General features: G+C 43.8%; 1 long non-coding RNA gene across 1 annotated transcript; it reads left to right on the top strand.

Moving 5' to 3' along the window:
* The first annotated feature begins 6747 nt into the window (after positions 1-6747).
* Positions 6748-45335, top strand: LOC134513393 (uncharacterized). Its single transcript, XR_010070407.1, has 6 exons — positions 6748-7298; positions 11134-11192; positions 19666-19802; positions 37310-37442; positions 39633-39768; positions 40909-45335. It is a non-coding gene; the product is annotated as an uncharacterized LOC134513393 (long non-coding RNA).
* Positions 45336-72089: the final 26754 nt, after the last annotated feature.

Raw genomic sequence — 72089 nt, forward strand, 5'->3', positions numbered from 1 at the left:
TGCCCCATGCCCACCTTGACCAAGGATACAATGTCTGTGCATTGGCATCTGTCCTTGAGTGCAGCTTACTTCTCTGAGGAAATCCATCTAGGTTTCCTCAAAAAACCAGAAACATCACAATCACATTCTAATTTCTGGGAACAGAGATCCTAAAAAAGACACAGCCATCATGGCTTACTTACAGGGCTGGGAGAAGGGTTTGGCAGGGATAAAATCTCTACAAAACTTCTTGTGGAAGCAATCCCTCCTCTCTGTGCTGCCTGTCGTCTTGGCACTGTCCAGATCACGACTCTTGGCTGTATCACAAGTTTCTCCTAGATACACTTATTGAATCTCCTCCCCTAATTTTCCCCAGTGTGTTTGGAAGACAAAGCCACACAATGGGGTTTAGTGAAAGAGTTTTATTTTCTACCCTGAGTGCTAGCTCCCAGGGGAAGACAAAAAACCCCACCCTTTAATTACAATTAGTTGCTGCCTTTCAGTTTTGACAACCTAGCTCTGATACCACACTTTCTAGAGCAGAGTGGTTGGCTGTAGCCAATTCTGGCCAGGCCTCTTGGCAAATGCATCAGTGCAGTGTTTCTTTGGAAGATTTTTTTCTCTTTGCCATTTGTCAGGAGCTGTGGACACGCTTCCAAGCCTTCTGTTGGCTGAGTGGTGCATATGTTTAGTATGAACATAGGTTTACGTGATTATACTAAATTAATATATACCTAAAAAACAAAGGTGGAGTAAGATTAGTAAATTTTAAGGTGGAGTATCCAGTCTCTCTTGTAAGGAGAACATATTCCCTGGGAATCTGTAAGTGTCTAGCATGCTCAATAAAGTACCTTCGAAGTAGGTAAATGAAATGGTATCTGTATCTTGGACAAGAGAATCTATTTTGAGACAAGATGGTATTAAGTTCTCTCTGCACATCAATGCTTCATGGTTCCTGAAGAGAAACTCATCAATCTGTGGTGGCAATTATATGGAAAACCTCACTGGAAGCAGATTTTAAGAAAAGGGTATATGGATTAGTGATTTGAGAGGCAGCAAAGCATAGGGGAAGCGGCTAAGCTGGATCCTTGAAGAGTGTGAATTATTTACGTATCAGTTAACTGGATCACAGAGAGCAAATCCGGGATGATATTTCTTAGAAAAGGCTACCTGAATATATCCCTCCAGTACACGTTTGACACTGACCAAGGGAAAGCTGTGAATAAAAAGATTTGCTGTGCAGCTGGCTCAACGCAAAGCCTTTGTGGAGAAGACAGACGTATAGCCAAGCAATGCTGCTAGACAAAGACAACTTGTCAAAGCACATTGCATTTTCACCTTCATGAGACCATTATTTCCAGTTGTTCCTGCCAAAACTTAAATAAAAATCAATAAATCCCAGATCCATGTAATCTGTTCTTAAAATGTAATGGGACCTCGTAAGTAATGTCTTACCCTACACTGGTAATTTGCTATCAGCTTGGTCAAGGACAGTCAAATTACTTAATTACACATAGCAGTTATTCTGTAAAGACTTAGGAAAACACAGAAACATAACTAATCCCTCTTTATTTATTCCCTGCAAACGAAAGCCTAAGGGTTTCTGAAGAAAAAAAAAAATGTGTCCAATTAACATAATTAGAGATGGATGTCACTCACGTCTTCACCACAGCCCACAGACATCCTGGGTATTTTGATTATGTAGTTAAATCACGACCAGTTCCAACTTTTTCGAGGATGGTGTTGTCAAGGCCGATTTCATTGCCTGCTCTTGTAATGTTACCTTCCTGCCACTGGATGGCATCTTCTGCAGGCGCCTGAAGTGCCATCATGATGGTAGGGGTCTTAAGGAGCTTGTTGCATATCTAAGTGGGTCAGATACCAGCAGCTGTGCACCTCTGTGACCAACACCTACCCACGTTTTCATGTGCAGGGGTGTCTTATTTGTAATACAGACATATCAATGGGAATTTAGAGGGAGGGAGTAAAATGACAACTCTGACAACCTCCTCCTCTTATTTGTAGAGGATGGAAGGAGGGCCCCTGGTGTCCTCCCATTGCTTTTGTCCTCCTCAGCTGGCTGACTGACTGTCTGGATAGATGGAGGGAGGGAGTCAACCAGTTCCCGTAGCTCCATCCAGCTCTAAGTGTGCCTGTTGAAACTGTCTCTGGTGGGGGAGCATCTGAGTACTGGGGCTGCCTTGAAAATGGACATGGAGTCCCATATCCACAATAGACAGATGCTGAACAGACACTTTTTCCTAGCTCCAGTGCCACAGCAGCTTCTCTTTACTTGAGAATAAAATATGATTGCAATCAGGAGAGACACAGCTTCAGATGACTTGGCACTTTTCTTCCTTTGGTGATTACATTGCTTCAGGTGATGCCTTTCCTTTTAAAGAAAGTCATCACAACAGCAGTTTGTGGGAGATAGGAGCGATGCTTTTCACATCAAAACAAGAAGAGTTTTCATTGAACTACTACCTGATTAGCATTAAAAGACTGTACCACTGTAACACAACACAAAACTGCCTGTACTTCATCCTGCAGCCTTCTCTGGTCTGCATTTGGATCTTGGCAGCCTCACCTTTCCACCTGGGACAGAATCTGCGATCCCTGAAGTTACAACAGGTGACCTATGCTTCACATCATGCTATCTCCGTGGAAGAATGTCTTATGAGCGGTGGCTGGTGATCTTTGATGCCATTTACCATCCAAATGCTGAAAGGATCTTCATGTTGAAGGGAGGTTTGTGGACTGCCAAAGAAAGCCTTATCTGTGCAGCAGGTGAGGGAAGGCTCCCAGCTCTCAGTCTGCGTCCTATTGAGATGTGGAGAGGTGACCATGAGCACAGGTAACTCCTCCTTCAAGGACACACACTTAAGCATCCTTGAAAGACTGCAGAAACCAGAATAGACACAGAACAATGAGTGTTCTGGATGCTAAATGTTAGAAAAGCATTAAGATAATCATGGTAAAAAAGCAAGGAAACACAAAGCAGCCCCTCTGGAGAAAAAAAGAATCAAAAGAGAGACTACAATAAATTCTGACCAAAAGATAAAAAAAAAAAAAAATCCCTCCCTAACACACATGCACACAAAAGATGAAGAAAAAGGCAGCCTGATTCTATTAACCAAGTATTAACACCCCTGGCTAAAGAAACCCTGCAAAAAGGAAGGATTAACATTTTCAATAAAGGGGACCAGATATTGCAGTGCTAATCACCAGCACTCTCCACTGACAGGAGAATGGAAAATAATGTTCTTAATAGTGTGAAACAGAGCAGGAGGTTCACAGGCAAAGAATCAGGGATTGCTGCTGGCGAATGACAAATAACCTGGTTAGAAAAAGGCATCACAGATTAGGGGAAGTCTGTGCAAGAAATAGTAACTATGCAAATCGTCCCAGCATCCACGTGTCTGGCTGAGTTGCAGCTCTACCAGAGGGTGTCGTGACAAGGGCTTTAGTGCTAAACATTGAGGCCACATTTTCCATCATGATTTTCTCGTCACCATTTTTGGAAAAATAGACCCCCACATGTCCTATGTGTTGCATAATCTCAAGGAGCCTGAGAAAAACATTCATTTTCTGAGTAGCTCTGTAGTGTAATGCCTTGCCTTCTTGTGCTGCCTGTTATTACAGTAGGAGCCTGCCTGTTACGTTAAGGTGCGCGTGGAAAGACGGGAAATTATGTTGTGTGATTTAGTGCAACAAGTCACAGTCTCTTTACAACTGAGTCTGCTTGAATTAGCTATTCAGCATCAACCTCTAGAAGCCAATCGGGACCGGGCCGTGCCCATCCCTACAGAGCAGCTTGCCAGGGTAATGAAATACTGGACAGAGATCTCTACTAGGAAGGAGGGCTGAGGGAGGTGGGAAGAGAGGCTGAAGGTTTTAGGCTTCTTTCTCCTGCCACTCTTGTTAGCGCTGCATTTGCCTGTGATATCCAGTGGCGCAGGGCAGTCACTTTGGATATCCAGAGCTACGTGTGCATGCATGCTTTGTGTTGCTTGGATGCTCTAGAGGTGATGTGGCTGTATGCATTAAGTTTGTTGTTATACCTAGTGTAATTAAACCTGTTTCCCCTTCCAAAAGCCTCCGCAGAGAACTGTAGTTCAATGATGAGAAAGCCCGGGTTCAGATAAAATGCATCATTTCTAGCTGTCCCAGAACTGGAGCTATAGGTTATTTTTTAACCTGTTTCATCAGACTATAAGACACTGGGGACAGGGATTTGCTCTTTCTCTGTTTTCATGTAACATTCCAGTACAATGAAAGCAACTTCTTACTAGGGCCTTTGGGTGCTACCACTGTATGACATAGAATCATAGAATCATAGAATCATTTAGGTTGGAAAAGACCCTTGGGATCATCGAGTCCAACCACCAACTCCACTCTACAAAGTTCTCCCTTACACCATATCCCTTAACACTACATCTAAAGGAGTCTTAAACACATCCAGGGATGGTGACTCCACCACCTCCCTGGGCAGCCTATTCCAGTGTCTGACCACTCTTTCTGTGAAGAATTTTTTCCTAATGTCCAACCTAAACTTACCCTGCTGCAGCTTGAACCCATTCCCTCTTGTTCTATCACTAGACATGACTAGACATGACTGAATATAACCAAGAATCCTCTTGCTACCTGCCTGAAAGTGCCTGCAGAGCCAATTAACATTCAAACTGTACACAGGTACCATTTTGCCCGTTCCTGAAAGACACTTTTTTAGAGAACAATGCAGATACACACAGTATTAGCTTCCCCCACACTTAGAGGCTTGAGGAGAAAAACTATCCCCTCTTGAGACTTCAGGGCATTCAAGGAGGTTGAATTTAATTACTGACAGTGTATTAGGATGTTCTCTGTGCTTCTTGGAACAGGAACAAGCAGTAGTGGGACCAGGAGCACAGACAACCCACATGTTTACTCAGAGGGCTCCTTCCCAAGTTTGCTGAATCATGAACAATTCTGACGCAGGGAATTCTCTCCCTGGTGCTTGTTTCATTCTCTGCTGTGTTAGGGTGCAGTGCTCCAGTTTACAATGTGTTTTGATTTGTCTAGGGCTTAAAGGTACTCAGGTTTAAATATTTTTTTCCCCATTAACCCATACATTCATTTGCACAGAGTCCACTATATACACAAAATCTCATCCCTGGATCCAGTGAAAGATGCTAGTCTGAGGTTTCTCTGAAGCTTCCTCAGGGGCCCTTCAGTTCACGAGAACACTGTTACCAAGAGATTAAATGAATTAAAAATTGATGACTGTTCTGTACTGGATGTCTTGCAGTCAAGGATATTTAAACAGATAGCAGGGAGGGTGGAGGGAAGATTTTTTGCCAGAGTATTTTTCCCTGTTTTAAAATAATAGCTTTACGGGGGCAGGGAGGAGGATAGGGAAGGGCGGAGCAGGGGGGAGTATCCGCTGGTTCTGGGTAAGGAAATTCCTCTTATAAATGCAACACTGAGAAAGAATACAGTACTCTGAGAGAGGCACTTTGCCTAATCAACACAGAAGGTGCTCAGGGAGAAATCAGAGGATTTTGCAGATTAATGTCATCTGAACCCAAAGCCTGCCCTGGCAGGGCTGGGCACTGGCGAGTGCCGCCAAGGGAGCTCCCCCGTGTCAGTTCCCTGCTGCTTCTGGGGGTGGAGGGGAACACAGCCCCGTGCCATGATGGTGGCCTGCCATGGCTGCTTCCCAGAAGGGCAGAGTGAAAGGCAGAGTGAGCAGAAAGGCAAAAAAGCCAGAGAGCCATTTGTCCAACTCTACCCAGCTTTAGAGTCAGCTGAGACTCAGCACCACTTTAGTTCGTGTTGGCCCAGGGGTCTTGCCTGGGTTGTCTAATGTTTTTTTATACCATGTGGTGTGCTGGTTCCTGGGATGGGAGCGTGTGTGTGTTGTGGCAGGTGTTTTGTGCCTCTGCTTTCACGAGTGCTGCTGCTGGAAGAGGGTGGAGAAGTGACTGGCCCTGCATGTCTGGCTGTTTGTGAGGTATATTGCAGGTCCAGGTCTGCTTTAAGTTTATGAGGCAGTTATGGCTCACACGATACCATGTTCTCAGTTTAGCTCTTTAAACCAAGGTCAAAGTTTTAAAAAATGGAAGTGACTACATTTCCTTTGTCTTTTGGTCCCCAGTTGGAGACAACTTTAAAAGCGCTGGTTTTTACAGTGTCTGCTCTGAACTTGCTGGGCACTTTTAAAGGTGTCATGAGCTGAGTGAGAGCAAAGAGGAGGAGCAAAGCACCTCTCTTTTCTAAGGACAGACGCTTGAACTCCGTCTGCATCCCTAACTTTACCTCAGAAGATGCTGTGCTGCACAGAAGGTAAAATGTGCAATGTTCAAAGATGAGGACAATTTAATCCTGCTGGATTAGGGCTGTGCAAACAGGGGTGTAAACTGGTTTATGCGCATAGTCTTTGTGCCTCTGTCCCGCATGAAATGCCAGTATTTTTTGGCATCATTCCAGCCTGGAGTGGTGACTGACTCAGCCTTCTCCCCTGTCCTTAACCGCATGAATATAAAGACTCTGTGCCAGTGTCAGAATTTACAGAAGACCAGTGGAGTAGAAGATGACGTTTTGTCTGCTGTGAATTTCCATGCTTCAGATTGCATCAGTTATGATTATGGTATTGGAGTTCAAGTTCAGAAGTATAGATCCACTGAGCAAACTCCACAGATCCACTGCGTAAAATCCATAGATCCACCAAGCAAACTGCTTCAGTTTCTCCATATATGTCTGGGGGGAATGGAGGGGACAGGAAAAGAGGAGGAGAGCACTGAAGTAAGAGGAGAATTTTTACTGTGTTTTGAATTTAAGTTCAAACAAACAACAAAACTTGTGACATCCAGTCTTGATTGAGAGATGAATAAATACCTCAGTAGTTACTCAGGATAAAGCAGCATTAGATCCTTCCTCATATGATTCAACATATTGGCTAACTCATTAAAATTAATGGTCTCAGTGACCATCCAAGTTGTATTTTTCTTGTTCCTTTAGAAACTATTAATTTCCTCAGAATTTAAAAAACATTTCATTCTGAAAAGTACCTATTATACCTGCATGTAAGCTAATATTAAATATGCACCACCTTAGTTGTATTAAAAACACTGCAATTCAAATATCAAAATGTAATTGACCCAGTTAAAGAACAACAGTTGTGAATTTATTTTTTATTCTTGTTTTCCTCCATGAAATGAGCCTGTTTTCTTTGGAGAAAAATGAGTAAGGAAAGCCTCAAATACATGGATGTAATTGCCTTCATTAAAAGCGGGCTGAACAGACTTTATCCTGTGGGGTCTACTCTCTGACTCTCTGAGGTAAGTTCCCATGTATTTTTAATGGGTAACTTATTACCAATCAAATCTGCATTCTTGCACGGGTACATGAAGGTGGATGTTCTGTACTTTTTCATCATGCTGTGTCTCCTGGGAAGAGCAGCTCATTATGGCGTCAACTGTCCCTGCCCTTTGCAAAAAGCCCCACCAAGGTCATATCAAGAGGTGATGGATAAAGGCGAGCTTTAACCCTTGACCTTGACTTCCCTGGTGCCGAGTGTTAATAAATTTACATTTAGGGGTAGAGGTTTTCTCCAGCTGCTCTTTGTTTGGGAAAGGGGGTGACCTGACATGCTGACGCACAACAGGTTGCATTTCCTAGGGCAGTGCTTGGGAATGGAGGCCTTTCCCCTGCCCCCACCACAGAGCCCCACACCCATTGTGAGAGGCCAGCTGTGAATAGGGCTTAGGCGTCTGGCAGGGATCAAGTCACACGATGGACTGAGATGTTTTGGGTATATAGGCTCTCCTGTTTTCACAAGGGAGCACTTCCTTGGTACCAGAGAAAACAGCAGGGCTTGCTGTTCTCTCTGCTGGAGCCCATGGGTGAGGCTAAAACAACATTTACCTGTGTCATTGTCTTCAGAGTGGTGTTTGAGATGAACTTCAAGAGATGAAAACTTTTTTAAAAAGGTCCCCTCCCTGTCACGCTCACAGAGAACTAGCATTTTGGAGTACCACGAAGAAACAAGTCCTTTGAAAGGCTTCAGAAAACATAGAGATATACTCCAGGAGCAGCCTTCAGCCCAGCCCCCTTGGTCAGCAGCCTCTTGCCAGGTGACTAGAAAGCCCTTCCCAAAGTTGTTCAGTGCCATTGCTCTGGGTGTCCAGGAAGGAGCCACACCAGCAAAGGAGAGGACTCTCCTCTTGTCTGCCTTTCTTCCTCTATTCCTCTGCCTAGTTTTCTCCAAATGCTCAGTCTTTTCTTTTTTTTCATTCTCATCCAGTTTTCATTGGCTATCTTTAGAGAGCAGCAGTGGGCTCACTCCATCCTCTGCATCTTTTTTCTTAGGATCTGTAATGCTGCTGGCTCTTAGGTTTCCCAGTGGTGAAAAGGGCCATTTGGGGCAGTACTCGACATAGATTAGAGAATAAGCAAATTAATGTCCTGGGCTGGTGCAGTGTGCTTCTGAGCACTTCGTTTCTTTTCTGATGAAAAGTATTGCCTTAAAACTTCCAATGCATGAAGGCTGCCTGTGGTAAGGGAGGTGGAAAAATTAGCTCCTACATAGAGCTACTCTCAATGGCTCTGGGCATTTCAGTGCTGTCATCTTCTAGGGAAGTTAAATTGCTTTGTTCTCTGTGTCCAATTAGCTCTATAATCAACTTAGCAGAATGTGGAGCAGGAGTGTGCTGAGATCGGGTATAGTCATTTTGTCAGAGGATATGTTCAGATTGATCTCAAATTGGGGCAAGGACCCATGGGGGGATCTCAGAACAGAGGGCAGAGATTATACTGAGCTGATCAAACCTGGAGTCTGTACAGAATGGGGGGGGATGGGGGGAATGGGGGTGTGGGGGGGTGCTTTCTGCACACTGGAGGAGAAATACCAGAAACACCAAGCCGAGAAATTAATGGTACAAACATTTGGTTTTTATGAATTTTATGTAAACATTCAAGCTTGCTGTCAAAAAAAGGCAGCCGGCAGTAGCACTGAGGTGAGCTTTAGAAATGCCAGGGTTAGCAGGTAAGTGCAATTGGCTCCAGTATTGTCCCCTCTTGGGCTTTCTGTGCAGCTAGGCTTTGTCCTGTGACTCTGCAATTTGTTTAAACTGCTTTATTGACAGAAACACATTTAGCTCCTTCTTTTGGGGTTTCTGATTCTACATAGGATAAATAGCTGGAATGAAAACTCCTTGTCCCTTCTAAACCTCACAGTTTTTGCACACATATTAGAGGAAGAGTTCACAGCCCTTCAGCAAATCGGCCAGCATTTTGGAAAGTGAGACTTTTCTTCACAGTTCCTTTGCAGTGGGCACCAGTCCAACATTTGCTTGCATGATGAGCCAAGGTGACAACCGATGTCAGAGCAGTTCAATGTGGCACAAGCCTTTTGCATACAAGGCAGGGACTCTGAGACATCACTGGCTCCATCCTGCTCTGTCTTTGCATAGGTATTTCTGACAAATGCCCATTTTTACCTTGCATGAGTTCTCCCAAGTCATGGCTTATAGTGCAGAGATCAAAACAAAGGCCACATGAGTAGGCCAGCAATCCATAACCAGAGAAGGAAGAAAGGACAAGAAGGAAATGGAACCATAATGACCTTCTTCCAATGAGGCAACTGAAACTGCATTGTGTTCTTCTCAACTTTAAGAGTAATCTGTAGAACAAGGAGGTATAAACCAAGATGGACTGGGAATAAATAGAACAAAAGTGGCCTCCTAATAGCAAATGAGATAAAACTATGCCATCAGGTCTTGATGCATGATTGGCCCAGCTGGGCACTGTGATAGTTGTGTGGTATTGTCAGCAAGGCTTATCCATCTCAAGTATGAAGTCTTATGCTTTTGGCTGAGCTGTAATCTTTTGTCTGGTGTTCTGCTTCTTCGTGATCTCTTCCCTTGAGTTCTGGTTGGTTTGCAAGGAAGATGTGTTTTCTTCATGCCCCTTCACATCTGTCTCGTGTTTCCTCTTCTTCTCATTTATGACTGTGTTGTGGGTACCCAAATTTTGATGCATTGAGTCCTATGGCAGTGATAGCCTGCTACTGTGTAGTTTCTCAGGCTTCGTTGGGGTCAGGGAATCCACATCATGGCACAACCACAGTCTCTCTTCTGCTGTGATGGGACATGGAAGTGAAAAGCTTGTGGCTCTGCAACTGCATATATGAGCAATATCAGCTTAGGAGCAGGAGGTGGTTCAGAGTTTCATGTCCAAAGCTTGAGACTTGATGGATTTGTCTACATTCAATAACTTCCTGTCATCCCCAGGTTCATCCTGTGTGATACGTGTCTCCTGGTGAATGACAAGTGGTGCGAGCCTACTGCAGCAACAGAAGGGGAGAGGAATGGTTATTCGTAATGCCCTAGGGGCACCCATTGTCCAGATTACTCCGTTGCCCTCACCCCATATCACTGCCCTTTAAGGTTCTAAAGTTGGCATGTGTCCCCAGCATGGTCACAGGAGGGGAAAAATAAACAAGTTTGCCTCTCTCCCCCAGCCACGCTGAAGCCAAACAAACTGCGCCTTTTGCAGACAGAATTTAATATTTTCCTCCTTGTAGTCTGCCAAGCAAAAACCTTTACAGAAAAAAGCATGGTGATAAGCCAGAGCAGGAGCCCTCTCTGTCTCCCAGGTCAGGGAAAGGTCAATGCACATTAAATGAATATTGCTGGTTCTTCTGTTACAACAAGGCCTAAGCAGTTCAAAGCCAGGCTGCATCGTCTGTGGCTGAAAATCATTTGCAGCGCTGCTTCCTGAGCAGCAGATTGGCTTCCCATTACACAGGCTAATGAGAAAGCGTCACAAGTGGTCTCAGTAATAATGTTGCAGCAGAACCCTCCCGTTCTCAGCACACTTGCGGAGGTTTTGATTAAAAAGACAAAGAAATTAAGAAATTAAGAAATTAAAATTAAAAAATTAGAGAGAGGAAGGAAGGAAGGAAGGAAGGAAGGAAGGAAGGAAGGAAGGAAGGAAGGAAGGAAGGAAGGAAGGAAGGAAGGAAGGAAGGAAGGAAGGAAGGAAGGAAGGAAGGAAGGAAGGAAGGAAGGAAGGAAGGAAGGAAGGAAGGAAGGAAGGAAGGAAGGAAGGAAGGAAGGAAGGAAGGAAGGAAGGAAAAATATATTCTCAAAACTTGTTCTTTTCTATCCTCAGCCTCAAAGTACTGAACCTGGAAATCCAAGCAATGGGATCAAGAGAACTGGAAGTGAGAGGTGCGTGTGCTTACATCACTACCCAACCACTATTCCACTAAAACCCTCAGCCAAGCAGAGCTGTTTTCCCCCAGGGGCAGTGTGGTGCGTACCCGTGGCACCATTAGATTATACAGTAGCATTTTAGGATTTCCCAGGTAAACATATCCATTTTTGAGACAGGCCTTTTTTTGCAACCCCTTCACCCGACCTGTCCCTGGACAGTCTTGCACCTAGCTGCCAATAATAGAGAAAAGTAGCCTCTGATCCCTTCAATCTTATGCCGGTTTGGAGCAAAGACTCAGGATCTGGGTCAGGACAGAAGTGAAAAGATGCTGACAACAAACTGGAGTTCACCACAGAGCCTCCTGTTTAAGCTACAGCGAGGGAAGTTATCTGACCTTCTGAATGCAACAGCATGGGGACTCTTACTGGGATGTCAACAGCAGTGCTGTTACTTTACAAACTCTTCTTGGCCATGCAGTGTATCTCTTTTTGTGTTTGGACAGCTGAGGGGGCAATACAGTGCCCTCTGCCCCTTAACCCACTCTTGTTTCCAATGCAGCCCTGGGGAGAAATGGCAGCAGCCTTTGTTATGTACTACCATTATGCTGACAGGTCAGAAAGCATCATGATCATAAACCACTTCTTCCCAGGCTAAGGCCAAGGTTTGCAAAGATCGATTTCCCTGCCTTGCATGCTTCCAGGAGCCTTCACTAATTGCGCTCCATTTCTCAGGAACCGTTGCATTAACTCTGGCTTTCTAAAGACCCCCACTAGAACACTGCAAACATAAAACCAGCAGAGTATACCACAACCTTGCAACACAAGTATTCCTTGTCTAAGTTATTTTTTGGCCACTGCTGTGTAATGTACATTATGTTACAGAGATTATGAGAGTGAGAAGTTCCTCGCTGCTGCCCTCTGGGTCAAGCCAAAACCTCAGGAGAGGAGATGAAGGGAAGGCAATTGATTTTTCTCTAAGAAGAGGTGTGCGTGGTACAGTCTTCCCAAATGAAGGGCGGAGTGGGCAGTGGGCAAAAGATGCAGAAAGCAGGGAGCCAACTGAGAAGCACACGAGAGAAAAAGGAAGCCTGACTGTGACAGGGGAGAAGGCTTAATGCCAAACCTTAGTGGGATTTGTTTGGCTCAGGAAGCCACTGAAAGTTGAACAAGGACTAGTGGAATGGGCTTACCTTTCCAGGAACCAGTGGATAAATGGAAGGTTGTTTACCAGCCTTTCTAGTTAATCTTTCACCCACTCAATCTGAATTTTCCCTATTGAAATAATTTGCCTATCTTTGAGCTATCATTTGTATGTTTTATTGAGACCTGATTCAAGAGTCTGGGATACTCCGGTGTCTTCTGTGTGATGGATTCAGCTGGAATAGAGAGGAGATCAGAGGGCCTATCTCAAGGCTCTGGTCTGTTTTGGGTGCACACAACCTGGAAACTGGGGTGTGTTCTCGAGAGGAGGTGTTTGCTATTATCAGCATCACTTGAATGAAGAGAATACCCACAGGCATTCTGCCCTACACATGCTCACAGGGCTCCAGGGCTGCTTGTAGACTTAGGTCCCCAGTCTCCTGAGCATCCTTCTGGATCACCGCTGCAGTGCCATCTAAATGTCTCACCTGGGGATCTTCTCTGTGGGGTTGCAGTTCAGTGACTCGCTGGATCCGGCCAGATCTCACCCTGGTAAGGAGCCAGAAGATTTCCATTTGAGACTGAGGGAAGCTCTGGGTCTGTGCGCCAACCATGAAACGAGTCACAGATTCTGAGTCCAGAAAGCTAGAGCATTCTTTACATTTAATCCTCACCAGAAGTCACAGTACATCCAGTACATCCAATCATAAATTACAGACTTGAGATGGAAGAATTAAAGTGTCAAAGAGCAAAAAGGTGCATTCTTATCACTATGCACCCACCCTTTTCAGTGCCCAATTTTGACTCCCAATCTTATATTTCTTCCAAAAAGCAGCTTTTACCCTAAGGTATTGCATGGGTCAGGCTCTCTTCTCCAGAGGAAGTGATTACTGTTATAAAGTTGGAGGTTTATTAAAGAAGTGTGGAGAATTTCTGTGAAAATGTTCTTGGGCTTTGGTAAAAAGTTTGCCTTAATTGGCTGTGGGTGCCATTTCAGAAACAGGCCAGTCTAATAGCATAAGACTAGCTACAGTCACCTCTCCTTTCTGCAACAGCTACTTGTACTGCAGCATTATGACAACTGAAAAAAGGGGGGAAAAAAGGGAAAGGGCGGAAACGAGTCAGATATTTAAAGAGACACTAGAATGAAGTGAGTGACCCACCTGGTCATCTGAGATTAGGGTGATTTGGGATTTAGTAGACATTAATACATAGGAATTCTACACAGTAATACACATTCTACATCTAATTCTAATTAGAGAGGGAAGTTTTCCCCTTTCTATTAGGCTGCAAGAAGACACAGCAAGACTGCGAACACTGTGCCTGACTTCTCACAGGATTTTGTAAAGCTGGGTTAACCAGGAGACCCATGAAATTGGGGCCTGGCATTTGGGAGGTGGCCCCTCAACTAATCTGCGCTACCATGTCACTTAACCCCAAATCTACAAGAGGTGTTGCAACTCATAATAAAACCCCAGGACTAACAGTCAGGACAAGTCACAGAGAGGAACATCACCATGGTTTAAGCTGTCAAAATACTAAACATGAATAATAAGAAGGTGTGGCTGAAGGGAGGAAAGCTAGTAACTTTCAGGGCATAACAACACTTACAGATTAACCCATCTCTGCGGGTTAATCCACCTCTGTGGTCTTGTTGGCATTTAGAGTTCCCTTGCCTTTGCCATAGCAGTAAGAATGGAAAGGTATAACTGCTCAGAAACAGAAAATATTTCAGCCCCTGGGTTTTGCCCAGTTTGTGTCATTGACATTAAATAGAAACTGTCCTTAACAGGCATCTTCAAGAGAAAACTATTGAGTGGGATAGAGGGAGCTGAGAGCTCAGTGGCTTGCCTTCTGGTGCTTCCTCTCTTTCAACAGTGCAGATGTTACTTTCCAGTTGGGTTTAAGAGAGAATCCCTACTGTTTGAGGATGTTGAGAAGATTAAGGGATTAAACAGAAAGGGCTCCATTGCAAGAATTTCTCTTCCAGCTGGTGCTCAGTTGGGGTAGAAAGTTTTCTGAGATAGAGAGATGCAGATATGTTGTGCATACAGATATATTTGGCTCTTCTGATTAATTTAATGCTAATACGGTGTCATATTTTTCCTTTGGAGAAAATTAGAGTAAGATAATGCCACATGCTGTCAGTCTTAAAAGGAAATCAGTAGGGACAGATGAAGTCCTCAAATTATTTTTTCAGGCATTTAGTTCGAACTCATGACCCTCCTCACTTCCCTATGTAATTTTAACTTTTTTCTTTTAGTTTTATCACAAGTGGCACAATTACAAATCTATGGCTAGATAGAGTAGGTGGACTGTGAATTTTCTCTCCCTTTTGCTGGGTTAAGTCCTGCCTTTCAAGTTATTTTACACATAAAGACATTCAGCTGCCTCTGATCTTCACGCGTTTTCTCCTGGTTTCTTTGGAATACAAAAGTGAATGGCTCAAGAAATCCGAAGCCCACTGAAGTGAATGGTCCATAGAGATTAGAATGCCTCTTTCTTACCATTTATTTTTGAGGCAGAGAGTATGGTACGGCACAGAAAACTGACTGTGTCGGGGAGGAAGAACTGTAGCTGGCCTTTCCTCTGTGTTCGGTGTTAAAGGATTGCTAATACACTTTAAAGGTGGTTTGAACTTAAAAAACCCACCTAAAATAAAGAAACACATTTTGTAATACATTGAACAGGCACCCTGTGCAGTTAAGAAGGGTAGAAGGACAAACCACAAGCTGGACTGGCCCATGCCTGTTACATGGGATATTGTGCAGTTTATTGCCTGCTTTTTGGTACAGCATTTTCTCTTTCTCCATTCTGTTCCTGTATTTCTTCCTCTTTCTACCTTGTTCTGCACTATTTCCAGCATTTTCCTTTTTGGGTTTCTCCTTTTCCCCTTCCTTCCACTTTCTTTTTACAGGGAATAATCAAGGAGGCCTGATAGGGACATTGCCCTGTTCCGTGGCCTCAGTTTAAACACGGTTAACACTGTGGACACACCATTAACCTAATCAGCCTTCACTCCCTTCTTCCTCCATCAGACTCACATTCCCCCTATGGTTGTTTTATTTCATAAATCTGATTTTCTGGGATAGGAACCTTCAGAATTGCAAAGTTTGTCTGCAAATGAGACAAAATGAGTTCTCATCCCTTCTAAGTGCCTTGAAGAGAGATTGTAAGGGCTGATGCAGTCTCTGCTCAATGACTTATATGATTACAGGGGCAGTAGTCAGGGAAAGGAGGAAAAATATCACGTATTCTCTGTACAAGTCACTCATCTTTTATAGTCATTTACCCTTTATTTCATAATCGAAAAAGAACCATCAGCACAGTCTTTCCTTTCTATTTTCCTGGTAACCACAACAAAGCCCTTACAGATCCAAGCTACATGTGTTCATGTAACTTGAACTGGGCATGACTTAAACCAAGACAAGGAAGGAAATTCACAGTTGTCTCACTGCAGCTTTTTCGACTCAGGTTTTTTTAGTTTTGTTTTTATTTTTAATGAAAATTGCCAGAGTTGCAGTGCTGTTAATACTTTTATTTTTGTTCATATCATCTATGCTGTTGTGGACAGCAGCAGTGCAAGTACTTCAAGGGATCCATTGTTCTTCTCCAACCCCACCCATTACAGCTGTCAAATTACAAACAAATTGGTTCCTCATGTTAGTTAGTGACCTATATTTTCAAGGATGCTTTACCAGCACCTCGGCTCCCCCCAGTCCTGCTCCTGTGCCTCCCTGGGCACAGCCCCTGGGGCTGCAGTGGTCCCCTGGCCAGCTGGAGGGTCCCAGCTGGTGCACTGCCTCGCTGCAGTTGCTCCAGAGCATCACAGCCGCTGCTGCTCCGCCTGCCTCAGAGAACAAGGCTTGTCACTCAGGGAGGATTGACACAAGCTATTAGTTGTGACGGACGCACACTTGACTAGTTCTGATAGTGGTATTTTCTTTCAGGCTGTGACATTATTGGAACAGATCACCTTTGTTTAGCGCTCACCATGCTCTCATTTGTCAGAGTTCTCTCGAAATAATGTGACTGTACGAAGTTCCCAAATATGTCTATGTTTGAAGCAAGTTCTCTTCTTTTCAGTCCTTAAGGTGACACTATTAAGAGACCAAACAACTTTGTCAAAATAAAGTTTGGCAACAGTTACTTCCCTGCTTGAGCACGGGTACTCAATAGGATTTTTGTTGTTGCTCCTAACTGCTGGTGGCATGTATACAAATTGAAGCTCAGTCAGAGCTCTCACTATTCCCTACATTTTATGGCAGCTCCTTTGGGTAAATGAAGTTCCCGGAGAGGACATAACAGCCTGGGGAAGAGGGAATTATCTGTGTAGACCCCTGCGTAGGCCATGCTGTAAATCTCTGAAAAATTGCCCATGTTTTCCTCATTCTGCAACCATGGTGGGATGAGCATTGCCCAAACGAACTTCAGAGCTGTATGACATCAACTGCCAGGGCAAGGAAGTTGGAGCCATGTAGAAGTGCAGTCTTTTGTACGTAGGGCTGAGTACTCATCAGTGCATGCACATTCAGTGCTGAAATATAAACCAATAGTGCTACTGCAAGCTGAAAGCAGTGGAATATCAGAGAATTGCCTGCCCATGAGTACAATATATATTTTGTGGTGCCACAGTTCAGGACAGAAACAACTAACAACCTTTTTAGGAGCAGAAAAACAAGTTAACATATTGTTACTGTACTTGGTGTATATTGGCAACCACAAACTCACAGGAGTTATGTGGATATACAGAATGGAAACCAGCTAAAGGTATCATAATACTTTTTCATGCCCAGACTGGTAATTATCCTCTCACTCTTTAGAGAAATAATGCTTTTGAACGTGTCAGAGAGCTGGAAATGAAATATGTTTTCAAGATTAAAGGGGGCAGACTCCTGGGTGAGTTAGAAATGTTTGTATAATTTTTTTTAATCTTAAATTCCTTCCCCACCCCGCTCCCCAAATACCCTCAGTTCATTTCAAGCCCAGAAGGATTTCTTTTTCTTGACGGCTGCTGGAGGACTGCTAGGGGCCACTTAGAGCAACTCGAAGCCGGACTGTCACCAGCAATAGCTTAGATCAGCTGTGGCTTTGTTTAGGTGAGCTTAGAGATGATTTGTGGCTTTGCTGTTAACTACCAGATGTCTCTGTGCTGTGCTGGGGGTGGGTTTCCACAGAGGTGGGCTGGCTTCTTAGAAATATGGAAAATAGCGCGTTCTTCTGGGCTTTACTATGCCTGTTCAGTATGGCTCAGTATAATATTAACAGTGCACGTGTACACATCAGCAAAGGAACTGTCAATTAAGATATCTCAGCATAGTATAAAACTATTGGACACTAAGAATATTTGTATTTGTCGTTCCACACCGCGCCTGAGAACAGTACTCTATGGAAATATCAAAGGACCTGATTAGCGTAATGAATTTTGATCCTGCCCAGAAGCTGTAACAAATCAGTTTGCTGAGCCAGTATCACCTGATGAGTATGCATCAAGGCCCATTGTAATTCCTGGCAAAATCAGAGAAGGAGGCAAACTGCTGTTGCAGGAAAATAAACTTGTGTGCTGAAACGTACCCTGCATGTGCATGGAGAAACTGAGCTTTGTTATTGTGCTTAGCAGGATCATGTAGTGATAACGCGGGATCACTCTGGCATTTCAGAATTGCTGCGTGTGTCGTAGCACAGTCCTCAAAATGTCAGAGCCCCAAGGAAGTGATGGACTGGTTTCTCAGCAGGTGCAAATCCCCAGAGCTGCCCTGGAAGCACTGATTCGTACCATGTGGAGATTCTGGCACAAATGTAGACCACAAAGAAAATATTTTTTAGTGGAACTGAGCTTATTAAATTTTGGACAAAAACTCAGTTTTTGCAAAACTTACGTATTTGCTTATCTTTACTTTTAAAAGGGTGAGTTTATGTGGGGAAAGGTTGGACTTTGCTAACTCCCTTTGCACAAAACAGCACAAGCCCCTACATGGCTGCATGTGATTATTACATTAACACATCTCTATGGTTACACCACAGAAACCTTTAAGTGTGAATGCATTTTTTTCCCTTAAGTACCAAGATGTTCCTGATGGAAAAAAAATGACCTCTTCTTGGCTCCTGAGATAGAGTCAGGGATGTGATTAATGTTGACTGTATTCCGCTGTTTTTCCCTGAAGACTAGCTATTAATATTTTCCAGTGATGTATGTCCTTTCACTTAACCACAAATGGGTGGTCAGCAAGGTATCTCAGCCCACATTTTGTCTTAAGAAGTCACTTTCACTGTACTGCCCCACACAGGGCCTTTGACTTAATACCCAGGGAGTACTGTCTCTTCCGAGAATGCACGAATGGGCACCTCGTCCCATCTTAATTTTTTCCAGTTATGTGTCATTTAAAGCAGCTCCAACAGCTTGTGAAACAGAGGGTATTTCTAGATTTAGTAAATTACCTGGTTAACTCACAGTGGCAAGCTACTAAAAAGCCTTACATCAGTTGCTCTGTGCTCTTTGATGTACGGCCTTGCAAAGCCTGTTTGATTTGGCTTTATTTTTAGTTCTATCAGTTGTATCATTAGGTTGGTCCAACAAATTACCTGACACTTTCAGAAGGATCCATCTCTCGTTTTCTTTTGAGCAAGCATGTTAAAAGAGAGGAAAGGTATCTGAGGTCCAAAGCTGTGCTTTATAGCAGAAATGTGCACAACTGAAAAAAAAACACCTGTAATAAATTAAGCCACAATAAGAATAACCTGGAGCAGAACAAACCAGGATACTAATGGGTGAGTCATATTAAATAAAAGACTTGAAAGCAAAGCTGGTTGTGAGAAGGGTGTTTACTCTTTGCTGCTGTTCAGCAACTTTCAGTTGCTTCTCAAAGTCTTTGAATTCCTCATGATCCTTTTTAGGTTCTGAGGAAAGTATCCTGTCTTCTATAATCCCAAACCCCTGATTTAGGCTTTGCTTCCTGCTACAGGCAGACCTCAGCCTCTCAAGCATCTTTTCATCTGCACTGTGGTGCTGCCCACTCTGTGCCCAGGGGCTCCACCATGCCACACTGCTGCTGGGCAGGAGCAGTGTCTCCCTTTTGTTACTTCTCCAGGGGTTTCACCCCACCTGACAGCCATCACAAGCTCCCTCTGGGCTGCTGCCCACTGTCACAGCCTCCTTAGCAGAATATCCTGTCGTTAATCTGGGCACCATCCTGCTCAGTGATGTAGAAACCTGCAATGGGAAGAAACTTGACATGAAAAGCTTTATTTGACCCTAAAAACATTGGGTTTATTACAATTTACCTTTGCTCTCTCTCCAGCCCCCCCTGCTATTTTTCATTATAACAGCCTCGATTTCTTTTTAAATTAGATTGCAATTTGCACAAGAGTGAAGGAACCTGCAGCTGAACAATGCCCTGCACAGACAAGGAGCTGCTCTTTGCCAGATCCTGGAGATGTCCTCACAAGAAATCAGGACAATAAGGGGATGATGGAGGGAGCTGTGAGGTAGGTGGTGTGTGCAAATGGCCCTAAAGGAGTGGGACCTGTGGTGTTAGCATGAGCAGGCTGGTGGCTTCACAAGTTAACGTGTTCTGGGGAATTTTCTGTTTCAGCTTTCACTACTTATATTTAAGCATTTATATGACTCCAGAACTGGATTACAAGTTCTCCAGATGCAGTGTCACATCATTTTGTTTTGTTACTGATCTTCTCTGTTTCCTTTCTGCCCATTAATTCCTCATTCTGTGTCCTGGTGCCAGCAACTGACATGCCCAGTTAGTGTCAATTTTGCAACGTATATTCTTAAAAAAAAAATATTTTTGTAGTTCACATAGTCATGTGAATGCATACGTTCAGCACTGTGATGATTGCAATGTCTTGTCACAAACAGATTTAAATCAAGAACATGCTTTTCTATGAATTAATGTCTAGTTCTCTAATAATGTCCCAAACACCCCAGTTCAGTTCTTTAAAATCACTGGCAAGACTAAGTTTGCTGTTTTCCTCCATGTAAACAAGGGATAATGTGTAAAAAACCAGTAAGCATGCCCCTGGTGTCTGGGGGTCCTGGCTGCATTAGGGTTTCAAGCAAATCTCATCACCAAAACTGCAAAGTGTCAGAGGTGGAGTCATGTATGCTTTTCCCCTTCAACAGATTTTTTGCTCTGAAAAACCAGGACACAACTGTTGTACGTGTCTGTTCTAAAATTGGCGCTTCACCTCTCTCCGAAGTGACCATTTTGACAGAAAAGACAGTATTTCTGCCCTTGTATAATTTTGATAAAAGAAAGGGTAAATAGTGTCCTCCTTTCTAAAGAGCTAACAGCAAGTAGCGTATCTCACTCAGAAAATTTTCTTGAAAACGCCCGTCCCCCAAAGATATATAATGTTCCTGTTGCCAGGAGGCAATTGATATCTTCATGGGGAGGGCTTAATAAATTGAAGCACAGTGGTCAGCTTCCCAGAAAAATGTCAAAGAAGGGTAGGTGTCAGGGAGAAACTATAGTAACATGGGAGGCAGATACAGAGAACTAGCAATGTATGAGTCCAGACAAATCAATGTCTCCCACAATTTACCATCCTAAAATTGCATGAAAATGAAGGTGAGCCGAAAACCTGAAAGGCTTTTAGAATAAATAAACGAGTTAGATTTTTGGAAGAACTGTATAATTTAAGGGATATTGTCTGAGTAGGTGAGGCACAAAATTGCATTTAGTTGTGGGCTGGTTTTGCGTGTTGCAAGATTTGGGACTCACGAAAATGATCTAATTAATCTGAATTTATTTTTCATCTGTGATTGCTTCTTGTGGTGTTTGCAAGCTCCAATTACATGGTAGTCCGCACGAGCCAGGAAAGTGAAGGTACTTATTGTGGGCAAGTTGTCCTTGACACGATGGTGATACAAATAATCATATAAATCAGCCAGTTCACTCACTGGTATGAAATGGTGAAAAATAAATAAGATTTATTTTGAACTTAGTTCACTTTAGATGGTATAAATTGAATGATTTGTAAATATTAGAGATGAGGATATTTTTCCTAAATATTGGCGAGATCATGAGATTTATTTCGAAGGGTGACTCCCTACTAAACTCAATAATTCTGCCTAACAAATGACTGGTGGCTTGATATACCAGCACTCTCTACCTCAATGCCTTTAATCAGGGAACAGGCTCCAAATCAGAGACCGCCTCAAGGAGCAACAACGATATTTGGATTTACATGTTTAAAGAAGTCTAGATTTAGGGTTTCCATCCATCTTATTGTCTTTTAGAGGTATTTAAAAACTACAGCTTCATATAGTTAAAGTTGCGGTGGTTGGATTTAGGCCCCTTAACTCTGCTGTTTGTAATTTTTAACCGTATGCTAAGAGCTTTTTGGTCTCTTTTACCTGCAAAGACTCAAGAGAGTTGATTTAATCTGTAATGGCAAAAGCAAGGCAGAGAGCTATGCTCCTTCTGTTGCTTTCAGAATCAATAATGTCAGCCACTGCATCAGGAGAAAAGCAGATCCTTAAATTTAGATGTCTAGAGTACAGTTTAGCTGTTCCTGCCTGCCTGACTCTGGTTATTTGAAATACTTCGCAATGTGAGCACCCAGCACCGATCCCTGCTTCCTAATGTACCTCATATTAGGAACCCTGTGCTCTCTCAGTCGACCAATGTTAGCAGTCCTTTATTAGCTTTTTTGGATAGTACTTGGTGCGCTTTAAGAAGGCAAGGCTGTATGTAAGACCACAAAAAGTAGATTTGAGCAAGGTTTGTATAAAAAATGCACATCTTTTGGGGTTGTTGAATAACATTTTATGTCTCAGAATGAAATAGACAAGCTATGTTTACCCTTTAGGAAAAACAGATGGTTATTGTAGGGTGTGGGGAGAACAAACACAGAGGAATGGATTGTTTACAGTTGGGATTTTAGCATACATGGAAATTAGAAATATGTGGGGATGAAGGTGAAAAAATGAGTGCTTAGGAAGCAATATGGTCACACATGTCATTATTATCCAGAAAAATTCTCAGTTTGGATCCGTGTTCATTCAGATTTTCTTTTAAACATGCAACCTGGACTTCCAAACTGAGATGCATGGAGGGATGACAATGTCCTGTCTTCAGTTTCTTTAGATGATAAATTACATTACAAGAAGCTTAAGCTACCTTAAGTAGCATCTTCAGAGTAAACTTTTCTGGGAAATGAGTCGCAGTGATAACTACAGGCTATTCTGTGGTGATAGTGAGAGATGACTGACTTATCGAGAAAAGAGGAAGGATGAGACACCAAAAAGTGTCTTGAGGTATCATTCACTAGAGGAAACATGGGAAGCTTGGGAATCCCTATACAGAGGCTTAGGTCCAGTCTCTGACGGTCTACCATGTAATCAACAGGAAAATCCCATTGATACAGTTAAGTTCTCTATTAATAGCTTGATTCTTAACTCATGGAGATGTCAAGGTTTTTAGATCTCAAGGCATTATCTCCATCAGAAGCAGGGCTTCCTTGTTCTGCTTGCTCATAGCAGAGGTGATGGCAAGCTGGGTCACTGCTGGGGAAAGGAAGCCCGCAGGAAGTCCAAACCTAGTGCAGGCACAATCCTAATGGCTACAAGAGGTGTTGCAGGATACAGGAAATAGGGCCCATTTCTTCTGCTCAAGCGTTAATTCTCTTTAATGCAAAATTAAAAGAATAGGACCTATGTGAACAAGGGAACAGAAGTTGAAATGGGATTGACCCACTTTTACTTTCTTTTTTTATGCGGCACCTCCTAAATCATGCCAGGGAAGATGGATTATACTTTCAGTCATGAGATAAACCTGTAAACTAGTTCTTGTCTGCAGCACTTGTGTATTATAGATCTTGTGTCTCCTGAAAGATGAATAATTACAGTCCCTGGGGAGATACTCTTTCGAAAATGCAGTCATCATGGATTCTGCAGTGTGGGATAGCTGTATGGACAAAGATGATAAAACGAAGAGCCTTCTTGTCCCCAACAGGCATGAAAGTGAAATGTGAAGAAAGAACAGCTCTCATTAGATTAATGAGTTGGGCTTCCAATTTCTGGGCAAGTTTCTGTTTCCTTTGCTTTGATGAAATAAATACCATTTGATGAGGACTGCTAAGGACCATCAAATCAAACTGTGGCATAAACCAATTGCATACGCCTTGATTTAAAGCATGCTTGCCCCAACAGAATGTCATATGGAAAGAATGGATCCTTCAGAATAAATTGACTGGATTTTCTTTGCCTCTTTTCCTGTTTGGCAATCTGTCTTCATTGAAACCTTGGTGAATCAGATAACAAAACCTAATGAGCTGTGCATCATAAATCTGTAAGGTATTTCATGGATTAATTCTTCCCTGTGCATGCGACATTTACCCTATCTTTAGAATTTCAGGCATACTTATTATCCAAGTGCTACATGAATAAGAGTTTATAGGAATTCTCTGTGAGCATATGCTCCAAATATAACATACAGAGATGTTACATAGGCTCTCTTTTCCAGGAGCCTTTTTGGAGTAAATATTTGAAGTGTGTATTGTAAAGAAAGTAGTGCATAAGACACAGCCATGGTTATGAAGCAAAAGAGCTTTTCAGGTCAAGGAATATTTTGGGGTAGATGGAGAGTTACTTGTTCCCATATACTTGTCTGCAGTATCTTGCATGCAAAGATCACTGAGTGAAACTTCTCTGTCTGCCTCTGTTCAGTGCCACCGAACCAGGCAATTATCATAATTGGTACAGTTGTGCTCTTATTGCCACTCTGCATGAGTCGTAACAGGCATAATGGTCATGGAGACCCAGCTACCCTCTCACCAAGAGATGTCATGCACTCAAAAGGGAGCAGAATACAGTCAAGCTTATAGTGCTTTTGCCTGCCAACAATATTCACCATCATCCTCGGTTTTACAAAGTGTTTCTCAGCAGACTTTGCTCCTTCAATGCATTGGCCTAGGATTGATCTGGGTAGAACAAAGGAAACAGGATTTAATAACTATGCAAGTCAAAATGACCCTCCAGAAAGGTGACAACAGCTGGAAGTGCACGGAAACACAGAGCTTGAAATCTTCGCATACATGCAAGGAAAGCTCACCATTTTGCCTCTGGCGTTTGGTCTCAAAGTGGGAAAAGGACCAGAGATGTCTTCAGCTACCTCATTAAGTGAATGCACAGCTACTCTCCCAGGAGCAGGGTAGGGTGTTTGTCACTCTCCATCTTAAATGATATATTTCAAAGCCACTGTTGTTAGCTTCCAACAATACCTCAACCTTGAAAGGAGTTTCTGTGAAGAAAAACTTGAAAGAGTAAAGCATCTTCTAGCTCTAGGAAGACAAAAGATGATCGGCATTTAAAAAGATGAGAGTGCAGACACAATAGGATACTATTCAGGACAAGTATTTAGATTTTTGTTACTGCTTGTGCTATTACTACCACCAGTACTTTTGTTATTGTTATTATTATTATGATGATGATGATGAAGGCAAACATAAAAGGCCTGTGAATATGTTCCTCAATATACAATACCTAATCTCTCCAGAATGATAGCGATTATACAGAAATGGAAGGGAAAACAGCAGAATGAAGTAAAGTCCCAGCATTTAAGCTTCACCAGTCCTTAGGCAGTGACTCTTTGACCAATCCAAAAAACCAGGATATATTGATTAGACATGAGAACATAAAAAGCACATACCTGCTACAGCTTCACACACGGGAAAGATATAAGGTCTTGTCCAATTTTTATAGTGTTATACAATATAAAATTGCCTGGACTAACATTAATAGACTGTATTTGATCTGATCATTGCACCACTTCTACCTACACGCAGCATTTAAAATTCATATCAATATCACATTAGGTCAGAATCAATAACAAAACTCAAAGCTCTGTCAGCTTGTCCTAGTACAAAGATTAGATGTAAAAAATCTAAACCTTCTCATTATATCTCTTATGACTCAGAATCCTGTTTTAAGACACTTAGACCCCTAAGTCCCAATGTTATACCGAGTCCCAGCATTGACTTGAGATGGTGATGGTGTTTCTCCCAGTGTCTCTGGCCATGATCTATTTTCTGTTGGGGACCTGTCCCATATTGCTTTAGAAAATAGCATGTAACCATTCAATATTTTGCTTGTCGGCATTGTGTCACTGAGCAGTGTTGTGTCGAGCAGTTTGAAAAGGGCAATGGCTTGCAGAGTGGAGAAAAAAAACCAAAACACCAACAAACAATAAAAGAAGAAGATTAATCCCAGGGCAAAACCAAAGGGGATTTGCACAGTCCCTGAAATTCTGGAGCTTTTGGTTTGTTTCTCAGAGTGAGGCGTAAAAGAAGTCCAAGAATGGACAGATCCTGACAGCTTCACAGCCTGTCAGGGTGCTGTACACTTGTCCTGGAAAAAACCTACCCAGATATGAGCAGCCTGCTGTAGTCCAAGTCAAGAGTGAAGATAACCCCCATCCCATTCTGCTTCCTGCAGCCCCTCCATGTTCCCAGCTCAGGGATACTGCAGGAGGAGTGACCCTTGGCTGGCGTGAGGTGGAGGGAAGGGAGGAGAAATGTTGAACTGGTGGGCTGTGCTGCCATCTGATTGTTTTGCATATGCTTGAGGGGCATTTCTGCTAGAATGGGAGTGATAACATTAAGTGGGGAAAAACTGGCAGGTGGACTAGCGTACAGAAATCTAGTCCAGCTAAGTCTACCTAAATGTGCCTGGGTTCATCGAATCAACAGCAATACTTCCCGGCATTGGACGTGCAAAGGCTAGAGCCTAGGAAAAAAGAGGAGAAGATTTTGTGTAAGAGTTTCCTGTGAGGTGTGTGAGACAGGAGAAACGGCTTCAAAAATTCCTGTGAGCTGAGAAACTGTGCTCAGTTCTCACCATTATGGGTACTCTTCCAAGAGCTGAAATAACAAAAGCTGTTAGCAGAGCTGTGGGAGTTAGCCAGAGTGGCCATCAGACAGGAGAGCAGCAGGAGGAGAGAGGGAGCAGGTAATAGAAATAGGTCACTCCATCAAATCAGATCAACCTAAATCAGGCCTTGCAACTTGTCAAAAATTAATAATCTCAGACTGAGAGGAAAGGCTACAGCATGACAGGAAAAGCAAGCCACTAGCCTCCTCCAGAAGACTGAAATTGTTCAAGCTGTAGTTATATTTTAACAATTAAGTATTGCTACTCTACCTTGGTTTTTTATCTCCCTTTAGCAAGAATATTGCTTATTAGCATTTGATTCCTATTTGCAATGGATTCAGCTCTTCAAACATGAGAAATTGCACTACAATTTTCCTAGATTTTCTGGGGAGAAGTTCCCTAAAATTTGGAGCTTGTGTCTACAGCTGCCAACTGAGTCTTGGTAGGAGGGCTACACACCCCCAGTTTTGAAGGCTACCAGCTTTGCATGCACTTATTAGTTATTAGTGGAAAATTTTGCCCTAAGGTTCATAAAACTTTAGAAGAATTGTAACCACTTACAAGTCAGGAAATACTATTGCCCTCTTCCAGGTACCATGGGTTGACAAGGTCACGAGGGAATAGGCCAGTGAAGGTGATCCCACCAGGGCCATTCCTCCATTGACCATGTTCAAAGGAAAGGGCTCAATTTGGTCCAGGAATACCCTACTCTTTCAGCAAAATCTCACGATCGCAGTGTAGTATCCAGAATATAAACCATCTCCTGTCCTAAGTATTTAGTGTCTAGATTTTACTTATGGCTGACTATCCTCCGTGCTTTGTAGGGTGCAATGTAGGTATAGGGGTACAAGGGAGACTTGAGAGGTCGCATTTGTGGAAGGCTGGCTGTCAGCCACAGGACTTCTATGCCAGCCATGGTGCTCCTACAGTCTCAGCACACCCCTTTGATTTTCAAGATTTTTTTGAGAGTTTGTATTTAAGGAAAGAGGAAGGTGTGGAGTATCTACATGATCTATCCTGCTATATCAATATGTAAAATATCGTTATGTCAGATGTAACGTGCCCTGCATTATAGGTGATTAATTTTTATATTAGAGGGATGGAGAGAGAGGAAAAGAGGGGGAGAAAGATTATTTTTGCTAGACTGGTGGATGCTAGGCTGGAATTTTCAGGGTTAGGACAAGAGTCCTGGACTCATGAAAACTGAATCTTTTCAGGAAGGGATATTCTCACATTTCTGTGTCCTGCTGTTCAGAGAAGGATGTTTCCCGCTTTCTGTTCTTGTTGTGGCTGCTGTTGAATTCCATCCTACACTGTAGGCATTACCTTCATCTCTGGAACAAACATGCCTGAGTCTACCTGGGTTTGGGAGAACACTAGCCTCCTAACATATTTTACCAAAATCAGGTACTGACCTGTAGAAATAAAACAGAATCCCGCGTATTACCTTTTTACGTGTGGCCTTTGCCTTGTCATGCTGCACCTCCTTGCCTGCCCCTCCCCCCCCCCCCCAGTTCTGGTATGCATGGTAAAGAGGAGCTTGTATAGTCTGTAATGTTTAAAAAGATGTCAGAGGTATTATATAGTGATAGAAGAATTTTAGATACCGGCTGGTGCATGCGTGTGTGAGTGTGTGTGCGCACGCGCACCCATCGCCCTTGCCTACCAGATGAAATATACATGAGGGCCGCTCGAGTGTTTATCAATTCTTTCCACTGGCTGAGCCTGCAAAAATGCTCTCGTAGATTACTGGGTAGAGATGTGTCCTTTGAAGGTAAAGGGCATAAATGATTTGACTGCATTCTGCATGCATATAGTTATCCCGAGTATAGTTACACCAATTATTTTACCATCTGAAATCATTCAGCTGAAGAGTTCTATTTGCCTGAGCATCTAGTATAAGGAACAAATTTTCTTTGACTTTAGTTTGATACAGTCCACTAAAGGAAGAGGTTAAGGTGGTAAACATGGCACAAACCACGTATGGGCTCAGGTCTGCAGAAAGATGTGTAGGAAAACGAGTGAATAACACTACCCCAGGGAGCTTCAGGGAGCATTAATTCATTTGCTTTTCTGCTGCCTGCTGCCTATCGTATCCCCGGTGGAAATACTCCCGGTCACTGAAGAGGTGAGCCCTTATCACTTCCCCAGAGCATGGCAGTCACTTTGCATCTCCTTGCTCCAGCTGGGGCAAGTCAGGAATGTCTTGGTAAGGATGTAACTGTCAGGAGCACCAACCTGGTGGCAATTGAGTTATTACAGGAAAATGGAGTACAAGTCTTGCTATGAGCCCAGTAAAAGCCAAAGGGGAGCATCATTAAAAGGTGCATTTTTACGGACACTTTACAGCTAACAAGAGTGATGTTCCCTGGGGGAGCAGAGCCTGACCAAGCACTGTCTTGCTTGCCTAAGATGGATCATCAAGGAGATATAGTCTAGAAAAAGGTAAAGCCAAGATTAATAGCAAAAGTACAGTTAGCAACTTCACAGGGAGCATCCACGAGATAATTTATGACAGTGAAGGAAGGAAGGGTATGTACCGTGGTAAATGTTTGTATAAAAGAAGGGCAGTTCTGCAAAACAGGCTTATTAATATGAAAAATGAAAGATGAGGTGATTGTTGCATTTCCATAGTTAGGGAGATTTGAAGGCACAACTCATTCTTTTTTTTTACAGTAGCATCTTTCTCCATTAACTCTTCATAAGGATTTGGTTGCCCCTACAAGAAGATCTCTTCTGATTTTTTTTCTTGGCTGTTTCCCTAGGAAGAGAGCCACTCACACCTCAGTGGCATCAGGTTGATGTTTGACACGTGTAAGCAATTGGGAGCCAAAAGTAGCCTTATGCCACTTTGCTTTTTCTCTTGGGCTGGTTGGGAGACCAACTGACATCAAGTCAGGGTACAAAATCATTCCCAGACAGGGCATTTGGAGCCAGAAAGTTTATATATTGGTAAAATTGCTGATCACTTCTTCACTCTTCAGTCCCTGCTTTTGCTTTGGTGGCAGGGAGCTAACCTGGAACAGCCTGATAAGCAAGAGGCACTAGGTGTTTGTGGATTTAGCCTTCTAGGTTTGCTTGAAACAAGCCTACTGGCTTTCTCTCGGTGGCTCAGGAGTACTTAGTTCACCTTCCCTGTGAACTAGTACAGCCTCAGGTGAGTTTCTCCTGGTCATCCTCATTCAGCCCTGCAGCTTTGAGTGAAGAAGAGTGAAGCAATTTCCCTTGCCTGCCTGCTAACATCTAACACAAGAAGAGCAGAGGATATGTAGTTCACCCCCCACCCAGGCTTTTCATGGTTGGGTCTGCCACTTCCTAAGCCTTCAGGTCTAACCCTCAAGCCTTGATGGTCCATGTCTTAGGCGACGGAGGTGGCTGGTCCTGAGCCCCACAGCCTGCTAATGCAGATGACTAGCCAGCTGTACGAAACTCTGCCTTTTCCCAGCTGAGGGCTGTAGGAGTTGGGAGTGAACTGGTGTCGCCTACAGACACCCATACACAAATCGAGCTATACATAAATCCTACTTTATAAAAAGGATGTGCCTGACCTCAGCTACTCATCTGGCCTCCCTCCACATCCATGAAAAGAAAAGTGCCTCCTGAGAGCAATTTGTCTCCTTCTGAGATACGGGCTTAAGTCATCCATCGCAGCTCTCTCTCCCGCATGACTATAGGAAGCATAATCCAGTGAGGGGACCTCAGGTTCAGATGGTCAATGTTAGATGAGGCGAATCCCACCTCAAGAACACAGGGTCACACTGGGAGGGCATCATGGACCTGAAAATAGGAAACAAGTCTTGTGGCCTTCAAGTGGGGTCACCACCACTGAACCACCTTGTGGAGGATGCAGGACTGCTTTCTAAGTCTCAAAGAATAAGGTATGTGACGGTGTGGCAGTGGAGATTACTCTATGTAAACGTTGGTTTAGTTTAAATAACAGGGCTATTAGGGAACTAGCTGGAAGGCTGCACAGTGCCTCTAGATTAGCAATTAGCATGGCAGGGGTCATGACAAGACAGCCGGAGCTGGGAGTATGCTATTTTCAGAGTCCAGCTGCAGGTTTCTTTTGCCAAGCCCAAGAATCAAAAGATCCCAAGGATTCTGGCCATTAAAAAGCGAGTTCCTTGAAAGAGAGGTTCACTAAGATGTCAGGGAGCTATTTGCAGGGAAGGGACAAACAGAGAGACAGACTCCCACCAGGGGCCTGAAGAAGTGAAGCCTGCCTCTATACTAGAAAGAGGTCAGAGGAGCAGCTAACCCTGGAACTGTGACAAATCCCACATCTCAATCTCTTTTACACACTGGCTTTCCCATCCACCTAATCCTCTTTGTCACTTGTCCCTAGGCCTCTGCTATTTTTACCGTATCTCTTTTTGGATCTGAAATTACCAGAATGGAACAAAAGCCTTCAATTTATATAATGGCACGAAAATAATACTAAAGAAATCTCCCCCATAAAGTCTGAGACATTGGGCAGCATAAAATAGCAGAGGTTTTTGGTGAGCTGTCTGTGCCTTTTTTCTAAATGGTTACAGTTAATTCAGAACCCAGCAATGCATACGAGTAGTTCAAATGTTTTCTCTCAGTGTACATTACCTTGCATTATTTGTTATCGGCCATCTCAATGCCAACACTCTTCTCATTGTTTTTCACAAGTGGTACCAGTGCAGCAGCTGATGTTTTTCAACAGGCTATAAAGAAACGGCCATTTTGAGAGTAACAAGGGAGAGGCCCAGAGAAACGGGTGTATTGGACTCTTAGGAATGCACTAGGGGCAGATTGTGGAGGAAATTTTAAACGTATTTATATTTCACAGTGTAGATGTTTTTGCTGTGTTCACCACCCTCTCCTATTCCCACTCCTGGCAGGCTCACTGTGACCAAGGCACAACAGTGCACATAAGGAGTGGCAGTGCCACTGCCAAGGCTTCTGGCTTTATCTGATTTGGACAAGTGACATCTACTGCAACTCCTTGGTTCCCAGTCCCTGAAACTCTCTAAGGCGTTAAGAGTGGCAGCTGCCAGCTGCCAGAAAGTCAGTGCCTTCATCCCAAGCCCGGGATGGCTGTGGGAACATCAGGGCAATGCAGCCTTGGCGAGGCACAGGCTGCTCTTGGACCCAGCAGGGCAATGGGACAGATCTCCTCTCTGTAGCCACCTTATGGAAGTATCTGCTGGTTTTCCTTCCTCCTGGGCCTGATCCTGTTTCCGCTGGGAACAGGAAGACTCTAATTTTCACTTTTTTGTCACCTCTCACCTCCTTTCTTCCATTGATGTTGCATGGTGCTACGAGGCACGCTTCTGCCAGTGAGGCCCACTGTTTGAGGCTGGTGTGCTTGTGGCTCTGATGCATGGAGAGCTGGCTTCTCTCTAATAGCAGGACTCTTGCCAAAAGTGACAACACTGGCGAGGTCCAGCATGACTGTAGGCAGCACAGAAGTTTGCCTTCCAGGGAGTCTCAAGAAGCATCTGGCTCCTGAATTTCTCCCTCCTGAACCTGACATTGGATAACGTTAGTAATGAGGGACCTCCTCTTCTCCCCTGTCCATCTTCCTCAGACCCCTTCTCTGCTTCTAGCTCCTTTTTCAAGCCCATACTTCTTCCTCTGCTCTTCCTCCCAATGATACCAGAAAAAAGGAAAAATGTGTAACACGCAGAAAAATCAAACCTATTGACATCGCTGCTGATTCCAGCAGTGACTCATCTGCAGCCTCACACCATGAGAGCTAACTTTTATTGCTCATTATAAAACAATATCTCCTAATAGGGGGGTGCAGTGCTCTGTGCTGCCAATAAGAGGACATTTAGCCTGGAAATTTGTGAGTGTAATTTATAGGCAGGCATGCCCGCGTGCACACACACACAGGTAATGATGGTGTTAGCCGTCTGACAAATTGCGGGGCCTTGCACATTTGACCTCCTCCCCTGCCCTGTGTGCAGTACCGCGTCTCCCAGGGGGTTCATCCTGACATCCCACCCCGGAGCAGCTTCCAGCTGCTGCCATTTTGGATATCCTGCCTATTTATTTCTTTCCAAAGATCCTCCCTGCTCTCACCCCTGGGGTTACTTTGTCTTGACTGCCACCGCATGCAGGGCTCAGCTTTGTGCCAAGCCTCGCTTGAGGATCAGATACCTTATAATTTTTCTGGCTAGAAATGTGAACTTTATATCAGTGGTGGAAAGGGGAGCTTCAAAGCCTTCTGCCAAGATATTTAGCTTTTGCCTTTAGCCCTGAATATTCTCCACATAGCAGACTTCAAAGCTGAGACCTTTTCCTATGTACAGTAAAGTTATTCTGGACATCTTCTGAATCACTTTGGATTGATTAAGTTTAATCTTTCTTCCAATCTGAGCTGCATACAGTTCACCTTTACAGTAACTAGGGCTTGAGAAGTAGAGAGATCTCAGAACGTTCCCAATAAAATTTTTAAAATGTTTTCAAGCATTGCCAAAATAGTTTTGCTGTAAAATACGTGGTGTATAGTCTCTGATTCAGCGCATCTTTATCTTCTCCTGGATTCTAGTACAAGTACCTAACTGCTGAATAGTAATAGATTAAAGCACATGTTTAAACACTTTGCTGAATAGAGTCCATACGAAATACATGAAGTCGTGCTACAAGGTTTTTCCTTCACCCATTCAGGGCTGAAAGGACACATTCACTGGTGGCTTTGGCACTTGTGACTAAAGAAAGCATCTCACATTCATCTGGGTAAACAACTTCATATCACACTATCCGATGTCCTCTTGCCCTCTTTCTAGTCTGTTTGTTTATTTGGACCTCTTTATCGCAGCATTTAGACAAAATACTTGATTAGATATGTTTGTATCATGGCATGGTAGTAAATGACCTCAAATTACAGTGCTCTGTTTTTAACATTTTTGATAGGAAGATACTTTCATTGCTGGAGCATGTTAGTAGCAGTCAATCAGCGACATGTATTCTAATTGGTATATTACGATTTTAATTGCTAAACTTTGATAAATGTCAGTGTTGGCGCTGCTTCTCTCCCTCAGATCGTTTGGTTTTGATTTCTGATGATTTGCAAGCTTTATTTGACTCCCTCCGGCTTCCTGTTTGGTTCAAGAAGAGTCTTTTCCCATTTTCCTCCACCCACAAAGCAAAGGCTTCCCTTTGCTCTTCTGAACCTGCACATTGCAATTATAATCAGTAATGAAAAGTCAGCAAATGGTAATTTAAACAGTTGCTTTTCAGTAGAAATAAATGCTGGATCCTCTCAAGCAGGCAGGGCAGGAGATGAGCCTGTCAGTCAGGAACTCTCATGCTTGGCAGGGTGATTTACCTGTCTGATGTTCCTGCTCGTTCTCCATCATAAAATAAAAACACTTCACTTGTCAAACATCTTCCTTTTTTGGGATGTGTCTCACACGCACGCTGCTTGTCCATTTGAAACTCAGCTGCACCTCTAGCAGTCAATCTGACAGCTCAGCCAGACACACTCTATCCTAAAGAGATTTCCCAGTAGCCCACTGAAGCATCTCAAAAGCTTGGGGCCTGCACAATAGAAAGATTTTTTTTACTGCATTATTTTTCTTAACAGAGAATTAACTATTTGCAGAGACAGAGCAGGACTTTAGAGTTTTTTAAAACAGGAAAAAAACCCCAAATCCTCTAGACATTGAAATGCCCCAGCTAATGCCTAAGCTCTCCCTCCTACGACAGCTTGTGTTGAGTAAGCAGATCCAGAGCTGTGCTAATAACAGATCTGACCACCCAGGCTCACTGAGGTGGGTTGCTCCTCAGTCACTGTAACTTTGGGATGACTCTTGAGGCCATATCGCCTCACTAGCTCCTGACCACAGCTGTCAGCATTTGTCCTTAACTTGCCTCTGTAACCTGGTGGCCAAGCCTGAATGTACGGCTGGGACAGCCAGCCCAGGCTCCTGCCCCTCACAGAGGCACCTGGGTGGGTCTCTTATCTGTACTTCAGACCAAGAAGGAGGGAAGTGAAGACAGAGAGGCTCAGTTTATTCCTGTTCTTTCTAATTCAGGGCTAAAGGACTTTGCACACCACGGGACACAGAAGTTACTAAACTGTGACCCACCCTACTTGGTTATCTCAGTAAGATGAGTATCTAGTGCTTCAAGGAGAGCTCCCAGTCTGGGGACAAACTGTTTATTAAGAGAGTTTCTTTCCAACTCTGAGTTGCCAATGGTTGCTTTCTGCTCTGAAGCCTCAGAGTCACCCTCAGAGGGTGGTGAGTCACTGGAACAGGTTGCCCAGAGAGGTGGTGGAGGCCCCATCCCTGGAGACATACAAGGCCAGGCTTGATGAGGCTCTGAGCAACCTGATCTAGTTAAAGATGTCCCTGCTTACTGCAGGGGGGTTGGACTAGATGGCCTTTAAAGGTCCTTTCCAACCCAACACATTCTATGATTCAATGATTCTATGAGTTTTTACCAGCATTATTAGGATTTTGGGGAAACAACAGCCATCGGGCCAGCTGTGTGAAACTAAAGGTTGCCCAGTTTGGTACATCTGCATCTGCAAGGACAGGATCACAGCCAAGAAGATTGGAGAACGTTAATTATGAATCCAACTGCAAACTCTTACATCTTGTCTCTGCTGGCATCAGGAAGGATATAGAGTGACTGGACTGCAATATGGACATAGTGTCTAGCATGTGCCATCCTTTTACCTAGCAGGTTGGACTTCTGTCATCCCTGACACTGTGCAGATCCTCCCACTGTTCACTCCCTGCAGCTGCCACAGCTACAGACCTCAGTAAGAAGCCTGCTTTGCTCAGGAACCTGGAAGCTATTTTAAGGCACGAGGTTCTTGCCATGCAAATAAAGGTAGTGTTACACATCTTGTTCTGAAAAATCACCACCATTCAATTAATCAGCCAGTTATTCATCTCACACTGTAATTGTAGCCTGTATGCCACTCACCATCTCTAGGTATGTTGAATGAACTGATCTCATATTTAACAGTTTGCCAACACTATAACTGAATGCAATTATTTTGACAAAGATTTTCCAGCATGGGATTTTACAACACACAGGTTTTTTCCTATGTTCTGAAGTGAGGGGACAACCTTAGTAATTTAAACATCAATGTTTCTCCTCCTGTAGTTTACACCTGGGAAACAGAAGCACAAAGGCAGATTAAGTGGTTTTCCTATGTTCGCCCAGGAGGACAGTTGCCAAACTAAATTAAAATCCAGAACACAATCCACCAGCTCAGCCCCTAGGCCATGTTGCCCACAATGGAGGGTCCTGATGTACATAAACTAGGATGCAAAAGGGAGCACAAAACTGATTTCAGGAGATGCCAAAATGGTCCTCAAGCTCAAGGCTGACAGAGGCAGAGTAACAGGATAAGCTAGCTGAAGAGCAAAATACTGAGACATCAGAAGAGTGAAACAGGCCACTGACTATATGAAGCCACCTCTTTTCTTGGCCAAATGATGCACCAATTAGTGGTTGGTTAATATTTAATACAACATATGTTTTAGCATTAGAGTAATATGCCAGGACAAAGGGCATCACTGTTTTGATAAGTGATTGAACTTTCAGCATCTTGGAGGAAAGAGAGAGGGAGATTTTTATTTTCAAAGCGAATGAAGGGATTGGCACACACTATTGCCTAAAAATTTAATTTCCTATCTTTTCCAATTATATTAAAGGCAAACCAAATGACTCTTATGTTGGCTGAAAATCTTAGGGTATGAATACTCAATTGAAAGCTTTTGCATTATAGCAGCTTAACAAATTACCACCCATCTGGTAAGCCATCATATCTGGCCCCATGTGTGCTCTTAGGCGTCCTTATATCGTAAGTTAAAGCACATCAGCATCGGTGGGTTGGTCTGTCCCTCAGAGGTGCTAATGCCATTTGTTTGGAAGGGCGACAGCACCCTTTGGCCAGGTGGTAGGAGCACACAGCCATCTGCTGAGCTTCTGAAACATGTGGCAGTAAGGACTGGGAGCTATTGTCAAATCTGCACCTTCTGCAAGACAGATCCTGTGGGGTAAGGAAATGACAGGAGCTGCAGACACAAAGCTTTTCAGGATTTGACCCAGCGATACCTCTGGCAGACATCTGCAGTCTCTTCCACATGTCCAGGGCTGATAAATGACACCAAAGGCACATAATAATGGCCAGCTGTTTGGTTCATTGGACAAGGAGCACTATTCTTACCAATTTGAATAACTTAATTGTTTTGAGAAGGTCTTTAATTTGCAGCTTGTACTTTGAATTAGCCTGTACTGATGGTGCCTGATGAGATCTATTACCCGCATTAATAAGAAGGGGCAGTGCCTCAGTGTTCTTGTAGCATGCACTTTTAGACTAAATAGCAAATATCAGAGTATAGCAGGACAAGAGGAGACGGTGGCATTGAAGACATTGATCTGAGCTACATGTCTCTCCCAGAACTGTGCAATTTTTGCTGTAGACACAATCAAATATGTCAAATGGCTGCTAAAATGTAAATGTTAGCAGTCAAGGTCATCTTCCAAGGGATACCGAACAGCATGCCCCAGGCAGGCCCCATTAGTGGCGGCACTGACAGCGTTCCCATCACCTTGTCCTCCCCCAGCTCTTTGCTCCGTGCTGAGAAATATTCCAGAGGCAAAAGTCTTTTCCATCTGATGCTAAAAAGCTGTTCCCTCCTCCCAGCCGGCCGAGGCTCAAGTTTAATAAAAATCCTCATTAGTTGTCGTCTAAATATGCAGGAGGTCCGTGCCAAGTATTGCAGCTGAGTTAGGGAAAGCCAAGGCAGGTTCTAATTAAAGATGGGGCCAGACCAAAACCTTGGGTCACAGGCCTATACCTTGTGGAAATTTGGATCCAAGCTCTGAATGCCACTGATCAGGATGATCTCGTCACTCAAAGCCCTGGGTACTACCTGGCGGTGCAGTTGTAAACCCCTCAAAGAGACCCTTTGATTCAGTCACCCTGTGTAAACGTGGTGGAAATTCTCTGGCTGCTTCACTTTAATTAAGGCATGGGAAGCTTTAATTAATACAACATGACAGTGAAAATACAATCACTAGAACGGCCCCTGTTGTTTGTTCGCATGTTAATTTTGCATTTTGCACGCTTTTTTTTTTAACACGCTTGTTTTTTAATTTTGTGCAGTTATGCTTGAAAACCAGTAGTGGCAGCGACGAAGTGTTCCACAAGGAGCCCGGGGGAACAGAGTGTTAATAAGCGCTGGGTTTGGCACCTGAGGAACCACGGAGATGCTGAGGGATTATATAAAACAAACAAGGTAGCTGAGTTTTTCTGTTAACATGATCATTAGGGAAGGACTGAAAATCAATGATATCTTATATTTCTGTATTTATGTTTCAGGGTCAACAATGTACTGCAACATGTAGGATCAACAAGACACAGATTTCTCATATTAGTTTCCCATGATTATCACTAGCAAAAGCCAGTTTTTTTAAAAAAAAACAAACCTAAATTCTGCAGCAAAGATAGAGTGTCATATGGCTGTGAGGTCTAGAGCACAAAAGAGAAATCCTGAATCTGAAACTGTGTGGCCCAACGACGCTCACCTTCCCTTGTAACTTAAAATGCAGAGTCGCTCCCTGTTTAAACTTCTGGGTTCCTGGTCTCCTAACGTTAGGAAAGAGCTGAGCTCCCTTCCAGCTGAGCAGAAATGTTGTTTTCATCCTATAGCTTTTACCGTGCATTTGTAATGGGGTGTTCCCCCTGCAGCTTCGTTTTTGTCCAGGAGCAGTGGAGATGCTGGTGGCAAAAACTGAAGCCGGAGTTTGAATACATTAGCACATTTCCACCAAGTCCCCAAAACACAGGCTCATGTTAGCACTTTGCTATTGACAGAGAGGCCCCAGCTGGAAGTCAGGTATAAATATGGGCTTTATGGTCATTGGGAACACTGACATTCTCCTGATAATCCACGACTGGAACAGCTCAGCTGTTCTAACAAAATGTAAATATCTACATCTGAATGACACACCTCCCTTTCTGTTAGGGCTACTGGTCTGGAATAGAAATTTCATCTCATCCTAAAGGCTTCAGAGACTAATCAGACCCTTAAAGGATCTCTCCTGAGCTCCTTGTGTTCCTCAGGTGACTTGCTTTTACACAGATTTTGCATGGTGGGCGTTGAATGTTAAATGAAATGAGTTCCACTTGTCACATACATGACCCGCTAACTCTGAGGTCAGAATCCTGCCTGAACATTTTCAAGGAGTTCTAGTCAATGTTATTTAGACTAATGGTTTATTGATAGAGAACTTAAAAACTGGGGCATTTTTGCTCTACTTATTCACTTAGGGCTAGAGCTTACAAAATACCTTCTTCCCAAAACGTTTTTCTATTGAGCCTAGCTTTGGACATGTTCAAAGTAATTACGTTAAGCTTCATAAAAAATTTTGCAAAATCAATACTTTTCAGATGATTCTGCTTGTCAGTAGCACATAAGAAGCTCTAAGAAATCCATGCTAGACTTAAAAGTTGTTTTTCCAAATGGCATCTGTGTTGCATCGTGAAAAACTAGTCCGAAAACACTTGCAAAGTTCCAATGACCTTAAAGAGTCAGGATCTTTTATTCTTCCATTAATCACCTGACAACTCATGGTCATAGAACAAAGGACAGGTCATATTCAATGTGGCCTCAGCCAGAGCTGCAGCTCCTGACCTGCCATGTCTGTAGAACCAGACAAGTGTTTGCCTGAAACACCATTACAAGCTCTAGTCAACCACGTTGCATGCAGAGATGTTAGCTACTTGCAGCAAAAAGCATCATGGCTATTGCTAATGGCAATTGTGGGACGTGTATAGCACACCAGAACTCAAACAACCTTTAGCTGAGAGAAGAAATCAGAGCTGGTGAACAAACATTAATATTTCTTTCAGTTGTGTGAGACTCCTGTGAAGATTTACATAATTAATCTTCAGCAACAAAACATTTATAATGCATTTTAATAATCTGGGTGATAGACAGGTCATCTTAATTACCATCTTGCTTCCTGGTTTTTTAAAAGCCATTGTTTCCAAGCTCTTAGCTTAGAAGTGAATAGCTTGTATCAGCTTGAAGACAGCACAGCAAGTTTGCAGATGATTAATGCCTGAGTGCTTGGCACTAACCAAGGATCTGAAACAGGTCCAAGCCCTTGCCCTGCCACTGGCTTCACACGTGACTGGGGGGAGCAAGTGGTTTTGGGCATACTACTGCACTGCTGATATCCTAGTTGCTGATATCCCAGCAACTGATATCTGATACCCCAGTTGCAGGTTCAGTCACCTCCCTCTTCTCCCTCCTACAACTACAAAGTAATTGTGGGGATCTGTTCTGAAATACATGTGTAAAATTGTGTATGTGGCTTGTAGGTTTTTGTAGGGCTTTTTTTGTTTGTTGGCTGGTTTAGTTGTTTTTTTAAAGATATCTCACTGAAATATTTTTTTGTTGTTAAATCCTATTGTGTCACAGTCTGCTGAAGAGATGCTAACTTCTTGTGAGAGGAAGGAAGGGCAGAATGAACAGCTGGAGATGGACTCTTGGTCATCATGAAGAACTTGATTCCAGCCTAACTATTAGGATGACTTTGATCACTCTCCTGTACAAGGTGAGTGTAGAGGAAGGATTTCAAGGACAACAATAAGGTGTTTTTTACATCTCTTTGGGGAGATGCTGTTTGAAACTCAAAGGGGGACCGTGGAGAACATGGTATGAAAGAAAAGGGACTTGTCTGAAATTCAAAGGGGGCAGCAGAGACTAGAATCACGGGCAAACAGGAGACAGAAATCACCTTTTAAGTGCTGAAAAGAAGATGACAGCACAGGGGCAAGCAAGGTCTTTACACAAAAGAGAAAGGGCAGGCAGTGGAGGGATTCACCAGGAGAGCTGACATGGGCAGGCGGACAGGCTGTGAAAATGATCTTTGCAGCAGTGCTCTAGAGGAATACTGGCAAGGCAAGATTGTGTTATTGCTGAAGAAAAGGATGCTGCAAGAACTGAGACCCAAGATAATGAGCACCTGGTTGAGGGTTCTATTTGTGTAACTCGATTAGCAAGTCTGGATTTTACTTTTATTTAATAAAAGGTGAGACTTTAAGCTAGGGCTTGGATGTGAGAAGCCAAAGAGAAGCTCACACCCAGACTGTGAGCTTGATGCAAGGTAACAGTGTTATCCAATTGCTCAAGAAAGAATGAGCAGGAAAAGCTGGGCTTTGACAGGAAAAGCTCTGTTGCAGCCTGGCATAACTCGCCAACGTCTCCTAATGAATTGCTAACCAAACAGATATTCTAGTTTGGACAGAAAAAGACCTTTCCGGTGCAGAGAGCAGATCCACCAGTGAGTGGTGTTTGCAGAGTAGAATATCCAAAATTAGAGGATTGCGGGAAAGAGGAGTGCAGATCTGTGGAAGTAAAGAGAAGGAAGAGAAGGAGCAGATCTGGTCATGATGCAGGTGGCTGGAGAGCTGGGAGTGCTGGGTCTTCCTGGGACAGAGGTGTGCCACCACTGCCTGATGCCAGCTGGGCTTGGAGTAAAGCCAAAGAGGCAGGCTGGAGCTCAGGATGGTTTCTTAAGATGTGAACCACTGCTTTTGAGAAAGGACCCCAAAAATCAAGGTGAAGTGGACTGTATGGCAGGACAGAAGGTATAGAACAAGCCACGGAAATACCATTTTAAACTTATAATCTATTACAGAGAAGAATAATCTTGCTCTCTAACTCTCATAACCTGGTATTCTTCACTTTCTAGGTGTGTGTAAGCCAAGCTTCCCATCACGGTGGCTCAAGAAGTCTCTTATCTTGAAATGATCACTAAGAAGACTAGGAGATAAAACCTATCTATAGGAGTGCCCCCTCCCACCGGGCTGTACAACCAGGCCTTTCAAGGGAAAAAAGGGTGGCTGGGCTTCTGCGAGTAAAAGCCTGTTCAGTCTTCTCACCTGAATAACCCTGCAGAGTGCATACTGTCGGAATGCTTGTGTGTCTTTGTATCTTGTGCTATCTTGGCATCTCTGCATCAGCACAAAGTCAAAAGAGCATATTTTCATCCTATAAGAACTGGTATCCTGGCATCAGGCTGAGCATTGTATAATGCTCTTGGGAAAAGGTTTTACTGCAGTCATTTGAGACTCTGGTGACTGAAGAGGGTGAAAATAAAAGAAGAAATCAAATAGGGATCTTGATAAATAGAATTTCAGATCTTGCATAATATCATTCAATGGCAACAGCAGGTGTTTGACAGTACTGTGAACTTCCTCAGAATGGGATCCTGCCAACATGGCTGTGATTCAGTGCAATGATTCAATGACTGCAGGACGGTATCCTGCCAACCAGCCTTCCAGCAGAAAACTGTTCACCCCACTGCAAGCACTGCCAGTCCATTAGCATTTCAGATTTGGTCTATCTGCCTGTCAGTAGAAGGCGTGCATCCCCTTCAGGTAATGGAAGGAGGGAGGGACAAAAGTTCCCTCTTCTCCCAGGGAATAAAAGGCAAAATTATCAGCTGCAATGCTATCTCTGAGGATGAACATGGGATGTGTTTTCTTTAAAGATGAGAGTTTGAAAAAAAATGGCTTCCTTTTGTTCTCCAGCCCTGCTTTTCCTTCCACCTCCAACCAGAAGCCTTGTTATAATAAGACATGAGGTTCTCATCAGCTTTCACTTATGCCTTCTAAACTGTGCAGAAATACTACCAACATCGTGAGATAAGCAAAGAACCTCAAGGAGCTGCCGTTAGTAGTCCCTCCTATAGATATTTTTTTCATCTGCTACCCTGCAGCTGGGCAAGAACCAATGCCTTCCCCATTATCCTCCCCAATGCCTGCACACTGAGCCTCCTGTGCTCCTGCAGCACAGACGTGCAGGTATATGCCCGTAGCAGGAACATTCCCAACCACGTGTCTCCTGGAAACACTTGGCATGAGTGCAGAGGAGGACAGGCCTCGATCAGCCATCACCCTCCAGCTATGCAGCCCACTAGCCTGCGGCCGAGCTACGTGAGATGAAACCTCCTTCAAGCAAACACGCGGTTAGGGGTGCGACATGGCGGGAGCAGACGCAATTTAGCTCAGCTGTCCTCTTGCTCCGTTTTTCCATTGTGTAGCAGAAGGAAAACAGAGACTGGAGCTGAGAAGCAATTCACAGCGCTGCTACTGTAATCTTTGTTACAGCACAATGTTCTCATTCTTGCCCGGCTCTTTTAAACCTGCGGTAATATGAATAATGATATACTCCACTTACGGAGACTTTGTTAAATACTTTGCCTTTATCACAGGTGCTGCATAACCTTCTAGGATCAAAAGGGGCTCTTTGAGAGGTGATTAGAGCAGGAGGGAAGGGTTTAGTGGTCTAAGCGGCACATTTGCAATAATTAGGCTCCCTGGAGTGATAGGTTCAAATCCTAGCAGGGTTGACTCAGCCCTTCATCCCTCTAAAGCAGACGAAATTAGTTTTCTGTAGTAGGGTCTTTTGGACAAGAACTTAAAAAATACACAGGCACATGAGTTTCTTCTTTTTACTGCAAGGCTGAATTGTACAAATTTATAAACCAGAGACTCGGGGCATTTCACATAAACATAGCTGTTTGCCCAAACCCTACTTGCCAAAAACCTGTCTTCACCCTTGCAGTGACCGTGCAGCTCTCCTGCTGCCAGCCTCCTTCCCAGAGGGGCTCTTCGCTGGTGAAGCGTGTCGTGTACTGAGGGCTGTGGTTTGGGATAAAGCAATGCAGCTTGAATGTATCCTATTACTAAACGTAACCATCAGCCTCTAGTTTTTAGACTACCCTTTAAAAACGAGTATTTTCTACTACACATTGATTTTCCCTCACTTGAGCGTGACTAGCCCAGTCATGAGTCAAAGCAGAGCATGGGCTCACGTAGCACCATAGGCTGAAGGGGAGTTGACTGTGGTTTTTCTTTAAAAAATAACCAAAAAAAGCTTTCCTAGGATGATTCCTGTTCTTGGAAGGGGTGGTGGGGAGTGGTAGTGGAGGGGTGCCTTTTCTGCCTGTCTATTTGGTTAGCTTGGAGGAAGCCAAGCTCATTGTCAGCAGGGAGCAGTTCAAGAGGAACTCCCAGAGCAAGCCTTTGGGAGCATCCTTGAGGGTAAGGGAATAGAAAATGAAGAAAAGGGCATTTCAACCTTGTATCCTAGGGCTTTCCTTAGCACAGACAAAAATCATGCAACCAAAGAAATGACAGCGAAGAGACAGATCGTGAACAAAACACACCAAAAAGCTTATTTTGGTGGAAACAGAAGAAGGGACAGGGTCGGAGGCCATGGGTAGGGGGCTGGGACAGGGAGCAGTAGGTGGGGAGAGGTGACGAGAGGTTTCTAGGGACCGCGCAGGGAGCAGAAGGGATGAACTGGCGGAGGAAATAAAATTCCCGAAGATGACATAGAAAACAACCATTTGGAAATGGAAAAAAGGTGAGAGAGGAACTGACAGGGACCAAAGACAGACACGGCTAGAAAAAATGTCATCGAGCCTGAAGGAGAGGGAACATTGCATTTATTCCTCTTTGGTTTTGTTTTCCTAGTGGAGGAGGAGCGTAGTGAGGAGGCAGGCTGTGCCTGGCAATGGGCTTTCCTGAGTTCTTGTGGAGGGTCCTCTTGCACTTCTCCATGGCCTGGAGATGCAGATACTGTAGACCAAGCCGGCATTTTGTTTGTCCAACCCTAAAGTTGTATACAAAACTCTTCTCCAACAAAGATAACTGTCTTCCCCATGCAGTCAATACTGGGAAAAAGGAGGAGATGCAAGTATGGCTGAATAGCAGTCGAGTACAGCTAGCTAATTGCAGCTTCATGTAAGCTCTTTCATAGCCGTTATCATAACTGTATATATTTCCAGCCCAATTCGTCTGTCTTTTCCGGCCTCCTGTCTTTGCAGCTGCCTCCTCTTCTCCCCTTCCTGATGGCTGCAAATCTCTGCTTATCACCCGTTTTCATGCTGTGTTTTGTCTGCCTCTTTGTGTTCATCCCTGTACCAGCTTCTTGGCTGCATGTGGCAGTTTCTTATTTCCTGGATGTTGTGAGAGACCAGTATGAACTACTTGCTTCAGTTAGCATGTGTGACCTTTTGCCTTATTTTGTTTTTTCGGATGATTTAGTTTTACACATGTTTACACTAAGGACTAGTTTTGCAAACTGAAGTGGTCAATATGAATGTGCAATTGCTATGTGAGGCAGTAAGAATTAAGACAATTATTTATTTATAAAATTTCTTTTTGTATGAATGTATCCATCCACTGCATGAATTTTTCATGCAAGCTCATCTTGAAAAAAACATTCCCTCCTCCCGGGAAGGATTTGAACTCTTTGGGGAATTCCCCCAAATTCTCCTGTTTTTTTTCTTTAATTGAACCCCACCGTGTAAGAAGAGCTCCGTCTACAATATTGATTGCAGAAAAACATGCAGACCTGTCAGTCTCTCTTTTCCCAAGGCAAAACTCTCCTATTGTCCTTTTCTGCCAGGGTATAATCTCAACAAAGACAGACTTCAAACAGTTAAGCTTCTTCCTATTGTATCGGGACTATACGTAGTGCTCCACTTTACATTCACATTTAACAGGTTTCAAGCTTCAGCAATAAACTAGCAACGTTTTTCCTTCATGACAGCTGTTTGACAGCTTTTGAAAATGGATAAAAAATGGAAAATTACCCTACAGAGGAAACATCTCTTCATAACTCAGGCTGAGACATGGCATGAATGGAATAACACACTTATTGCATTCTGGGCACTGAACATAAAATGCATTGCCTCCTTCTATTCCACTTGATTTGATAATCTAGTACAATTTAGGTCCCTAATAAATTAAATTGTTCAGAAACTTGGTTCACTGCCTAAACTCTGTGCAAAGCTGTGCTGTTTAACGATGCCTTTCTTTCTTTCAGTGTCTTATCTTTGGGATAAATAATTCAGCCTAATAAACCCTGTGATCTGGGAGGTTAATTGACACCCACAGTAATTCCCAGCTTGTGTGCAGCACCCATATTTGTCTGTCTTTCACAGAGTCGTGTAGCATCACCTGATCTCCGCGGCTCACCAGTCAGGTTCCCTGCATTGCCAGAAGCCCTAATCATTGCAAACGCCACTTCTGCTCCTGAACAGGCAAGGGCCTGAGGTCCACGCGCTTGTTCTGTTTCCCCCAAGTGGTTATCTGGTTGATTTCTAAGAAAATCCTAGGGCAATTTGGACTAGACTGCAATATAAAAAAAAAAAAAAAGAAGTGAAAAAAAGTGGAATTAAAAAGATATTATGAAGATCCACAAATATATTATCTGGGGGATTTATTCATAGGTGATGTGTCCAGCTGTACGGCGGGATGAATACCTCCTTATTAATTATTAAATTGCTCAGATGGTCCTCCTCCCCAAAACCTGACATTTATTGAAAAAAAGTAATTGAGAAGGATTCGGCCAGTTCCACTCCCTGTGTTCGAGTGCTGTATAACCGCTATCTCCACCAGCCCGCTCCCTCGGTCTCTCTCTGCTTTCAGGCTAACACACAGTTTATTGGGTATCAATAAAACATAAGAATTACTCCTGGTATAACAATAGCACCTCTTTGCAACCTTCAGCCTGCTTAGCTCCCAGGAATAGCGTGCTAATGAGGGTGCACGGCGTTTTGGACAGATGCTAGAGTGTTATGCTGGGCTGATAACTGGGTCTCTTGGATCAAACACTGCGCTGGGATGACTCATGCCTTTTACTAATTTATAAGAGCAGTCTTCCTTGAAATCCCAACGTAAATACTACCGCCCTGTTCTCTGTGAGTGGCTACAGCCTTGAAGTCAACAAAAGTAATGGGCTCTCTGTGTGGAATAACGAGTCACCGGCATATTCCTTTTTATCCCCCGGATGGAATATTTGAATTTTGGGTTGTTTTGTGTTGTATTTTTTTTCCCAGGGGCTGTAGGAACACGAGGGCCACATGGTCTGAAGAGAACCACAGGACAGGGCACAGAACAACACAAAAAGGCTGAGCCTTGATTTGGTAAAGAAAGAGGGAGATTGGAGCAGTATCGCAAGCCTGATGGTTTGGATGCACGTATTTCTCAAACTTAAAATCAGGGCTCATTTTCTGTATGCATTATAGTTTCTTTTACAGGATGGTCACTAGACAGGACAGTGTCCTATTCACACCTGTCAGGAGTGACCCGCTGTGGGAAATGAGGCTTTTAAAAATCAGACAGAGCTCAGTATGTTTCCTTTCCCATTTTGATTGAAGACGCGTTTGCAAGTAAGTGTTTCTAACTTCCTGGCTTGTATTGATTTTTTATATCCCTGTGATTACTCTGTGCAAACGAGGGTGTTCATGCACTGGCATGCCTAGATGAAAAATACCAGATGCCTGATTGTAATTTCTAAAGACAATGGGCAAACCTAAGAGTGAAGACATGGTTCACGTCTTCCCCCACTGACATACAGTGCTTTAACTGAGCACAAAAGCAGGTTCCTGAATTGCCTGAGCGAAGCCACTTTCACAGTCTATTTCAAGCACCTGCCACCTTTGCTTGCAGATCAATGGGTGTTGCTGTCCCCAGTGTGATGTCCCCACCTAAGTCTGGAATACCCTAGGACAGGATGGGATAACTCATCAGTTGTGTCTCTCTCCACTGACTCTAAAGGGAAGGCAAATGACGAGCTCAGATGGTACGCCGGATCTTTAGGTAACTTAAAATAGGTGAGAAGATCCCCTGAACTGGAACCAAACCAGTTGTTTTGTGAGCAGTGAGGTATCAGCAAGGTGGCTGGTGGGAAGCTGAGATGTAAAATTTAAAAGTCCCACATCCCGTTGCTATCATTAAAATCACAAACCGTGACAACTCTGTATGTGCTGCCAGTAGTTTTCCAAGGTAAATAGGAATCTCTTTTCACCCATGTCTTGTAAGACAGCCATTTCAGGCATATCCTCTTCCCTCAGACACTCCAGGAACCTCTTTGACCACAAGCTTGACACCAGAGAGTCCCCACTCTTCCACAGCCTGTGTTCAGTGCTTCTGTAGGCAACTTCAGAGTTCAGCTTGATTTTAACCTTCTTTTTATCATGTCCTGAGCTGAAGCGGGGCTGGCACCAGCTGGCATCAGCTTAAAGGACTGAAGTAGGTTGGGAAGGACTTGACCCATGGCAAAGGGAAGAAAAACAAAACTGGGGCCCAAAGCAGCCTCAGAACTCTCGCTTTGCAACAGCACCTCTGCTGGGTTTGCTCATCTTCTGACAACTAGCCATGTGCTGGAGGACATTTTTCTAGGAACTGGCTGGTCCTGACAAGCTAACTGTCCCAGCGTGTGCTTGGCAATTTAAGGCAGAAGCTCTAAGATCCTGATAACATCGCTAGGCTGAACAGCTCGCTTCTCACTGTGTGAGTGCAGCCTCGTGCTATGGTAAATCACAGCTACTCAGATGAAGCTGGCTGCACTTTACTGACAGGTATAACAGTTCTTGTCTATACACAGAAAGCAAATGCAATTTGCACAAGAAATAGAAAAAGTATTTCCCTGTGTAAAAGGCCCACCCAATTTAAAGGTATTGTCATGACCAGAACCACACTCGGATGATTATTGCCATGTAGAAGTGTTGTCTGAGGGGTAATATTATGACTCTGTCTTTAGGAAAGAGTTGCTAAACCTTCCGCTTTGGGAAACCCTTTCTGCCACATGCAACTACAAACTGCCCTCTTATACTTACCACCCCTTTTGCTCATTCTCTCCAAAAATGCCCGACAACCAACACCTCAGCAAAGAAGACCCCTGCTCAGACAGCATTTTGAAACAGTGACAGAGGATTTCACTACCCATGTTGATCTTACATGGATGGTGTCCTGGTGTTAGAGAAAGACAGTGTGTTGTGTAAAAGTGCAGAGCGAGGTAACAGGCAGCAGTGCATATTCTCATGTTACATATCTATCTATCTATCTATCTGACACGTTTGTATGTCAAAGCTGCCATGACTTTGAAAATCAGTATATTATTCCCTTTGAAAGCGCATTTGCCTGTCATCAGGGTGTATGTACTGATCAAGATTTCAAACTCACCAGAGGTCTTGCAATTCCCACTAGCGATGAATGGGATGAGTCCGAATGTGCTTTGAAAAATCTGAACCCTTTTTTTGGATGTGCTGTTTGCACACAATCCTCCCTGAAGCTCATACGGACTTGTGAATGCTCATCTTCTCTGAAACTCAACCTTGTACACACAGACAGGAAAACACCATTAATATTAGGTTTTTTCTTCCCAATATGTTAGATGCTTCTGAAGGAGCCTCTTGCAAACCTGAAAAAGGCAGAGGTTTTTTCAAGAATTTATAGTAGGTTTCTTAGAATTTATGATGAATATGCAAACAGACAGTTAAAGAGGAAAAAAAATTCAGCTGGTAACTGTTTTCCAGGCATTCAAACTCATCCTATTATTTTATGTGTAGACAAGCTGGTGGGAATCCAGCAAAGGACCATGATGATGGTCAGGGGCTGGAGCACACGATGTGCAAGGAGAGGCTGACAGAGCAGGTTTGCTTAGCCAGTGTTTAGAAGAGAAAGAGCAGGGAGACCTTACCACAGTGAGGGAAATTATGATGGGATTAAAGGAAAAGTATTTTCTTGATGAGGATGGCAAAGCCCTGGAGCAGGCTGCCCAGAGAATCTCTCAAATCCCCATCCTTGGAGAAGCACCTAAAATTTGGGTCAGAAATCTGTCCCAACCACACAAAGGCCCTGAGTAACCTGCTCTAACTTTGAAGTTGACCTGTCAGGGGTTCAGACCAGGAGGATATTCAAAGGTCCCTTCCAACCTACAACACCCTGCGATTCCATAAATGGCCTGACCTTACTCAGCTAACTAGTCCTTTGCTAAGAAAAAAGTAGGATTTCCAGAAATGCCCAAATGCAGACCAAAGAGCCAAAGGCCACTGGACCAGCTTGGGAAAAGGTGTTTCGGCTGCAGGAGGCAGCATATGTCAAAAAGCAGGGTACCTGTGTGAGAAATGGGTGAACCAAATGGTAAAATGAGAGTCTGCACTGGAATGGGGAAGAAAACAATGCGGGAAGGGAGCGGGGCCGATACACTGGTACATATGGCATGTAGATGTGGTGCTGAGGGACATGGTTTAGTGGTGGACTTGGCAGTGCTGGGTTAACATTTGGACTTGATGGTCTTAAAGGTCTTTTCCAACCTAAATGATTCTATGATTCTATGGGTGTACTTACTCGGGGCTTGCTTTGAAAAGAAATCTGTTCCCAAAGAAAACAATGAGGTTTTTATGTCTTGAGTGACTGAAGCCTTGATGCTGTTCCACAGCATGAGAGCAACATCATTCCTCAGAAGCCATCAGCAGTCCCAAGTGGCTGTTTCTGCTTTTGTAGCGAGAGAGAAAATGGTAAGTGAGAGAAAGAGAAAATGAAGTGCCTTTGACAAGAAAACAATGTGCCAGAAGCAACTCCTTTAAATACAGAAAAGCAAGAGGACAGAACTCCATTCATTCCCCAGATTTTTTGTGGGTTTTTTGCCCATCTAATATTTTACCTTCAATTTATTTCTTTTTCCTCTTGAAATATTGTGCTGTACAGTGAGAAATCATAGAACTGTAGAGGTTAGAGATGCAAGAAGCCTATTAGATCATCTGCTACACCACTCTTTGCCAGCAGAGAATTGCTCCCTAAGGTACATTTTCTAGCGTTTTGTCCAGCCTTGTTGTAAAAAGCCGGAGTGACCAGGCTTCCACCAGGTCCCCCGGCAGCTTTTCTACAGCTGGATACATCTTGAAAGATTTTCCTGCTAGTCAGCCTGTGGTTTTACGTTGCTAATTTCATCCCATTTGGCACTTCTGCATCTATGTAGCAGTCTAAATTGGTTCCTCCCCTTTGGCATTCGTGTCTTCTGACTCTGTATCTGCTTAGCATGGAGTCATAGAAACACAGGGCTGAAAGGACCTTTACAGTTCATACACACAGAGCTTTTAAATCTGCTTTTTAAGATAGCCATTCTAGATTCCTGGTAATTTTTATTGTTTTTCACTCTTCTTGTTCCAATTTGTCCGTGCACAGCAACTCCCCCGAGTGTATTATTCCAGATACATTTGCATTAAAATGGTGTAGCAAATAGGTCTCTATTGCCTTTGATTCAAATATCAAGGGAACTGTACCCTAAAATTGCATCAGCATTTTTGCAGCTACGTTCAATTGGCCACCCACTCGCATTGCGAAGTGTTTCAGTATTCCTGCTAGCAGTTCGCCATTGACTACAAGTGTTTTGGAGGATTTTGCCTCAGGTATGTTTTCATGCTTACAAGTGGGAACTTGCTATTTTCTCTAGTAATGTCCCCAGTCTCAATAGTTCACTTTGTGTTATTTCCCTGTCCTGACTTACCTTTCAGATCCTCCTAAGCCAGGGTCATCGGTGAGAGTTCTTTGTGTGCAGCACACATTCCCTGTAGGTTATTAATAAGGACACTAAATCACAACGTTCCTGACACCAACAATGCTTTTTTTTTACTAGATGACTCTGTTGTGTTGCCTAATGCTTTCTCCCTTCCTTATCTCCCTTCCTTACACATCTCTTGCTTTCCAGTTCAGATTCTCCTTTCTCCTGGGAACATTATGTTGCCCTTTGGACCTATTTTTTATTTTACCCATTATGTTTTCTTCGGAGGATTTTTTTGTGGACTTTCATGTTTTCTGGGCATATTTACAGCTGTATTTTAGTAAGATAGGATTAGAAGCAATCTTCTGGATCAGTGAATCCAGATCTCTATTATTTCAAACAGCTGTGCCATGAAGTCCTTTTAAAATATTAATTGAGCTCCAGTTTGATGAAACTGTAAAATCAATTAAGTTTTCTGCTCCTGCTTTTTCTACAAGAAGGCCATTCTTGAGCTATCCTGCTTGGATGGTTAAAATCCTTCTTCAGATTTCCAGTCTGAATTTGCTCATGGCCAGTTTTTTTACCACTTGTCCAGGCGCCAACGTAGTCCTTGAGCTTCGTTAGCTCTTTTTCCTCTCTGTTGCTTCCCCTTTTCCTCCTTCAGCATATTTATGGATGGCAATCAGATCCCGTCTCAGCGTTTGCTTTCTGAGGTTACACATGCCAAACTCTTCCATAAGCTGGCTGATAAAGGGCAACGTAAAAACAGCTGGATTAGCTTTTAGCAAGCTGTCCCAGGCATGGGGTTTTGCATGGGCTGATTTATGCTGCTTCCTTGCAGGATAGTCTTTTAAGGAAAACATTATATTTTCATAACTGTAAGTACCTGATTTTATGGTTCACTGCAGCATAAACATAACTTCTCTTAGGCTTCGTTTGCATAGTTGTTCCCATTCCCTGCATCATCCTAACAGCCCTTCCTTTGCCTGGTATAATTTTTGCTGCCTTCTGGAACATGAATGATTACAGCTGCATGCAAAAGTCCCGATGAAGTCTCCATAACAGAGTTTGTACTGTGCTATTAATGCTTTCATGTATCAAATGGAAATAGCTCAGTTGGCCTATCCTACCTGTGGTAATGTCACAGTTATAGTTAAATGAGTCCACCCAGCTCTTTCTTCTCTTTCATCTGCAATTAGCAAACTTAAACTTACAGCTGGGTGTTTTTTTTGAAGTGCATAAACACACATTTTGCACTGTTGCGCTTCTTCCTGTTTCTGTTCCTCTAGCCCATGAGTTAACACAGCCCTTCAGTCAACCCACTCCTTTGGAAGGCTGCCCTGGTCCTCGTTCCTGGGATGATGTCTCGTGACTTCTAATATTCCCTCCTGTTGCTCTTGACTTACTGAATTTCTTGTCTTCCCCAGTGTTTGTATTATGCTGGAGTTCAATGACTTTGTATAGCTCCAGTTCGTGATCATCTCAAAATCAGAAAGCTTCTTTTACTACGGATTCCAGACTTTCTTTGTGGCTGTCAGTTCACGGGTCATAAGCAACAGTATCTGGGTCTACTTAGTAAAGGGCAACTTCTTGGGTTTGTGCACACATTTTTTTGAATTCTCCTTTAACTTTTTTCCTCCTAAAGCCTCTGCTCACCCTATCTGCGCAGCTATCATGTCAGAGCCTGGTAGTGTAATGTGACAGTGTCACTTCCCTATCATACCATAGGCTCGAATAGCGTTATGACCCTATTACAGAATAGTACAATCTCCTACAGAATACATGTGGGTTTTAAATGTATTGTTTGATTCTCTGATACAACCAGATATTTTTCGTCCTTCCCCTATATTTTGCAGCTTTTAGTGCTGTTTTTAAAAGGTCTGTCTGTAAAAAAAAAATTATTTTGTAAGCAATATAAAATTTCATTCACAAAAAGGTTCTGTTTTCCCTTTAAAGTATGTCATTAAGCCAGTTACATTACTTATTTGATAAACTTGGTTGTACAACAAGGAAAATGTCAATATTGATAAATACTTAATAATTTGTACCCCTTTTAGTAGCTCTCCATGAGGGCAGGACAGAGGAATGCTAGTGGTACCATTTTCTATTATATAAGCATGGCAATTTTGGCAAATTTCAGTCTGAACACCAAAAGCAGCTCTGATAGCAGACTATCCTGTTTTGACATTTTTTGGAATTAAAGACCAGGGGTTTTTTTGTTGTTTTGAAAGCATTGCCTTCCTTGGAATTGTTTTTTTTTTATTATTATTCTATTTTATATTGTAACAACATTTCTGAGAGATAAAATCAAAATGAAATATCAATGCTGAAATGTATTTTGAGCAACCTAAAATGAATCTTCAAAAAGTTTTCTTGGAACATTTTGAAGCATAAGGGTTTCGTGCCTAACCACGGTAAAAACTGACATCGAGACCTTGAAAATTTACATTAAACAGAATTTCTATTCTGTGCACAGCTTCAATCTCAACACAAAAACGCTCGACAATGCAGCACAACCCAACACAGCTAGTCCTGGTGTGGTTTCTTACTGAAGACTTCAAGAACTAGAAATTAATGAAGATTTTTCAGCCTGTCTGTCTAGGCAGGTGCAGTTTTCTGCCCTAGGATTAATATAGATTATGCAGCCACACACACCATTCTGAGGGTGGTTTTCTGCAGAGCTGAGATGTTTCTTTTCCGAAGATGAGCTGTCAACATGTTTATCTGTAATAGCCTCAGTAACAAGCCCAGGAAGAGGAATGAGTAAAACTGGTCTGATGTCAGGAATACGTGTTGTACAGCCTAATTCCAGGCTGCAGTTCAAACCCCCTTTTTTTTGCAAGGTTGCCTTTGTCTTCATTTTCACCTATAGCTCATCAACTCATGCATTAGCTTCTAGAAATCAAACTTTCAAATTCCCAGCCCCCAAGTGTTTCCATGGAGGAAACTATTTGCTGAAGGCCTTGACGATAGAAAGAAATCTAAAGCACAACTGATGCAAGAGGTCATTTAAAGGGTTTTCAAATGCTGTTGTGGCACATAACAAAATTAGGAAGGTTTCAAAACAGAAAACAAATATAATGGGGCTTAAGTAGCCACTTCTTTTGAGTTCCCACCTGTTCTTTCCCTGGAAAACAGGAGAGACAGTTTAAGTACATACAAACACATAACTCTCTTTTAAATAAAAGCCGCGAGGAAAAGCTTTTCAAGTGTCTTTATTCCCTGTTCTCTTCTCTTTTACTATTTTTGCCTCTCTTATATGTGCCCTCTTGTGTCACAAAAAAGAGCTTCTGGTCCCTTCATCTTTTATTCTATTTCACATTGACTTAAAGTTACAATGGACTAATTTGATCATTCTCGTTTAACAGTGACATCTTTAAAGATTAAAACCCTAGTATTATTGTTACTAGGATTCTGTAACATCAGAACATATTCTTCCCTCTGTACATTGGGGTGTCCACCCTTACCACCAGGTGAGCCATGAGCTGGAGGCATCATGTTGTCTCACCATTCTCCTCCTGGGTGGTCAGTGCCCACCACTGTGGTCAAGGGCAAACCAAGGCAAATCCCATCATCTTGCTCTGCCTCTGTTTCCCCTTCTGCCCTTTCTCTTCTTTATGCTGCAGCCTCGTTGCAGTAGGGAGCATCTTGTATGGTTTTTTGCATTTTGCCTGGCCTCGGTGGCTCTGAGCTCAGCTGGGCTCATGAGCCTCTAGCTGGCTAGATGTTCCCAGCTCCTCAAATACTTTTTTGTCTCTTGATAACTGAAGAAAAAGAAGAGGGAAAGGAACTGGCTGAAATCTGAGCTTTGCCTTTCCCCCCCTCCTCCCTGCTGGATAGATATCCCTTTTGGACAGAGGCGGACTCTGAGTAATGGGGACCATAGTTCAGATGATTTGTAAATGTCTTGCAGTGACAAGTTTGACTTATATCTCAAGTTTCTCTTGTTCTTCCACTCACCCAGCTGCACTATGCCTGGAGACTATCACAGCCTCCTCAGCCTGTCTTGCAGCACCAAAAGCAGCCCACGCAGATTGGGCTGCGCAGCCACCCGCTGGTCTGGAATAAGGTCTTCAACACTTGCCTGACTCAGGTCACTGCACAAAAACATGCCAGCCTGCCAGGCTCATTTGTTATTTAGGAAATGACCTGCCACGGTTTCTGCACTGCTAATTGGCCATGATCCATTTCCTGGTTTATGCATTCATCTCCTGCTTCTGCTGCCTGATCCAAGAGATGCCAAGTACATCATTTAGTGCATGGTGCTTTGAACTCGGACTTAATGTGTAGGGTATTAGACAGAGATTTTGATTAGATTAGAGATCAGGATCTGTTTGTGATAATCTCTGCAATCATTCTCAGCAAATCATCTTACTGCCTGCAGTGACTACATCTTTGGAGTGAAATGCGGGAAGAAAATATATACGACTTAAGGCAATAGAGTTACATCGGACATGGCTTTGGCCCAAGGACTTATGCAAACCAGATTTGTAGTGTTGCAAATTTGTATTTTTCCTTTCTGTTTCAAAGAAAAGAGCAACAACAGTTGATAACTGCTGTGAAGCTGCAAGCGTGAAACATGTCTTTAACAATGTTGATCCAAGCCTGTTGGACCTGTGGACAATTTTTGCAATCAAAAGCTTACGAAATGCATTGGAGTGGGCTGAATACTTTAAGTCCAACATAGGAAAATCCCTACTAAAATCAATGGGAGTGTTCTATACATTAGGTTTATGGGATTGGTTAGTGTTTGCTGTTCATCTGTGCTGTGCTTTAGCTTAAGAAGAAAAGTTTCACTGCTACAATTACTACTACAATGTCCCATTCTTCAGTGCTGTTCTTCATCCCTAAAGACCCTCACTGATGGGCTCCTCTTCTTTTCCTGCTTCTCTTCTTTACCTGTATGAGGTCACTGTGGTGGCTGGATGATGGCATGCTGTGTGTACGACTGAGAGAGGCTGGGACTCAGCAGTGTAGCTGCAAAGCCTGGCTGGGCTACTGTGGCTGCGCAAGTAGGAAGCTGTGGATGTGCCTGAGCTCGGCCAGTACAGCACACGGCTCTACCATCAGCCCCGTGGCCAGACTTGCCGCTTCATGGTCAACTTCTAGTGACAACACAGGATTCCCAGACACAAACTGCTGTCCCTAATTTTCAAAGCAAGTCTGGTCTGACTTAAGGTTTACTCTCAGGTGAAAGTAGAAACGCTCAGACCTTTTTGTCCTGTACTTGCTTCACCCATTCAATCACATGGAAATTACTACTCTGATATTTGTACAGCTGGTCCAGAAGCCAAACACAGCATTAACTCACTCTATTGCTAAAATACAGATAGCACCCTCATAAGTCAAACTAACAGCCTATTGTCCCCTCCAGCCCCATCATTTCTCCGGTCTAGCACGAAAAAATGAACAAGAGGGTAAATGATACTCTCATGGGGAAAGCAACTACCCTTTGCATGAGTGGTTTTTAGACCTGATCGTGTGTACTTGACATATTAATTTTCTTAAACTGTATGTGTTCATGGATCGCACCTCTATGGTGTATATGTATATGTTGGACTCAGTTCTGCCTTATCATTGCCATGGTTACCTTATCATCATTATAGTATGTATGTGTTGCTATAATACTATTGTGGATGTCTTACCAGATTCCCTAAAGCAAAATGATCCAAGATCTTACTCTGTACACATGCCAGACTACTAAGCATTGATACCTTTTATGATCTGTTTCTCAGCTATAACAAAGTTGGCTTGCACGTCTCTGCTGACATAAAGCTGTTTGCCCTTTCTGTGTAGACAGCAAATTAGTCCATGTATCATCTTCACCATAAGTCTATTCCTTAAGTCAAATGCAAAAAGCATTCCTACTTAACTGGGCTTCTCAGCAACCTGATTTGTCTTTATTTGCATTGCTACATTGCTAAAAATCATGAGATTGTTGATATCTGCAGCAGGGAAGACATGTCAGCCTCTGAAATGAGGCTATCATGATTAGCAAATACAGAGATCATTATAGCAGGGCAGGGCACATCTCAAAGCCCAAGGACAGACCAAAAAAATGACGTTGGGATGAAGAAATCTTTGCTGGGAGTATGAGGCTACAGGGCCACAAAATAACCAGAGGGATGGAATACCTCTCCTACGAAGAAAGGTTGAGAGAGTTGGGGTTGTTCAGCCTGGAGAAGAGAAGGCTGCAGGGAGACCTTGTTGCAGCCTGTCAGTGCATAAAGGGGCCTTATAAGAAAGACAGGGCCAAACATTTTTGCAGATTCTGTTGTGATAGGACAAGGAATAATGGTTTTTAAACTAAAGGGGAGTAGATTCAGACTAGATATAAGGAATAAATTTTTTATAATCAGGGTGGTGAAACACTAGCACACTGGGAAATCTCAGTTTCTCAGAGAGGTGGTAGGTGTCCCATCCCTGGAAACATTCAAGGTCAGGTTGGACGGGGCTCTGAGCAACCTGATCTAGTTGAAGATGTCCCTGCTCATTGCAGGGGAATTGGACTAGATGATCTTTAAAGTTCCCATCCAACCCAAACGACTCCGTGATTCTGTGACAGTCTTTCAGAATAGAGTGGGAAAGCCCAGATGTTAACATCTGGTTTTAATGCAAACTCTCTATTACCCTCCAACGGACAGACAAATGCAGAACTCTTATCCTAAAGAGGAACCGTAACTCAGCTCAGCCTTAACTACCAGATTTCCCATCCCATTTATCCTTATTATAACAACAGTTCCTTACTACATTCACAAGAAGAGGCTTTGAATATGTTGTGATAATGAACATCATTATGAGGTTAGAGTACAGTGGTGTGAAGAAAGTGATTCATCACTGGAAAAAAACCCACAAATTTCTTGGATGATACATTGCCTGGAGGCACGATTCTGGGTTTATAAACAAGAGGTTATATATTGTTCCACAGTTATAATCTAATATTATCAAACTAGAGAATACCAAATGCACTTAAGATTTTTAGAATAATTCCCATGATAAGAAGAGTGAAATCTTAAATAAATACAGGTTAGTAGCAGAACCTCTAATAAAAGAGGACGTGGTAGTAGTAACTGTAGCAGTGAAAGTTTTCTTCTTAAGTTGAAGATGACTGGCAATTTGTAGGTAACTACAAGCGGGCTAACTGGCCATGTTTTTAATTGGAAATAGAAACTAGGACACAAGGTCATCATGATACAGCAAATACAGAGATCATGATAGTTTTTAGTTAAAGCCAAAGTAAGGTAACACTTCTCTCCTCATGTGTTCAAATTACACAGCACTACCCAGAACTGACCATGATCCCGTCCTCCCGCTATACCTGCAGTTATGGTGCATGGAAAGAATTACTGTTATGTGGCAAAATTGTTATTAGAACTTTATGGATATTCCTCTATCGTCTGCTGGCTTCCAGGAGATTTTGTCTGAGTGTTTGTTACAGCCATTGCAGCTTTGGGATGCCCTAAAGATGCTGGTTTGCTGGGAAGGCCCAGCTGAACGCCTTGCTAACCTAGCGACATCTTAGCATTGGAAGCAGGTCATCATCAGGGCGATGCAGAGGCAGGTTGGGTTCTCAATGCCAGCCAGGTTCTTCTGGGCAAGCTGGGGCAGCAGTGGGGGCTGAGTGCGGAGGGGTAGACCTCCCACAAGAGAAAAAAACCCTCCAGCTCTAAAAAAATTGAGTTCCTCAGGTGACAGCCATTTTTCTTTCTTTACCATCCATCTGGGATGTGAGGATTGTGTTCTTTATGGCAAACAACTTTCAAGGGTCCATGCTGTCTGGAAAACTGCATTGAAGTTCAAGCCTTTAGCACAAGCTGGATTCCCCATCGGGTGAGATGTTTTCCTCTCTCCGGGCATTACTGGAGTGAGTCCAGAAAAAGGACACAAAGATGATTGCCAGACTCACTCACCTCCGTCAACCTGATGGCAATGTTCTCCCTAAGGCAGCTCAGGATACTGTTGGCTTTTTTTGCCACAAAGGCACACTGCTGCCTGATGCTCAGTTTGATGTCTACCAGGACCTATAGGTTCTTCTAGCAAAGCTCCTTTCCAGCTGATCAGCCACTGGTCACCCCCCAGCATGTATTGGTGCCTGGAGTTCTTCATCCCCAGGGGCAGGACTTTGCTTTTCCTCTTGTTGAACTTCATGAGCTGTCATGAACTTCTTCATGAACTGTCAGCCCATTTCTCCAGGATGTGCACTTTTCTCTGAGTGTCATCACAGCCCTGGGGTGTATCAGCCACTCCTCCTAGTTTTGTATTGTCTGTGAACTTGCCAAGGGTGCATAATCTTTGCCATGATCTAGGTCATTAATGAAGATGTAAACCAGTACTGGTCCCAGGATCACCCCATGGGGTACACCACTAGTCACTTGCCTACAAGTGGCCTGGTCAATCAGCCAGTTTTCAATCCACCTCGCTGAACTGACGGGGTTTGTAATTCTTGCTGGTCCCAAGGAGCTGCCTGACAGCGCCTCTGAGCCCGATCCTGCTGTGCAAGTCCCCCTCCTTTTCCAGCCAGGTCCAGGCAGCTGTGAGAGAGACTGGTGACTAACATGCAGCCTGTCCTGGATGGTTTGGAAAATACAGTTTGTAACCTGAATTGAAGAGCTCTGGCAAATCCCACAACATAATAACTGAGTTAAATGCAAATTACTTCATCATTTATGAAGTTTCAAAAATGCAAGTGCTCTTATAAACTAATTGAAGTGGAAATAAACTGTTTTTCCATGGGTGCTATTGAGCATTACTGCATACTGAGCTTTATTTGCGTAATGACTTACGTATGATTACCCCGACCCTGCACACGTAGGGAAGCTTTATGAGCCCTGAGATCAGCTCTGGATGTCGGCTGGGTGCTCTCCTTTTCCCGACACCCTTGGGATGCCCAGCTGGCAGGAAAGGGCTGTAGCCCCCAGCAGCACAAGGCTGCAGAGGAGAGGCAGGTTTCTCAGACCCTCAGGGATGGTCTAGCAGAGACATGTGGAGATCCTACACAACCAAACTCTTCCCAGTCTATAGTAAAAGGCCAACTGCCCCGTGCCACAAAGTCACTCACACGTTTATTACACTCAAGTTTATTACCGTGGAATGCTACGGGATAGCTCGGTATGGTAGATATGAGCTCACTTGAGAAAAGTGACCTTAAAACGTGAAGTGCTGGGCCTGGTTCTCATCTCTGCACCTTCTCCAATCAATAATATCAGGGAGGCACGGGATGCCATCTCAGAACGGCAGTGTGCAGCATCAGCATCAATAAGGAGCAAGTTAATTTGAGGTTCACAAACATTTAAATGCATCGGTGCTTTTGCCTTGGAACTTGCTTTTTAATCACTTTTGCCTTCATAAAATTATACATGGTGCTTCCTTGGGTTATCTCCACTTGGTCCTTCCAGAAGTATGGGAACACATTTCATAGAAAGGAAGGAAAGGATGTAAATTTACCTAAAATGCTGCATAGAATCTAGAATTACGGTCTTCCTTTTGCAAAAAAAAAAAAGTATGGTACTCATCTCTATGCTCATCTCTATTAAAAGATACAAAGAGAAAAATCATTTTGCAGAGTCAGGTTTCATTTTAAAGAACAGGTTTTCAGGCAAGAATAGTTTTTGCATCAGCCATGGCCCATGTGCACTGGTCCCAGTGTGCCTGTACCACTGGAGTCCTGCAGCCTCACTCATGGCTGCAGCCCCTTGAGCTGGCCCCAGCCGTGCCTGTGGTTGCCGCATGCAGCAGCTCAGCGTGGCATGCTGGGGCTGCCCTCTGTGCGGGTCTTACTTGGTTATTAAAAATGAAGGTAGCTCTATTTTGCTGTGGTTTAAACAAAGCAGCGACCCTGAATTTTCTGGCAAATCCCCAGTTGCGGTCTTCTGTGGGAAAAATTCTGGGTCCTTCTTGTATTCATTAAAAGCAAAAGAGGAAAAAAGTTAGCACCTGGGATAATAGCATTTGTCAGTTCCATTTACAGGTTGCTTAGCTCAGCTGAATTAATGTCTGCCAAATGGGCAAACCTGAAAGATCCTTTTCCCCTCACCTCCTTTAAAAATCCTGTGTTGTTAGGCATACTTAAAAATCACAGGTAGAAAAGATCACTTCGGCTCTCCACTTTGACCCCTTACCTTTACAGAATTCCTTATTATATCATTCCCACTGTTATCTTATCTAGCATGGTCTTACATATCCAGAGTTTTTGATTCAGACAAATGGTGGTCTATCTACCTGATTGTCTAATTATCCTTATTAACTTGTTCTTGAATTTGACTTTCCAATTTTAGCTTTCACTTTTCTAACTTCTAATGAATGTCGTTCCTAAAACTATAGATGAAATACAGAAACTTTTGACAAAGAAACATAATAGCCAGAGGGAGGGGGGGGGGAAACGTGTAGGGCAACTTCTGTCCTTCTTGGTTAAGCAGGACTTCCACTGACATCCTGAAACAGATGAGGTGCTGATAAAAACAGTCATGATTGACTGCTGTGCTATCCGTCTGCATTCTAGACTTTTAAATGAATATGAAAGCTTGCCAGGCACCTAATCTTTTTCAAAGGAATGGCCAAGAGAGAAAAGAATTATGCTATGCAGTTTTGAGGCTAATGGCCTACAGTAAATGAAATCCTGCTCAAGCACAGCACAATGCCCGTGTCATTGTATGGGGCATTTATATTACCCGGTGTTGCCTATCCAAAAGCCTTAACTAGTACTTTACATTCCTGGGAGTGAGGTATGGAAGATGGGTGGGGATGGACCAGCCTCTGGAGGTACCCATTGCTGCCCGGTAGCAATAGAAGGAGCCCAAGTTAACTAGGTTAGAACAGGCACTTTTCTTTTCAGTGGCTAAATCTGGGAGAAATGAACTCCAGTGTTAATTTAATTTTTGATTTAATTTAATTTTTGATTTAATTAATTTTTGATTTTGATTTTTTGATTAAAAAAAAAAGTAAGATCATGGTTGTTTGCTAGTGATAGAAGCACCCAAGATTTTGAGGTGCTCCTAAATCAGTGCTTGAGATCAGTAATATTTTGCAGCAATCATGCTCAGGAGCTGAACATGTAGGTGAGGAGTAGGAGGATCCTGTACCACCTTCTAGTGTCAGAGATTGTAGGTTGTTTGGTTGGACTCGATGATCTTAAAGGTCCTTTCCAACCATGAAGATTCTATGATTCTATGATTCTATGATCAAGGTCTTCTCCCACACGGACATGTTGTCCTTGAGCTGTGAGTGAGGCTGATGAGAATTTGATGATCTCCAAGCTGCTTCGGCTGATCTACACTTGTGTCTTACCCATTTCCCAGCTTGTTTCACTCACTTTTTACATGGTGCTGAGCTTCTGGCATCCTGTGCCAAGTCTCCTTCACTTCACATTGAGTCGATGGGGAATAAGGATGCAAGGGTCAGACACTTCTTTCTTTATCCTCTGCAGGCCTAATCCAGAGCTGACTGATATCAGCAGGGGGGTTCAGAGTAACTTTAGCAGACCTTGATTCAGGAACAAGATTGTCTGATTCTGCTGAAGGCCAGGGGAAGAGTGCATTTGTGTGGGATGTGTATCTGTGACACCAAAAGAATAAGTCCCATCATCTGTCCTCTTGGACTTCAAGGAGATGGTTTGTATTCCAGCAAAATGCTAAATTCTCCAAGTAAGAAAAACATTGGCACCAGATCTTTGCCTCTAAAAGCATTTCTAAAAGGATTCCTTTTAAAAACAGAGAACCATTATTCTCTGACCTCTTATTTTGAAGAAAGTACACAAGGTAGATTAAAGTGGTGTTATTGCTTGATCAAACAATGCACTTGAATGTTTGTTGGGAAAAAGACTTTTCAAAATACCAAAAAGTATCCTTTCATAATGCAGTGTCAGACCTTTTGATGAATTACAGTATGTCACCCAAGTGATTCCTCTTGCTCAAACAGCAAAAATGTGTTTGCATACATTGTGTAGGCTTAATATTTCTCCTTAATATAGCTGTATGGGGGAAAAAAACCCACCCAAAAAAACACCTCCAAAATGAAACAAAACAAGCAAAGAATAAACATTTGTACTGCCTGCAAGGGCAATTAAGACCACATTTATCTAGTGCAATTCCATCCAGATTCCCACAAATAAAAGGTAAATTGGTTTTGGAATAAAAGTTGTTTGTGCTTATGAAAACAAAACATGCTTGTGTATGTCTCAGAAGACTAGAAAGCCAGAGAGCAGAAAATGTACAGGATGGGGTGAAAGCTGCCCATGAGAAGGAGAGAGCAGTCCTGTGCGTTGCATCCTCTCCAGCAGACTCACGAAGGCCTCCTGGCCCCTGCCAGCCAGGCTCCAGCGGGATTTGTCTCACTCGACCAAGGTCTGCAAAGATTAGCTGTATACTGGAGCTGAGCACCCAAGGGTATTGGTATGAACAGGAGAAAGGAATAAGCCCTTCCAAAGGCTGATTCATGCATCCCAAAGTAGGAATTTAAGATTCATCGCCAGGATGAATCACAGTCAATGTTACCTGCTTTTCCCCACCGACCATTGCACGAAGTCTGTGATATGGACAGGAGATGTTTCCCCACTTCAGAATTGGTTGTTTGAGGCAGCCCAACAGCTTTAAGCCATATCCTCAGCTGTGGAGAACCTAAGAGCTCAAGTCACATTTCGAAGGATTTTTAATTCCTGCTGCCTCTGTACTTCTGTTTGCTGCGGATGATCTGCCTTGCCTTGCCTGTAATGGCAAATGATCAGATATTTCTCTGAAGAAACTGTTTTTATTTAAGTGCCATGAACAGAGGAAGCTTTTTCCTTACCCAAAATTTGAAACTTCTTTTTTCATCCAGAATGCTGCCCAAAGAGGTTGTCTGTCTCGTAGCCTTCTCCTGAGGCCATGCTACAGTTTGCTCCACTTGCTGTTTCCAGACTCTAGCTTCTTGTCGTCTTTTTACCTATGACCCACAGCCCCAGAGTATGCCATCAAACATTTGCATTAAGACCTCCACAGTATGTGCCCTGACTGTCACATTAGCCCATAATCTGGGGCATCTCTTTGGTCAGCTACCACTGGGTAAAGGGGTATTTAATCACCACCTCTTTCAGCCCTCATAGAAAGCTGTTGCTATCTCTCTAGTGGTTTCAGTGAGGTTTTAGGGTCAGCCAGGCTCACTAGAAACCATTCAAACTTCCTCATAACAGTAAATACCAAATCCTTTCACAGAATCATAAGGTTGGAAGGGACCTCTGGAGATCATCTAGTCCAACCCCCCTGCCAGAGCAGGGTCACCTAGAGCAGGTTGCACAGGAACACGTCCAGGTGGGTTTTGAATGTCTCCAGAGACGGAGACTCCACCACCTCTCTGGGCAGCCTGTTCCAGTGCTCTGCTACCCTCAAAGTAAAGAAGTTCCTCCTCATGTTTAGGTGGAACTTCCTATGCTCAAGTTTGTGCCCATTACCTCTTGTCCTGTCCCCGGGCACCACTGAAAGGAACTTTACGGAGTTCTTGGTGTCGGCGATGTTGCAGCACGTTTAAGCTTTGTGCGTAACCACACTAGCACATAATATTATTTTTGTAGCCCTTCCACCTCTTCAATCCAACCCTTCCTTTGTTTGTCATGCTTACCTGTCCTGTGATGCTTAAACATGGAAAGAAGCCTCCTTAGGTCAGGGACCTGTCAGTTAAAGTCTCTAAAGTGCTACGCACTCTTAACAGGGCTGTATTAATAATGAATCACATTTGCTTGGCAGACGGAAAATACTTGTTTGCATTTTCCCTCCTGCATATCAGATCAGGTAGGGACTCGCTACACCCAAAGGGCAAAAAGCCACTACAACCACGGCAATCTCAGCTGCTGTAGCCCACCTGTGACAGGAAGGACAGGACTGACCTCCTGCCCATTAGCAGTAAGATTTTGTTGCAGGCCTCGCCATAGCTGCAGGCAAAGTGAATCACCAAGCCATTAAAATGGACACGGGGGGCCAACATCCAGTGTTACTGTGGTGGTACTTAGATATTCAAGTTTCATTACATCAAAGGCTAGGCCAGACAGTGATTGGCACGGATGTTTTTCCTGAGGTAAGACAACCCCTATTCCCTTCCTTTCACTTAGGCACTTTAAAGAACTCAGGCAAGAGCTCACTGCAAAGACAGGTGGGTGAGGAAACAGAGGGGTTATTGACTTTTAAAGTAGCTCCTTGCCTCTGTAGGATTAAGGAAGTTGGGTAGGTAGATAGTCACTTTGTCTCTCTCATCATTTTCATCTTCTCCTGAGCACTGTCTTTTTTCCCCCTCATTTCAGCTCTTATCCCAACACACTGTCCATCAGTCTCCTCGGACAATGGTCTGCTGACATGGCAAACACAGAGAGAAGGAAGACAACAAGCAAAATCAGCCTCCCTGCAATATGGCCAGAGGCACCCTTGCCCTTCCTCTCCATCACCGTGACCCAGCGCACCCCAAGCTTCAGTGCAAGTGGGGGACAGGTGGTAGAGCCACAGTCAGGACCAGGGCAGTGTCCCCAGGGAACAGGGCTGAGAGGGTTCGTCCTATCACCTCAATGGAAAAGAGTGGGGTGCATAGCTGAACATGGCTATGCCTGGGAAACATACACCTTCCCTCTGGGTCTGATGGCAACAAGAGTTTTCCATTGACTTTATTAAGAACAATGACAGACTTTTCCTCCATTCATTGCACTTGCTGGCATTTCTATTTCTGTTGCATTCTTAGACTACCTTGTCTGTTCATGTTTGGGACCCATCCAGTGCTTCTGTTGCCAGTTATCCATTCTCCATTACACATATTGCTTTTCCTTTAGTTCAAGTCATTTCTATTTCATGATAGAACTACTAATTTTTTGTTTAGCAGCTGTCTTCTCTTTGTGTCACCTTTTTATGCACCTCATGGGCCAGTTGCCCACTGTCCCCAGAGCAGTGGTTTGAGTAACCCGAGTGGGTAACTCCTCTTATGGGTGGAGAGGATTCCAAAAGAGCTGAGACAGACAAGCAACTGCAATGAGCCTGCTATGGGCTTTGGACACCCCACCTTTGAGTCTTGGATTTCCTCCTGCCATCCACTACCTTCAGAAGCTCAACAACCTGCCTGCTGCCAGCTCTCCTCCTGTATCTCCTCAACCTGCTGGTCACACGGTATGGGAGCTCTTGGATGCAGCAACTTCATGAAAATCGGAGGAGTCACCATGTGGTTTTAGCCAGACACTGGGTGCTGCCCGGCTGCAGCTCAGCTGACTCCCGCCCACATTTCATCAGTGTCACATCTCCTTTGGCATTGCCCACCATCACGCACAATTTCTACAGTGTGTACAAGCGCACGCTGTGAGCAGAATATAAACTCTATGTCCCTGCACATGTTTGCTATAGCTTTAGGACTCACCCTTCTGTGTACTAGCAAGAGATTAAAAAATGGACATGAAATATAAAGATGTGAAAACTCCCATCTGATCCAGAAAGAAAATTTAATATCTGCCTGCTCTTTCAGCCCCTGAAACATCCTGAAAATCGACTGACCTTGCAGTGTGTGTGGAAGTTAACAAACAGAGGCTTTGCTTGCCCAGGGATGGAAGGGAGCTCTCAAGTATGGCTTCTCAGACGCGGATTCCTGTCGTCGTCTTCCAGAGGTACAAACCCAACACTGCTGGTAGCTGCATCTTAGCTGATGGTAGCTGCTGTGGCAAAACACTCTGGGTAATATTTTTCATATTATTTTTCCCTCTCATAGATCCCAAGACTGTATTTGCCTTTTCTTAATTATGGCTTTTCATTAACTACTCATCCTTATTTCTTCATGAGTGATTACCCTAGGTTCTTTCCCTGCACTCCTCTTGTCCAGTCGTGGATACCCTGTTTTGTATTTCCATTTGTAATTCTCCAAACTGTGCTGTGCTTATACTTGTTACATTTCATTCCTTCCTGACAGCTCCTCTAATTCATCCAGGTCATTGCAGTAGCTCTTAGATTATTAATTACTGTCCCCAAGCATTGGGTCATCTCTGAACTAATATTTCTCCTGTTCCTTCCTGCAGATTTCTCTTAAATGTATTAAGAAACACTAAGCTTCTGAGAGATGTGAGGGGAGGCTTGTCCTTAGGTGGGGATGGGGTGTGGGGAAGGCAGAGGTGGGTAAGCGATGTTAAGAGGTGAGAGACCTGAAGTGCATAACGCAATCTGATGTACGGGTCAGTGAAAGCCACTTTCACACAGGTAGGAAAGAAAAGACAAACAGGCACATCACCAAGAGATACAGCAGGTTGCATATGGAAAGGGATGGGAAAGAGAGTCCATCAACATTTTCCTGATCCTTCCATAAAAATATACTTCCCTGGCTTAACAAGAAAAAAAAGTGTTGAAAGAGCTGCTGGTTTGTGAGAGGTAGGTCTGGTCAGCCTTGGTTTTGCATGGTGCCAGAGGGTCCCTAACCACAGGATGGAGGGGACACTCCAGGGTGGGGACACAGCCAGGAGATGCAGCGGAGGGTGGGACAAAGCATGGCTCCCACGGGAGAGCAGGAGAGGCTGGGCCAGGGAGCGGTGATCGTGGCTCACAGTGAGATGGTCTCAGCCTGCCCAACGCACGGCCACAGCCACAGCCCCTGTTCTGCCGTCAGCCCTGCTGCAGCCATTGCAGGCAGCCATCGTCACTGCTCTCTCCTTCGCTTAACACCCCGCTTCGGTTTTCATGTGAAGCGGGACACTGGCCACCCAAGACCTTCTGAATTACTGCCCTTTGCCGTGAGTAACCCTGCTCTTCTGCTGTGTAAAGCCATTTCCTTTCTTGTCACATAAATTTTCTGTAAGGGTCATGCAAAAGCAACCACAAGAGAGACCCAGGGAAATATGGCTTTAGAATTTGAGGGAAGACGTGGAGAGAACTGCAGTCAGCTTGGCATGTGTGCTTAGAAAGGCGGTTGGAGAAAAGAACAAAAGCCTCAAGGTGCAAAAAAGGTTAAGACAGAAAAGAAGCAACGAAGCATGGAGACACATTACTGTTCTCCGAGAGCATTTTGAGTGCGTGCACACCCTTGCCCAATTGTTCAAGCTACCAGTTTTGTTGTGCCCTCAGTACCCTCCCAGCTTAGGGGCATCAGCTGGGAACAAAATCACTGCAAAAGAACTGAGAATGTTTCTTCAACCTGGGGGCACCGTACCAGCAGGGAGCACATGAATGGATCAACATGACAGGAGGTCTTCTAAGTGTTTGCAGCAAATCCAGCCCAAAGCACCCAGGAAACAAGTCTTCAGGGTATAAAAAAGGTGCGAACAGCCCCTTGCTGCCCTCAGGGCCCCCTGGAGCCAACTGCCTCCATTCTCCCAAAGTGAACAGTGTCATCCCCAAACAGGCCGTACTGTCCCCAGCAGAGATATAGCCAACAAGAGACATTGCTGCCTTGGCTTGCCTGCCTCAATGGCTCCACTCACCAGTGCGTTAGTCTATTTTTAAAGGCAATTTTCAGTTCTAGCCCTTAAAAATAAGGGCTGCAGAGCAAATATCACCTCTCTTCTTCCCCTGGGACCCATCTGCCTGGGACATCCTCTGGAGGAGGCACTTGCAGGTTCTGCAGAGGACGAGCTGAACCCTACATGGTACAGATTGTCAGTGGTGAAAGAGTTCTGGGAGCCACAAAGAGGTACATGCAGAAGAGTAAATGTTGATGTAGTGACATCTCTGGAGTTGGGTAACTGCAGCTTCTGCTTAAATGGACTAAAGGCTGCAGGGCCCTTTTAGAAAAGATTATGGTAATTTATATATGCTCAGTGCATGATGGGACTTGTGCCCCACCAGAGGTTAGAGTTTTAGTTGCACAGTAGCGGTTTCACATCTTTCCAGACGTAAGCTGCAGCCTGGCTGTGCTGAAGGACGGGATGAGGCACGTCTGGCTCTTGCCATAACCTTGCCCAGGATTGCACAGAGATGACGTGTCCAGAAATGTTTAGGTTTCATGTCATCCTGGGGGCTGTTGCAGGGGTCACTTACCAGTGATGCCCTGGAAATGGTGGTCTAAGCCCTGCTTCTGCTTGCTTTCTGCTGCACTTTTGGGGATGGAGAGGAATGGTGCTGGTCAAACAGCATGTCCTTTACCCGGGGCAGGACAGTGAATGCTTATTGTGGAGGGGACACGTAGATCGGTGCTACAAAAGGGAGCAGCTTGCTGTGCACTGAAGGTTTACAGTGCTGGAATGTGCAACACCTGGTTGTGACCTTTGCAGCCATCTCAGGGTGGTGGTAGCTGAGTTTCCTGGTTACTCTATTGAGTGTTCAAAGATACTTGAGAGTACACCGCCTCTATACATTACCTGCGCCGTGACAGTACCTGAATGCCTGAGCCAGGTGGTGCTGTGTGGCCTGGCACAAACACTGAGTCAGAGACATTTCTTGCTTGGAGGAGCTGATGCAAGAGCCACTGTTTTGGTCATCGCTAGGGCTGCTGTCTCTAAAGAGGAACTAGAGCCAAAACCCTGATTCATCTTCTGAGCTATGCGTGAACGCTCAGCTTCAAGCGCATGCTTGAGTCTTACACAAACCATCTGAGAGCAATCAGGCTGTGAATCTACTGCACAAGAAGAAACCTTGTGTTTAGTTATATATAGGGTCTCCATGACTAGAAATAGACTTGTTCTTTCCTGACTGAAGGAGAGAAGAAGATACAAGACAGACCTATTTGCTGCCTCGTAAACTTCATATTCAACCTTTTCCTTTCACACTGACACAATAACTGTATGTCTGTTCTCCTGCCTCACTGTGAAGGCTGTGGTTAGGTCTTTGCCTAGCTTCTTAAATGTCTGACTTTCCCATCTCTGCCAAGGGATGAGGCAAGAGACTCCTGTCTGCCATGGAGACCATCCCCGGTCTCATGTATCAAGATGAGACCCTTCTGCGTGCTGCCGCAAGGAAACTTCCCCAGCCTAGGGAGTGCCTGGGGGTCCCTGGAGCCATCGCTCTGCTCTGCTCCTAGGTCAGTGCTCCAGGGCAGCCCCTGGACAGTGTAAAACTCTGTGCTGCCAGCCCCACTAGACCCATCGCCTGGCTCCCGGGACTGCGGCCTGGTGGTGCACCCGGGTCCCATCTGAAGTGTGTCTCACTCCACTGCCACCTGGTCGTGGAGCTGCAAATGATGGTCTAAGGCCCAGGACTTGACTTCATTTGGCAAGTTTTTGTCACGGAATCACAGAATGATAGGGGTTGGAAGGGACCTTCAGGGATCATCTAGTCCAACCTCCTGCCAAAGCAGGTTCACCCAGAGCAGGTTGCACAGGAACGCATCCAGGTGGGTTTTAAATATCTCCAGAGAAGGAGACTCCACCAACTCTCTGGGCAGCCTGTTCCAGTGCTCTGCCACCCTCAAAGTAAAGAAGTTTTTCCTCATGTTGAGATGGAATTTCCTGTGTTCCAGTTTGTGCCTGTTGTCCTGTCACGGGGCACCACTGAGAAGAGTCTGGTCCCATCCTCTTGACACCCGCCCTTTAGATGTTTATAAGCACTAATGAGATCCCCTCTCAGTCTTCTCTTCTCCAGGCTAAACAGACCCAGGTCTCTCAGCCTTTCTTCATAAGAGAGGTGCTCCACTCCCTTGATCATCTTTGTAGCCCTCCGCTGGACTCTCTCCAGCAGTTCCCTGTCCTTCTTGAAGTGGGGGGCACAGAAGTGGACACAGTACTCCAGATGTGTCCTCATCCTGTGCCTCGGTTTACCCCTCCATTACATGGGGATGATCACACCTGCCTGCCTCGCAGGCTGGAAAATGTTATCTTCAAGGCTTCAGATGGGAGATGTTGTAAATGTCAGCTCTAATCATTTATATGTCACAAGCTGAAAATACACTTTTGCGTGTTCCCACCAGGAAAAGTGGCATTCGGGGAGTTAGTCTGGCATCTCTGCTGCACTGCTGCGCTCCTCTCCTTCCCATTGCACCGATGCAACCGAGGGTGAAACTCAGCAAGGGGAGTTTAACAGTGAATTAAAGTGTAGAAGGCAAGGGAAGGCGGCTGAGGCTGCAGCACAGCTGATATGCAAGAGCCAGAATTACCCAGGCTGGTGGATAATGAGTTGTCAGGATTATATGTGGCAGCAGAACGGCTAGATTTGAAGTGGAATTATTGGACTGATTATGGGCAAGTTCTTGTATCTACATCCTGCCGGAGTGCAAATAATGAGCAGCAAACAAGGCGAGAGGCACACCAAGCCAGGAGAACAGGGAGACAAAGTATTATCTGCCAGAGAGAGACACAAATTGAAAAAAGGGAGTCATTAACAGAAGGAGATAAATCTGCGGAGGGGGGAGAGTGACAAGAAAGAGAGAGGTTTTTGCCGTGCAATGGGAAGTACTCATTTTTTAATGCTATGTATCCCTAACGAGCAGTATTAAGACACCTGGGTGCCACGGTATATCTGAGACTGTATGTGTCATGCCACGATGCTGCTGCATGTACCTTCCCTGGTCTGACACGTGTGTGCCTCCTGGTCCGTATGTGCTGCTCTGAGCGCGGTGTATCCCTGCAAGTGATGGACTACTTTCATCAGTCTGCACTAAATGTTGAGAATTAGCGGAGCTATGAGCCATATTTCATGTTAGGTTACAGGGGAAAACAGTAGGAGATAGGATTTATACTCTCTGTATAAATGAACTTCATAAGATTTTCTTCACGAGGGAAAAAGGAATTGTGTCTGATAAAAGTTCGGCACACACACAAAAAAACCGCAACGTTTCTAAAGTGGGAAAAAAACAACTTTTGTTATCGCGGGTGATTAATTGAATTGATGCGTAACTGGTGTTCCAGAGCAATGGAGATTAGAAACAGTGACAGAGTACGCCACTATGCCCCAGTGGTCCCAATTCTGCTATTACCTGAAATTACAGTCCAAAGCGGACTGACTTGTGTGCCCCACAAATTCATAAAAATTCAAGAGCCACTCTCACCAGTCTACTTTTGATAAATTCTTTTTGATTCAATAACCTTTCTTAATGGAATTTTTCTCTCTCTTCCTCTCTTTTCTTTTACCCTTTTTTTTTTTTCTTTCCACTTTGGTCCCCACATTTATTATTCCCTCCCACTCTCCTCCGTGGGAGTGCAGACCTCTGACTAAACATCCATGTTGTAATCTGTACAGGAATTTACTGATGGTGCATGACAGAAGGGACTTAAAGAAAATTATGCATTTCTCAGATATACCCTAGGGCACACAAATCAAAGTCTCCCCTGAACACTATATAGTAAAACTGAAAGTAGCTACACTTTATATGGAAATTAGATGATCCTAGGACATAATACAACTAAACATATATCAAAACACAGTGACAATGAACGCAGAAACTGCTTTTTCTTTAGTGAGGATATAAACCTCTATTTTGTTTTATTTCTCCTAATGTATGTCTTTTTCTCAGGTGATGAGAAAAAAGACCCGCTAGGAATACACATTGACCGGACAGGCTCCAGAGCTCGTGATTCTTTTTTCATTTTTATTTTGCTTATAGGCCACCTTCATTTTTTTCACCACTTTAAGAAGGGTATTTAGAATAGGTCAAACAGTAGCGAATAGCTTGATCTCCTACGGAACGGACTCAACCAGAAAGGGAAGAGCATAATTGCAGGGGGCA

Source organism: Chroicocephalus ridibundus, chromosome 3 (assembly GCF_963924245.1).
Source record: "Chroicocephalus ridibundus chromosome 3, bChrRid1.1, whole genome shotgun sequence".
Classification (NCBI taxonomy): domain Eukaryota; kingdom Metazoa; phylum Chordata; class Aves; order Charadriiformes; family Laridae; genus Chroicocephalus; species Chroicocephalus ridibundus.